Source organism: Pongo abelii, chromosome 4 (assembly GCF_028885655.2).
Source record: "Pongo abelii isolate AG06213 chromosome 4, NHGRI_mPonAbe1-v2.0_pri, whole genome shotgun sequence".
NCBI lineage: Eukaryota > Metazoa > Chordata > Mammalia > Primates > Hominidae > Pongo > Pongo abelii.
In genome coordinates, this window is record NC_071989.2 from 12711933 (window position 1) to 12784021 (window position 72089).

The window sequence follows — 72089 nt, forward strand, 5'->3', positions numbered from 1 at the left end:
AGAGCCTATTATGAACACCCGTATGTGCACAAACTAGAAATCTTAGAAGAAATGGATAAATTTCTTGAAACATAAAATATTCCACGATTGAACTGGGAAGAAATTGAATCCCTGAGCTGACCAATAATGAATTCTTAAATTGAATTAGTAATAAGAAATCTACTAACCAGAAAAAAGGTCTGTATCAGACAGATTCACAGCCAAATTCTACCAGACATAGAAAGAAGATCTGGTACCAATCCTAGTGAAACTATTCCAAAATTTGAGAAGAGACTCTTCCTAAACTTCCTCTACAAGGCCAGCATTATTCTGATACCAAAACTTGGCAGAGGCATAATGAAAAAAAGAAAATTTCAGGCCAGTACCCTAGATGAACATAGACACAAAAATTACCTACAGAATACTAGCAAATCAAATCCAGCAGAATATAAAAAACTAATCCATCACAGTCAAATAGGCATTGTTCTTGGTATGCAAGTTTGGGTCAACCTACACACATCAATAAATGGGATTCATTACACAAACAGAACTTAAAACTAAAGCCACATGGTCATTTCAATGGTCATAGAAAAGGCATCTATCTCTTCATGTTTAAAACCTTCAATAAACTAGGTATTAAAGGAACATGTCTCAAAATTATAAGAGCTATCCATGATAAACCCACAGCAAACATCATACTGAACGGGAAAAAGCTGGAAGCCTTCCCATTGGTAACTGGAACAAGACAAGTGTATGCACTCTCACTACTTCTGTTCAACAGAGTACTGGAAGTTCTAGCTGTCAATCAGGTAAGAGAAAGAAATAAAATACATACAAGTAGAAAGACAGCAATCAAATTATCTCTCTTTGCAGATGATATGATTCTATACTTAGAAAATCCCATAGTCTCTGCACAAAGGCCCCTAGAACTGATAAACAACCTCAGTAGTTTTATGATAGAAAATCAATGTTCAAAAATCAGTAGCATTTTTATATACCAGGAACATCCAAGCTGAGAGCCAAATGAAGAATTCAATCTTATTTACAATAGCCACAAAAAGAACAAAATATCTAGAAATGCAAATAACCAGGATGGTCAAAGATGTTTAGAATGAGAATTATAAAACATGGCTGAAAGAAATTAGAAATGACACAAATAAATGGAAAAACCTTCCATGCTCATGGATAGGAAGAGTCAATATTGTTAAATGGACATCTGCCCACAGCAATATACAGATTTGATGCAATTCCTATCAAATTATCAACATTATTTTTCACATCATTAGAAAAAGCAATTCTAAAATTTATATATGACCCCGAAAAGAGTCCAAATATCCAAAGCAATCCTAAGCAAAAAGAAAAAGCCAGAGGCATCACCTTATCTGATTTCAGATTTTAATTATAAGTCTATAGTAACCCAAACAGCATGGTACTGGTACAAAAATGGGCACATAGATCAATGGAACAGAATAGAGAATCCAGAAATAATAAAGAAACGTACCTATAACCTACTGATCTTCAACAAAGTTGACAAAAACATACAATGGTAAAGAAGACCCTATTCAATAAATAGTGCTGGGAAAATTGAATTGCTATATGCAGAATAATGAAACTGGAACCCTATCACTCATTAAATACAAAAATTAACTCAATCTGCATTAAAGACTTAAATGTAAGACCTGAAACTGTCTTAATTATCAAAGAAAACCTATGAAAATCTCATTTAGGCATTGGACTAGGAAATGAATTTATGACTAAGACCTCAAAAGTAAATGCAACAAAAATAAAGCTAAACAAAAAAATGAGAACATACTTAAATTAAAAAATCTTTTGTACAGTAAAAGAAATAATCAACAGAGTAAATATATAACCTCCAGAATGAGGGAGAATATTTTCAAACTATGCTTCCAATAAAGGACTAATATCCAGTCTATAAGGAACTAAAACAACTTAGCAACAACAACAAAAACAATAACATCATTAAAAAGTGGGCAAAGGACATGAACAGACATTCCTGAAAAGAAGACATAGAAGCAGCCAGAAAACATATGAAAAAATGTTGAATATTATTAATCATCAGAGAAATGCAAATTAAAGCCACAAAGAGATACCATCTCAAAGCAGTCAGAATGGTTATTAAAAAAGTCAAAAAACAACAGATGTTGGCAAGAACGCAGAGAAAAGGGAATGCTTTATACACAGTTGATGAGAATGTAAATTAGTACAACTTCCATGAAAAATAGTATGGAGATTTCTCACACAATTAAACATAGAATCACCATTTGATCTGGCAATCTCATAACTAGATGTTTACCCTTCACAAAATAAATTGTGATATCAAAAAGACACCTGTACTCCTATGTTTTCTGCAGCACTATTCACAACAGCTAAGTCATGGAATTAACCTGAGTTTTGATCAACAAATTGTTGGCTAAAGAAAATGTGGCATATATACACCATGGAATAGTACTCCGAGATAATAAAAAATAAAACCATGTCTTTGCAGCAACATGCATGTTGCTTGAGGCCATTATACTAAGTGTTTTTTCACTCAGAAATAGAAAAGCAAATACCATATGTTCTCATTTACAAGTGGGTGCTAAACAATAGATACCTATGGCCATATAGAGGAGAATGATAGCAACTGGGGACTCCAAAAGCGGGGAGGGTGTTTGTGGGTGAGTTTTGAATAATTATCTATTTTGCACAATACTATTTGACTGTCCAGGTGATGGATACACTAGAAACCCAGACTTTGCCACTATGCAATATATCCCTATCACGAAACTGTACATGTACCCTCCGAATCTATAAAAATTAAAAAAATACATTTTAACATAATAAAATATTGATAGAATTGTAAATTTAAATTAAATAAGTTTTATTCAAAACCTACTTCTTAGAGACTGCCAATAGACTCTATATACTTGGCAAAGATTCTTGAAATACAGAAAATAGGCAAAAGACAGACCCAGGCACGTAATGCAGTTGTACAAATTAGAAATAAAAGGACAAGCAATGAGTAGGAAAAAAAGGCAAATGATATAAAAGACATGTCATGAAATAGGAAATACATGTCACAGGAACATTATTAAAGATGCTGAGAAATCACTTAACAGGTACAACATACAGTGTTTGGGTGATGGTTACACTAAAAGCTCAGACTTCACCACTATGCAATATATCCATGTAACAGAATTGCACGTGAACCTCTTAAATTTTGTTTAAAATATACTCAAAATTATTTATAGGTAAATTCCAATGAAGTCCACACTCATTCAGTTGGTAAACATTAAGAATGTTGCAATATCATATTCTGTAGAGCACCTGTATCAGTCAGATGACTTGTATATTATGCTCCTGAGTTTAACATATTGCAATCCATTTTGTTAAATGGCTTGGCATTATATTGTGAAGACCAGTTTCCATATACAATGAGTCAATAACATACTTGTCTACACTCATGAGAATTTTTAGTCCTTGTATCCCAGGAGAGAGTTACAACAATACTTAAAATGGCACTGCACCAGATGTTAAAAGACAAAAGGAAGAAGACGAAACATAATCTGCCTTGATAGAGAAAATGAATAAATTGTAACACATTGCCAAAAGTAATCCACACATTACAGAAATAAATAAATGATAGCTACACTTGGCAATATGAATGTCCTGTCCTAATCTCTAATCTCTAGTGAAGAAAACGACAGTTAAAGAAAAATATATACTCTCTAATATTATTTTTGTGGAATTCAGCAACAATTGTGTGTGTGTTTTTGTATATGTATGTATAAGCACATTTATATGAAGCACTCACATAAATATTTTAATAAGTGATAAAATCATATTTAAAATTTTATAAAAGGGACAACAAAAAAATGCTTTAAGAGAGGGCGTAAGTAGATGAACATGACTGTTAAAGTTCTAGAGCACCGAGCAATGGCTGTTCGTTGTATTATGAGAAACCCATATGGATAAGCATATGTAAATCTCTTACTGCACCAATAAAATCTAAATTGTTTCTCTTCTCATATCAATTAATAAAATAATGTGAATATTACTAGCTGTCGTCTCTTTTTATATCTCTTTTTCTTCTATTTTATTTCTTGCAACACCTAGAATCTGATTTTTCTAAATTTCAAAGTGAAGCTGAAATAAACTTAGTTCCTCATATGGTAAGATAGAGCCCTTTAGGGAACAAGGAAATGGATTTCTTTGGCTATCACAGCAAAAAGGAAATAAATATTTTACCACATCTTGTTTTACAGGGCTAACCTTGTCCTGAGCCAAACTCTCCTCAGGGAATCCAGTGCTATGTTGAGGAAATCCAGTTTCCCTCTCAGATTCTTTTTGAGTTCTTTTTTACTAAGTGAATAAATTATGCTGTTTTCTGGAAGAAAAATGAAGTCCTAACGAACTAATCCTCAGAAAAATCCTACTTGAAATGTATATGTTACATATGTTATACATATTACAAATGTATATCAATGAATTTCTAATAGGTAAATATAAATAAGAAAAATTACAATATCTACAAATGTCTTCTAAATGACTTTAGACTTGACAAATCAGTGTCAATTGAGATTCTTTTTCTGTTGCTTGAGGGACACTTTAGCAAAATAGATAAACAATCAGACCCTGGATTTAGCACTGAAGTCTCATTTGAGATCTAAAGCTGTCATGTATAAGACTTGTAACACAAATCAAGTTATATGTTCACTTGTGCCTCAGCATCCTCAACTATAAAACAGTAGTTCTTCCCTCACTGTATTATTGTAAGGATTAATTAAATTAATAAATAAGGGACATTTTAAAAAATCCTGTCAAAATAATACTATACATTGATTTGCTATTTTTTCCATAGCAAATCTTTTTTCACCCATCAAAAATTTGCATGCATTGTAATATATGCCAGACATATTAACGACTATGCCAGACATATTCATTTCTTCCTGGATGGCTGTTATAATCTAGCAAGGATGACACTGTGAACAGTAAACATAAAAAGGCATTTATTTCTCATGAAGGAAGATGGTATGGGTGAATAACTACATTTGGGAATTGAGGTGGAGCTTTCTTGAGGAAACAATATTTTAGATTGTACCTAAAGAATAAAATGGACACTTTGGGAGGCCGAGGTGGGCAGATCATGAGGTCAGGAGGTTGAGACCATCCTGGCCAATACGGGGAAACCCCATCTCTACTAAAAATACAAAAATTAGCCAGCATGCGCGCTTGTAATCCCAGCTACTCGGGAGGCTGAGGCAGGAGAATCGCTTGAACCAGGGAGTCGGAGGTTACAGTGAGCCAAGATATTGCCATCGCACTCCAGCCTGGTGATAGAAGGGAGACTCCATCTCAAAAAATAAAAATAAAATAAAATAAAATGGAGTAAGTAAGAGGGGCAAGATAATTCCAATGAGAATTAACCAAATGGGCCAAGATCTGAGGCAGGAAAGGGAAGAGTGGGGAAGATTAAGTTAAGAGAAGAGCAAGGATTAGCATAAAAATGAAAGAAGTTACATGAAATATTAGCGATTTTAGAGGGAATAAAATAGGAAGCCATGAATTAGTTTCTGGAAAATAAAAAGAAAATGATCTGATTTACATTTTTTAAAAAAATCTGTTAACATTTGGAGAAAGGGTTTGGAGAAGAAATAGCAAGAGCAGAAGCAAGGAGATTAGTTCACATGCCTTTGCATGTTATTGTGTTGGGCTGAGCTACAGTGGTGGAGGTAGGAAAAAGAATTTAAATGACTGCAGAAACCAGTTAGGTGCAGAATCTGTAAAACATTGCATGAGCATAGACAGGAGGAAAAGGAAGGTGTTAAGAATACATTGAGAAAAAAGATGGATTATTATCCCTTTTTAAATATGGAGAACCCTTTGGATTTAGGAAAAAATATAGATATCGGGTATGAGTTGTTGAGTTTCTGAATAAAATGAGACAATAAAGTAAACATGTCAGCCTGGGATTCAAAACTGTTTGTAAGTGTACGTATGTTTGCACGTTCTATGTTTGTAGATACATATATATTTACATATATAAGGCAGATGCAAAATATGACATTTCAAAGCATGAGAATGAGTAAAGTTGCCCAGAGATAAAACTGAGAGAGATAATGTGTCCAAGATTTGATTTATATAAAATTGGGGAAATTAAAATAGAAATTAGGGCCATGTGTTAATATTAAATAAAAAAGCCAATGTTTCTACGAGAAATGAAGAATCAACTATACTGAACGTATCTGCAGTTCCAGGAAAGATGTGGACTCAAAAGTTCCAACTGCCTTGGAAATGGGTAATAAGTTTAACATTAGCAATAGCCAATTTCCTGGATATTAAAAACTGCAAGACTAAAAAGACTTGGTTGTAGAGTGTGGGGAAAATGTGAGTGGGGACAGGTATCATGAGAACATGAACGTTTTGAACCATGTGAAAGAGACATGAGTACAGTCATTGAGTGGATACAGTGTAGGGTAGATTGGGGCACTGTAGTACATTTTCACGTAGAGGTGCATGATCTAGGAGAGGGATGTGAGGAAGGTTCAGGAAAATAATAAGATAAAGAAAGTTGCTGAGAAAATGAACAGGGATGGTATATTAGTCTGTTCTCACACTGCTAATAAAGACATAGCAGACACTGGGTAATTTATAAAGGGAAGAGGTTTAATTGACTCATAGTTCCATATGGCTGGAGGGGGCTCACAATCATGGTGGAAGGTTAATGGGGAGCAAAGTCATATCTTTCAAGGTGGTAGGCAAGAGAGCGTGTGAAGGGGAACTCTCCTTTATAAAGCCATCAGATCTTGTGAGACGTATTCACTACCAGGAGAACAACATGGGAAAGACCCGCCCCCATGATTCAATTAACTCTTACTGGGTCCCTCCCATGACATGTGGGAATTATGGGAGATACAATTCAAGATGAGATTTGGGTGGGGACACAACGAAACCATATCACTTGGGTTCCAAAACTCATACGGAGAAATGGCCTTAAGTAAGCGAAGAGCAGATACCTTAGGAAGGAAAAATTCTACTCTTTGCTTTTTAATTTATTGCTTATTCTGGAAATATCTCATATCATACTATAGTTTTTTTCTAATAATGTCTGTGTTATTACATGAAGCTTTTCCCAAGCATGCTTGCATAAATGTAGCCTATTGTGTTATTTTTTATAATGTAGTCTGAATATTGGTAGAAAAGTTGACAGAAAAGTTTTGTTTCCTTCATTCAACAATGTATACTTTCAACATAATGACTATATTTTAGGAAAGAAAATATATTAATGTATTGTCACATGACATATCAATTAGAAATGACTATTAACATTCAACATTTTTAAGTTAGTTTTTTAACATTATTGCATTGTGAAACTCCTGAATTATCTTGAGGGAGAAAGACTCTATATACAAGTTGACCCTAAACTACATTATCATTATCATTATTTTTTGAGATGGAGTCTCACACTGTCATAGGGGCTTGTGTGCAGTGGCACAATCTCGGCTCACTGCAAGCTCCGCCTCCCGGGTTCAAGCAATTCTCCTGCCTCAGCCTCCTGAGTAGCTAGGATTACAGGTGCCCGCCACCCTGCCTGGCTAACTTTTTGTATTTTTAGTAGAGACGGGATTTCATTCTGATGGCCAGGCTGGTCTTGAATTCCTGACCTCATGATCAGCCCGCCTCGGCCTCCCAAAGTGCTGGGATTTCAGCCACCACACCCAGCCTATTATTTTTGGTTTTTGTTTTTAAATGATTATTTATTATTACATGTGCTGGGATTACAGGCATGAGCTACCGCGCCCAGCCTATTATTTTTATTTTTAAATAATTATTATTACATATATATAATGTTTTATGAGTCTCACATCTTTAAAGGATTATAGTTGACCAAATACACCCTTAAAAAGTTCTGTAATTCCCAGACAATATTATGCAAGTTAATAAAAATTTGTTGTGATTAGGCTACACAGATTTGTTGAAGATGGACATGATTTCTTCCTTCATATTATGCAATTAAGAATTTCAATTTGTAACATACATTCAGAGCTAATTATAAGATACTAAGCATTTCGAACAAAATCGGAGATCTATATTTGCAGATATCTGTGACTTTTATTCATTTCCAAGAGGGTACACTGTGTTTCTGGACATGAGTGAAAGTTACAGGTGCATGGGTGTTTCACTGAACAGCAGAAGGAGGATGAAAAGTACTGTTGAACTGTACGGAAGCTAAAGAAATATTCTTATTGGAGACCAGTCTCATAAAACATTACTGCATTCCCTCACTTCTTAATTCATTCATTTATTCTACAATTCTTTTGAGATTTTAATACATTCCAAGAATTATGTTAGCTGTTATGAGTTGCATAAGCATTCTCATCCTGATCCTTCAAGTACAAATTGAAGTATGAGAAAGACATACGATAATAAAACCCCCCAAACAATAGCATTGGCTCATGGAACATCAAGGACAGTGTCCTGGGAGAAGAATTGTGTGGAAAACATTTTGCCTGCCCCCTGCCCTTGTAGGGGGATATTTTCTTCAAAATCCTGGGAGATTTGGGAGAAATCTCATAGATCCACATAGATCCCAAATCCTGGGATTCTATGTGGATAAAATTAATGTAAATATAGACCTCTCTCTCTGTTCTTTAGTTTCATCCATCCTACTTTAATTATTTATCTGATTGGAAAACTAAAATGAGAGAAATTGAGAAAACAGAGAGTTAGTGAAACTAGGTAAGCTTGGCTCAGTTTTGCATTTCCTCCTTTCAGGAGAATACTGCACACTTGGGTTGGCAAGCTGCTCTGCTGTACTGTCAATGGGCATCCTCCTGAGGACAAGAAGTCTGGCATTTCTACGACTGTGTCTAGGAAAAGGTAATAACTTGCCCTTCATCTTCTATTCTCTGCATCATTTTAAAACTTGTTTAGAACCTGGGAAGGCAAGAGGACCATTAGTTTTTTGATTCCCCTCAGAGTATCCCCAAGCAACTTCAGCATCCTTCTGGTTGGTTATTACCAGTAAACTGAAATCTGAACCTAAAATATGTATCTTCAGAGAATTTTCAGAATTTAGCCAAGAGTGTTTTAGTAGTGATTTGAGGAAAGAAGAAAGAGGAAAAGCTAGGTTGAATTAGCTGACTCAGCTGACTCAGATACACACACACACACACACACACACACATATATATATACACATATAATATGCATATATATGATCTATATATATCTGAGAATATATATTATATGTAACATAATCTTATATTTATGTGAACAATGGAGAAATTTTTACTTATGAAAAAGTTACTAACAAGATATTTTGAAAAATTACTCTAGGAAACAGGATATTTTTATGGTACAAAATTTTGAGGAATTAAAAGTTTAAAACAAAACATGAACAACCTGAGATAAAATCAAATTTAGAATAAGTTAAAGACATACTTGGTAGAATTTAAAAAAGGAATCAAAAAAGGAAAATACCATTGAGTGATTTATTACTATTTACAGGGAAAAATAAAACCCTACAAAATAAATTATTTAGATAAAAAAACAACAGCAGCAATAATGGGGACATATTGGAGAATATCACAGAGTAGTCACTGAAGTCAAATAGATAAAAATGAGGTCCAAGAATATTATTCCTCTGGGCACAGACACTATGATATAAAATGCCCATAATTGATGTATTTGAAAGTAGACGAGGAAAAATGAAACAAAATATTCAGAATAAATATAGGAACATTTTCTGTAATAAAAGAAACCTGAATAGGTAGATTCAAAACACTCAATTTATTTCAGTGACTCAAAAAGCATTAATAATGATCAAAAAGACTGAGACAGATTCTGGTAAACTTACTGATCTTCAGGTTTAAAGAAGGAAACCTGCAAGCATCCAGGGAAAAAGACAGGACGTCATTTAAAAAGGGAAATACAGATATGATTTTATATTTCTCAGTAACTTTAGGTGACAGATGACAACAGAGAAACCTCTACAACGCATGAAAAAGAAATGAATAGACCCAGCAATCTTATGACCAGCTGGCATGTTATCCATTGTATAGCACAAAATGAAGATGAGTTTGACAAATCCAAGATTCAGGAAATAAAGCATTCACTAACTCACTGTTAAAGAATATGCTGGTGAATGTGTCCACTCATCAGAACTATAGCTAAATAACCATAAAAAGTACAAATAGAAAATGGAATGTAAAAGCTACACGTAAAAAAAAAAGATGCTTAACATGAAAAATAATATATTTCTTATACATTGATTGAGAATGTATCCAGATATTTTCCCCAGTCTCTTTTGAGAAAAAAATGACTAATTATGAAAGTATATTCATTTATTTATGCCTGAATAAAACAAATTATTTATTGAACGCAAACAATGTGTCAGCCACCTCTCTGCATGCTAAGGATACTACAAAGAAAAACAAAAATTCCTTCCTAACAGAGTATATGTTCTAGAGCAGGGGTTCCCAACCCCTGGGCCATCCAGTAGTGGTCTGTGGCCTGTCAGGAACGAGGCCACTCAGCAGGGGGTGAGTGGTGGCAAGTGAGCATTACCACCTGAGCTCCACCTCCTGTCAGATCAGCAGCAGCATTAGATTCTCATAGGAGCACAAACCCTACTGTAAACTGTGCATGCGAGGCCTCTGGGTTGCATGCTCCTTATGCGAATCTAACGCTTGATGATCTGAGGTGGAGCAGTTTTATCCCAAAACCATCTCCCCCCAATTGTCTGTGAAAAAATTGTCTTCCACAAAACCGGTTCCTGATGCCAAAAAGGTTGGGTACCACTGCTCTACAGAGATAGACATAAATTAAAAAGGTAAATATATAATATGTTAGATAATCAGTGTTATATAGAACAAAAGCAAAGAAGGAGCACAGGGAATGACTTATTAATCACCTTCCTTATTTAGTTGAGTTTGCAATTTTAAACTGGATGGTAAGTGAAGACAAATAAGAAAGAAGGTTTTATTTAAGCCTTCCAAAAGAAGATGTGTATGGCCTTCAGACACCCTTGGGCAGAGGTCACCTAGATCCCACATGTAATCATTATTCTCCTTAAAATAGCTGAGATGGAGGTGGAGAGGAAGGGTGAGATCAGGGAGCTTGGCGGGAGAGAGCAAGTCCGTGTCAGGAAGCAAGGATTTACTTTTTTTTTTCCAGTTTTGAATGACGGCCCCCTGAGGCAACATTTTGTTGATTCTGGACAAATTCAAGCATCGTAATGCAAAAGTATGTCACCTCATCCTCCTGCCTTACACCCTTTAACTTCTGCACTAGATCTCTGCTGCTGACCCTGAGGCTGGAGAAGCCACTGGACTATGTACAACAAGCTTGTCCAAACCCCAAGGCCCATTGAGCTGCATGGGCCACAAACAGCCCAGGATGGCTTTGAATGCCACCTAATACAGATTTGTAAGCTTTCTTAAAACATTATGAGATATTTTGTGATTTTTTTTTTGTTTTTGGCTATCGTTAGTGTTAGTGTATTTTATGTGTAACCCAAGATAATTCTTCTTCAAATGTGGCCCAGGGAAGCAAAAAGATTTGACGCTGCTGCTGATGAATTCTGACTAAATGTCCTATAAGGCAAAACACTGACAAATAACAGAAAAGCAATGGTGAATACAATTTTCTTTCTTCCACTTTCCAACAGGCTTGTCTTAGTTCATTTGTGCTGTAATAACAAAACATACAGACTGAGTAATTTATAAAAAAAATAAGAAATTCATTTTTTACAATTCTGCAGGCTGGAAGTCCAAGATCCAGGCACAGGTAAGGTTGGTGTCCAGTGAGGGCTACTCTCTGCTTTGAAGATGGTGCCTTGTGGCTACATCCTCTCATGGTAGAAAGTGAAAGGGCAAAGTGGGAGAACCCTGTGTGAAGCCTCTTTTATAAGAGCCTTAATTCATGCATGGGGGTGGAGTCCTCATGACTAAATTATTTCCCAAAAGGCCTCACCTCTTAATATAACTGCATTAGAAATTAAGTTAAAACGTGGATTTTGGAGGGGACACAAACATTCAAACCCTAGCAAGGCTATATTGACAAATTATCATTTGCGTGGCTTTTTAGAAGAGGGTCCTGCAAAATGGAACAATGAGTAGTGCTTGATATCTCGTTCCCCTTTCCCTGCCCTTTTGTCCTGGGGTTGCACTCTCAAAAATATAACAGAATGTAAACATATGCTACAGGATCTGCTTCTGGAGAAGCTCAGGGTAAAACAATATTTATAACTTTACAAATTACAACATCTATAAATTCTAGAATCACTAACTGTTTCACTTTGGTCTCAGATGGTTTATTGGACATGGCTTTCATTAACGGCATCCTAATTGTCAAAGGGGTCAAAACTGCCCCAACTTCTCTCAGGGAATAAGCCTATACAGATATTTTGGAAAATGAATTGCCCCAAAAAGATATGTCCTGGAAATAAGGGTGTCAGTGTCTTGGCAGACCTTCTGAGACAGTAACCAGCATCTCACAAAACCAGATGCTCCACGAATGACAGGCAGTCTCTGAAGAAACTGGTGGTCTTATCCATTATACAGCAGTAGAGGGAGTTAAAATGTCTCCATTTGCTTCATTTTGGTTCATGTGACCCTATTTTCTCTGGAGAAAACAACAACAGCAGCAACAAAACCAACAATAAGAACACCCAATTTGCCATGAAGTATTTCTTCCAATATTTATGTATTTATTATTGTGTATATCTTTGTTTTTGTTTTTACAAATAGAATCTCACGCTGTTGCCCATGCTGGAGTATGGGGTGTTCCATAACTCACTGTAACCTTGAACTTCTAGGCTCTAGTGATTCTCCCACCTTGGCCTCCCAAAACACTTGGATTACAGGTGCAAGCCACCATGCCCGACCTTATGCTAGTATTTATTTTGTATCCACAGACTTTCTTTGCTAGATTGAGTAAATCTTCTATATTTGATAGAAGGGAAAAGAGAAAGTCATAAGGGAATGTAGAGTTAAGAAAGTTTGATGAGCTTTGGTGTATAAAAAAGGGTAATACGTGCATTAAATATGTAATTATTTAAGTATATAAATATGTTACAAATGAGTGTATAATAATATTATTGTTATTTGGTAGGGAAGTGGTGACACAGAGGACATTAATACTTTCTGCCTCATCTTCTTAGAACACCTCTGATTTCCATGCACAATTCTGTGCAACATCAGCCTCTGCCCATGAATCCCTTCTTAGGCCTGGACTGAGAGTCTTACCATTTCCTATCCAGTGCCATTTCTAGGTCTTTTCCAAGACATGTAAGAGTTACCCATAATGTAGAAGGGTTAAGGTATCCAGGGTCATCCTTAACCATATGAATTAATAAAAGCTTTCTTGTGTTTCAGGAGGAAAATTCAGACAGGCATTTCATACATTGGTTGGGAAGTATCAGCAGAATTAATTCTGGTAGCCACAACCGTGATCTTGACAAAACACTCTCCATATTGGCTTTTCCAACTTCTTTCCCTTCATGTCATCCTCCCAAACTGCCCGTCTCTGCCATCATCTCCCCAGTAAAATATGTCCACCTATTCTATTGACCTCAAGCTCTGCCTTGGGGAGGGAGTTATTAACCATATGAGAGTTTTTATTTCATAGGGAGAACACTATGTTTGCCAGTTGCTACATTTATATGCAGAAAAAGGGAAAGTCCAGTGGGCAGTAAGAAGCAACTGAAAGAGAATGAAATGTTTTGCAAGGGAAGGGGATACAAGTTAAACTATTAAAGAGAAGACTGAGTTTTACATAGTTTTATATAAGGATGACTCTACTTATAATCAAGGAATCTCATAGATATTCCAATTTTTTTCTAAGTAAACATTCGTTTTCATGACAGATGATTTAAAATATCTTTCCTTATGCTAAACAAAAGTCACTCTTTGGGGACAAATTTATAAATAGATTTATAGGGAATATGATTTGGAGAATGTAATAATTAGGGACCTCAAGATATTACACATAATCTGGAGGTAAAGAAAATAAAAGTTTAATAAAAAGTGCCTCAGGATATTGGAAATCAGAAGCAACACTTTTTTTTTTTTTGAACAGTTATTTTAAGACGTAATGACACCCAAAGGAACATGATATTAACACAGCCAGATTGAAGGAACTGCACATAAAGTAATTCATTGACGTTTACTCAGGAAAGAAACATAGAAAGAATCCTGGAATCAAATCCCAGGAGTAATAAACCCAAGTCCCAATTATAATTTTAATCACATTGTGTGAATGGACACATTAGGTCATTTCTAATCTTTTTAATTTTGACTTTATGCTCAAAACAGCTATAGCTTTGGGAATGGAGAAAAGAACCAATTTTCTCCAAGAATTAGCAGAAAAGAACTATTTTCTTACTAAATTAAAAGATGATGGAAATTTTAAACATTCATAAAAGCAATGATACAAATTTGTCACACACAGGCAATCGCTTCATATACTTAGAAGCAACTTTCAAGTTTTTATCCATTAGATATCAACGTGAGATAGTTAATATCAAAGAGCAGCAACTATTGCTTAAAAAGAATTGCTTGAGTTTAAATGAATTATAGTTTATCAAGACTATAGATTTAAGAAACTTATTTTTCTTTATCTTTTAATTTCAAGTTAAAAAAGTAAGTTTTATGTAAAATAAAATCAATCCATTTGTAAGCGTGATTAATGTTTGCATGTATATGTTTCTTATAAATAAATTAGTTCCATTTTTAGACTCATTTCATGATTTTCCTTTAAATGTTTCAAACTGTATTTATTAATTTTCTAGGTTTGATTTTATTTTAAGCAGTCAATTGCTTCCTGATTGAACAAGTTTATGAGCTTACCAAGAAAATATTCCTAAGTACTTAAACGACATATGCAAATCCAGTAAATTAAAGCTGTAAATATAGTAAAAATAGTTTGCTAAAATATTCAAACATTCTTTATGTATTTACTAAAATATATATCTTTTAAATTAAAATAATAAATTTGAAATCAATTTTATATTGTTAGATTGAGATTTTTAGGGCTGATCTGTCAGGTTCTCTAATGAACCAAAGTTTTTCAAACATAACAACACTTCAAACGTTATTCAGATATTTCCTAATAAAAAATTGCTCTTGTGATATATCTGATCTACTGTTGTAAATCACCTCTATATATTTATCTTTTTTTTAACTCAAACTTGTAAAATCACTTATCTCTTGATAAAGCAGATTTTATGTTTCAAAGAGTTGTGGTCTGCAGATCAATTATGTAGGACCAGGTAATGGTGAAGATGTCAGGTAGATTGAGGTCACAATGAAGTCTTGGAGGCTGCATTTCATTTAACTGAATTATTTCCTCCTGTACATAAGCATACTGAGGACTTTTCTCATTTTGATGACATGAGGAATCTTCACTAAGAAGGCTTCTACAACTACATTAAGATTGATTTCAGGGCTGGAGTGGCGGCTCACATCTGTAATCCTAGCACTTTGGGAGGTTGAGGGAGGAGGATCTCTTGAGCCCAAAATTCGAGATCAGGCTGGGCAACATGGCGAAACTCTGTCTCTACAAAAAATACAAAAATTAGCTAGGCATGGTGTTGCATGCCTGTAGTCCCATTACTCAGGAGGCTGAGGTGGGAGGATGGCTTGAGCCTGGGAAGTGGAGGTTGCAGCGAGTTAACATCAAGCCACTGAACTCCAGCTTGGATGACAGGGTGAGACTTTGTCTCAAAAAAAAATTTAAAAATAGACTTCAAAACATTAATTTTTTACCTCAAATACTTCACATGTACCGCATTCATCTAATTAGAATAGATATATATTTGCACACACTCTTATAGATAACTAATTTTACAACTTATTTTTACTCTGCATTACAATAAAACAATATGTTTTCCAATATTTTAAAATATATTGTAATTCTTAATTCTCACACATAACTTTATCTGACTGGTAACAATTTGAATGTTACTCGGCATTACAATAAAATAATATGTTTTCCAATATTTTAAAACATATTGTAATTCTTAATTCTCATACATAACTTTATCTGACTGGTAACAATTTGAATGTCAGGAAAATGAAAAGCCAGAGATAGAAATAGAATTAGAAAATCAAATTCTCTTCCTGAATTAAGTGAAGCCATCTCTCAATCACTGTAGATATGCTGTATCTACGTTCCCTAAGAAAAAATAACAGCCGGGCGCGGTGGCTCACGCTTGTAATCCCAGCACTTTGGGAGGCCGAGGCGGGCTGATCACGAGGTCAGGAGATTGAGACCACGGTGAAACCCCGTCTCTACTAAAAACACAAAAAATTAGCCGGGCGCCTGTAGTCCCAGCTACTCGGAGAGGCAGAGGCAGGAGAATGGCATGAACCCGGGAGGCGGAGCTTGCAGTGAGCCGAGATTGCGCCACAGCACTCCAGCCTGGGCGACAGAGCGAGACTCCGTCTGAAAAAAAAAAAAAAAAAAAGAAAAAAAAATAACAATAATCAATATTCTCATGTCTTTCATGCCTTCAGAAGGAAAAAAATAGAGGTCTACTAGTTGTCAAAAGAAAATGTAAACAGCCATTCCACTTTCTATACCTTAAACTATTCGGTCTTGTGCAGAATCTCTGAAGATTAATTATGCAATTACAAGTGTAGAACAGAAAGGTAATTCCTAAAGTGATGTGGAGATAGGTGGAACGTCCTGGGAGAAGGGAGATTCCTTAGGAGGCTCCTTCAGAGGAGCAGGCATCACATCAAGCTGTGAACTGGATTTGGAAGAAGGAGACCGTCTTGGCAGATGTTGAGAAAATCCAGTTGTTAGAAAATGTGTGTGAAAAATAGTTGGTTGTCTAGTACAGCTGTGAGATTTTTGGCTTGAGCTGATGGAGATAGTGTCAAAGAATGCCATCTGAATTTTGTGTTTCTCCTGACGTTTGGTGAAAGGAATTGGGAGGAAGAAAGGAGGGAAGGAAAGCAGGAAGGCAGGCAGGCCAGGCTCTAGGGAGGCTGAATGGAACATTCTGTAACCATAGCCACGCAGGAAAAGATACTGAAGCTGTTAACTCTGTGATTTTGGAGCTCAGAAATAAGTCATCGACTAAGGAAAATGATTAAGGAATCACCAGCCCTGTGTTTCCATGCAATTTCTGAACAAATCTCCTATATTTTCATGGGCATACAGATAAGTGGAAACATTATTTAAGATAAAAACGTGAATCTGTTTAAATAAACTGACATAAGAGACTATACATAGGAGAAGAAAGTTCCAGAAATGAGCGATTTTATAGAAACCAAGAGGGAATCACTTGCTATTGCCACTAAATCTGTCACTATTGGGCTTTCTCATTTCACAGGAAAACTAGTGAATGACTTTGAAAATGCCCATTCTGTGTTCATCCACATTACACATTAACTATGCTCCTGCATCGTTTTTCACAAAGAAAATAAAGGCAACGTATATTCATTCCACTCATTCACAAACCTACACATCACTCTGTATTTGCTGCGTTTTCCTCTTTCTTGCCTTCTGTGTAATGAAGGAATCAATACTCCTATTTTATCTTCTACTTTTATCAACCCCTTATTGTCTGGGAGTTTGATCTCTTGCAACTCTATCTGTCATGGATCATGATTCTCTCCCTTTCTGGGTTGGATATATTAAATATATTATAGTAGAATTTCCTTTAGTTGCCCCTTCAAAAAAATCTAGACTTAAAATGGTTTTAAAAATTGCATAGTGTTTTTCTATCACATCAGGAAGTCTGGAGATGAACTGTGACTGCCACTGTTTCATGGTTACACAAGTTCAGGACCATTAGCTCTGCAATTCTTTTGTACATTAATTAATCCTTGTACTCCTGTGATCACGAGATACATCACGCAGCCCCAGAAATCATTTTTAGGTACAAGACATGAAGAAGGGTAATTGTTTGATATAGAAAAGTAACCTGTCAGATGAAGTTGTTAGGAGGATTTGATGTGTAAAATTTGTAAAACACTTGCAACAGTGCTTGGTATAGAGTAACCACCATAGATCATAGTTAAACAAATGAAAAACAACAAACAAATAAACATAGAAGCGGCAATCTCTATTCCATTTATCTTTCAAAATGATTTCTGACTCCATTCCTCTGCTCTTTTTCACAGAGTGACTTCAAAAGTAATTGCATAATTATCTTCTCTCAATTGCATCACCTCCCTTTCCTTCGTTCAATTATTTTTAATCTACCTCATGTTATAACCACTCAATCAAAACTGATTTATCAAGGTTTCTGATGGACGTGGTTCCCTTCTCATTTTGCTCAACTCCTCATTAGTAGACCATGTGTGCTTTCCTCTGAAACACCTATGTCTTGGATTCCTTGAGACTGCAGTTTTCTGCCTCACAAGGCACTCCTTTGCAATCTCCTGTGAGTGTATATTTGTCCTCTAATTGTAGACAATTTTCAGACTTTTTGGTTCTATACTCATTCAGTTCTCTCACTGCAAGGTCATATACAACCTCCAATATAAACTTGAGATCTGTGTAATTTTCTATATCTCCACTCAGTTATGAACACTAACATGATGATCAGAACTTGCGCTTGCCCTTCTTTAACCACCTACATCATGCTAAACATACACACAATCAATGGCTTCCTTTATATTCTCTGAACATGGTTAAGTCCTTGTAATTCAGGGCCTTTTTTTTTGCATTGCAGCTTTTCAAAACACATTCAGCCTTAGCTCAAATGTGCTTTACACCCTGTTTTGTTCATTTTGAGGTTGGCATCCTGTTTGTTTCTTTCCTTCACGGTATGTGTCATAATTCTATTTGTGTATTTCCTTTTCCTAGCCCCTCTAGACTTTATGCTCCATGAGCTTAACATAGCCTAAATTCTAATTTGGCTTTAGACAATAAATTCAGATGTGATTTTCCTAGAATCACAATGCTAGTTAGTGGCAGAGTAGGGCTAAGTGAAAGGTTTCTATTGCTGCTGGCCACTCACCTTATTCTTCTCTACCCACAGGTACTGAGTATTTAGGGGAGTGGGCACTGCAAGACATCAATAGATTATTCTTACTGTTCTAAATTTAACATCAGAACATTTAGATTTCCACAGGTGGACCTATTTGTAATTTCAACGTATTAAGGAGGGGAGGCAATAATGTATTTGAGAAACATATGAAAGCTCCTCACATTTATCCAGCATTTTTAGCCCAGGCTGTATTGCATTTCTCATTTGATTTTATTGATATGTAACCTCTCAGAACAACCCCATTCTTAACTCACAATCCGGGTCATATTTTAAATTTGATTTATTCTTTGATAACAGCTTCTGAAATCTCAAGTCCCTACAGAGAGGAGCATTAATAAACAAGTGGTTATGGGAAAGCAAAACTTTACAGTTTATGTTCATAGCTATTATTTATGTTCTACAACTTTATCTATTTTATGTAAGAAAAAGAAAAACTATTGTAAATGTTAAAGAATAACAAGAAATTTTTTAAGTCACTATCTTATATTAGTCTATTTACTTGTGTTATTTTACATGTTGATTCAGAAAAATAAAAGAGAAGATTTTCATTTAAAAATGTGTGTATAAATTAAATCATATGGTGGCCACGGAGGAAGTTATCTCGTAAGTTATTTATGCATCTGTTTTTTCAATAAAATATATTTTATTTTACTGCTTGACTGTTTTGGTTATATATTTCATTATGTGGATGTGAGGATTATAATGTTAGGTTTTATGAATTCCATTGAGACTGACATTTGAATTTCAAGATTATTTAATAGAAATTTATGTTTATATATTAAATACTTTGTAAGATTAAAACATCTGACAAAGGGAAATGATGGTATGTAAACCTATTTTTTAAAGAGAAATTTAATCTGAATTAACAATAGTGCTTTTGTGTAATTAAAACTCGTTATATTGCTATGCAGCTTTGTTGACATGGAACACTACTGTCAATTCCAGGCCTTAAGGGCCTCTGATAAAATGCAACACTGAAATTTGCCAGAAAAGGCACTTAATTGTTATGGATTTTATGTCTTGGATATAAAGAAAAATTGTAATAATAGTATCATCATCATCATCATCCTTGTCATCATCATTTGAGCCTCACACCTGGCCATTACCAAGGATATTTTATATATGCCATTTCCTTTGTTTCTTATTTAACTTAATTTGGGTTGGGTATCTGTAGCATGTAAGCAAAAATACCACATCGAAACTCATCTAAGACATGCATATTTTACTTCACAGAAGCCATTTTTGGAGTTGTATAAATGGGAAGATCAGTGTATGTCTGGCAGCTAACATACCAAAAAACAACCATGGAGAAAGATTCCCAAAGGTGTTCCACTATCTCAGTAGAGCACTTAAGTTCCTTTGAATGTCTTTTCAAAGTTTCTTAAGTAAAACTTCTCTCATTCTATAAAATAATCTATTATTCTTTGTGGAAATTTTCCTTTTCCTGTGTTAGGTAATGCTAAGTTTATGTTCTTGACAACCAAAAGACCCCTGACGAATTCAAAAAGGTTGTTAAATATTTTGTCAAGATAATTGTATGAGTCTATGTGAATGAATTGGATATAATGAGTGCCTTTATAAATAAACAGACAAAAACAGGAATTAGGAAAGTTGTGACTGTAAAGTAACATAATAGAACAGGATGTGTAAAATACATTTAAAAATAACAATTTTTAAATGTTAAATTTCAAAGTAGAAAAACATAGTAAAATATCTTTAAGGACACTTATGATGAATTAATGAAAATTGGTGTTAATTCAAGTTGAAACACAAAACAAGGAGAAAATATCAAGTTTTTCAGACCCTAGAAGGTAAAAATATGGGATTGTATTCTTAGAAAACAAGATAAAATTATGGAATAATAGTATTTTAGGGTTATATAAGCTAATACAACCTCACCTGCTTACATTACAAATAAGGATATTAAAATTCTGTAATGTAACATGACTATTACTATTATTATTTTAGACACATGCAGATTTAGCACCAAATATTTAATAATATAAATCATTTGAGAAAAACCAAATTAGTTCTTTTTCTGATGTAGTGATCACCAAACCACACTCTGATGACAAATTCAGTATGTAGAGTTAACATGCATATGATAAGGGAATGTCTAAGATGCTTCTATATGTGTTAAATTATTTAATAACTGAGGGTCATGTAAACCTTCAGTCTTTGACAAGTCATTCCAGTTACAAGTATTAATTAAAAAGTTATTGAGTAAGTAGTTGATGTGCAATAGCATCTTTCTAAAAAATCTACACTGTCACTTATTAGAATGGAAATGAAAAATACACATAGATATAAATTTCAAATTTTATTGACTTTGTTTTATTGTAATCTAGAAGAAAGACTTTTTAAAATTTAATGAAGTTTCTCCTCAAACCTATTTTGACATGATCTTTGAGAGACCATAATTCCATAATATTCTTTTAAACAGTAGATAATGTATCAATTATTCATATAACTATTATATTGCAGATAAATGTAAAGGGCACAATAACACTCTTAATAATGCCAGCTAGAAATACATTTCTTATAATTGAAGATTTATATAAAAATATTTAAAAAGTAGCTGATACTTTGCCTAGGATACATAAGTACATAATTTTTATTTAGACTTAGGCTAATTTGAATGACTATATTTGACTATATTTGAATGACTGTTTAATTTGAATGACTGTTTAATTATTAATTACAATAGATTGTCAAAATGTATGTAAAAATTCACACAAAAACTAGTGTCTTAGTTAATATGTAAAACAAAACTTCAATATGAAAGTTTTCTCTCAAATTAATATTTATTATTATGATACTGTTTGCGTATCTCAAAGACAATGGTGTGTTGAATAACACAATAGAAAATTATCTCAATAAAGAATACTACTTCTGGGCCGGGCGCAGTGGCTCACACCTGTAATCCTAGCACTTTGGGAGGCCGAGGCAGGTGGATCACGAGGTCAGGAGTTCAAGACCAGCCTGTCCAAGATGGTGAACTCCCATCTCTACTAAAAATAAAAAATTAGCTGGGCATGGTGGTGGGCGCCTGTAATCCCAGCTACTCGGGAGGCTGAGGCAGAGAATTGCTTGAACCTGGGAGGTAGAGGTTGTAGTGAGCAGAGACTGCACCACTGCACTCCAGCCTGGGTGACAGACAGAGACTCCGTGCCAAAACAAAACAAAACAAAACAAAACAAAAAAACTACTACTTCTGAATACTGCTAAAATTTTCAAAATAATTCTAGCTATTGAGGTGTATTTTGATCTTTTAAGAAAGATACAGGAAGCAGTTATGTCTTCCCTGATTTAAAGAGTCTTCTAATGTAAAGATTAAGTAGGCTATGCATGTTTTCATGTAATAATTATCATTAAATTTGCTGTCACAAACACAAAAGGCATTGGTGACAATATACATTCTTATTTTTTATTTTCCATGTTAATTAATTTTCAGTTATGTGTGTATGTGTGTGTGACAAATAAGAATTTTAAAAATTTTAATGTTCTTTTCTTTCCAAATATTAGACACCTTCTTTCATGAAAAATACTTTACATAGCTTTAAGTGTTCTCAAATGTTGCATATTGACTTACAACATCTAAATTACACAGACACTTTTCCTGCACATTTACTTTAAGCTGTCTAATGTTGTTATTATGCTTTTTTTTTTTCTTGAGACGAAGCATCTCTCTGCTGCCCAAGCTGGAGTGCAGTGGCGTGATCTTGGCTCCCCGCAACCTCTGCCTCCCAGGTTCAAGCAATTCTCCTGCCTCAGCCTCCCAAGTACCTGGGATTACAGGAACGTGCCACGGCACCTGGCTAATTTTTTGTATTTTTAGTAGAGACTGGGTTTCACCATGTTGGTCAGGCTGGGCTTGAACTCCTGACCTCAGGTAATCTGCCCACCTTGATCTCCCAAAGTCTTATGATTACAGATGTGAACCACAGTTCCCAGCCATGTTACTTTTTACATAACATAAATAGTTGTGCTAATAGTCTTCTGAGAAGGAAGGTAGGAAACTACAAATCTTAAAGGAAGTAAACCAAAAGTCAAATGCCACCTTATATGGATATTGAGTAATTAATTTTGTGATTTAGTATTTTGTTTAGTTTATCATTCAAAGGCATACATTAATTGTTACTCAATTTCATTTTTGGTACATTAGGAAACTGAAAAACCTGACGTGCATGTGTTAATTTGTGTTTATAAGCCATGGAATTTGTGTGTGATCATTATATTAGCTGGTCTAATGAAAATTGTTACACTTTCAATGCTCTTCCAACCTGCAGTTTCTAATCTGTCACAAATCATTGTGGGTACCCCTACTGTAGCTCGATCACCTCGTCAGTGTTAAGACAATTGCAAGGCACAGCCAGTATCTGGAATTTTGTTTTCACCTTCTGCCCATAAACATTATTTTCATATTATCTACTCTCTTCACAGTCAGAGCCAAAACTTTGTCTTAATTCTAAAGTACTACATTACAAAAATTTTAAATATATTAATTTCTGACTATATTGACAAATATATCCAGCCTGCTTACTCACCTTGTTTGTTCAGTTGATCTCTCTATTTGTCCTGTCCTAGTTCTACTTATATTTCTATCCAACTTAGATTAGATCTCTTGGGCCATTATTTCAATATTTTTATTGCCATTTCCAGAAGGAATTTTGTTGACTTTCTTCTAACAAAACTATAATTCTGGAAGAGGGCACGTCACCCAATATCAACAAAATGCTTATAATTGCACATGATTTATATCAAGCTTTTCTAACCAATATTTTTGGAAGGGAGGCCTGGCTACGTAATTTGCTAGAACTAGTGCAAAATAAAAATGCAGGTCAAAAGCTTTATTTTTGTACAAACAGCTGTACTTAAAGGCATTAAAATATGCAGCTTTCCGCATTAAAAATATTTTATAACTTATAAAATGTAATAATGATACATGAAAACAACATAAAATTCCAAAATTGTAAAAAAAAACCAATATTATAAAATACAATAGATAATAGCACCTTATGAATGTAAAATCTTGATTGATAAAATATTGTCCTGAATATTTATTTATTAGGACATTAAAAGTTATATATTTATCTTTATTTTCAATTGGTACAAATAAAAAAGTGATGTTATTCACTCTAAAAATGCATGGTTGTGAATAATTTTTGATACTTTTTGATTCTGAGAAGGATCTTCCTGTTGATGCAATTGCTATAGAAGCTGTTAGAGTATTTTGTAGACTGTTAATATATTTAGATGAATTCTTTTGAAGTATAAATTTTAGTACTTCTAGGGCTAATAATTTTCGTGGAATGAAATATTTTTCTCAAAAGATTCAACTGTATACAAATCTGTTTGATATAAGTATGAATTTAATTTTAAATATAAATGTATTCAATAACATTTTAACATTCTCTCTGACATTTGCTGTGTGGTGGTGACAAAGAAACCAAAGTCACTTCATGAGTTGTATCTAACTTAAAATTGTTACCTAACCACCAGAGGTTTGGTCTAGGTCCTGGTGCTCACTGCACTGAAAGATGATGACTGAGACAACAGGTATTACCAAGGAAGAAGGCTTTAAATCAGGCGCTACAGCCAAGGAGACGGGAGCTCAGTCTCAAATCCACCTCTGAGGAGCCAACACTAGGAGTTTATATAGCAGGGAAGAAATGTAACAATGTGTAAGAAAACAGGAACTAGGGAGGGGCAAGGAAGCAATCATGATAAATGAGGGATCTGTTATTTCATTGTCTGAATGTGGTGATCTGGTGAGTTTCAGTTCTTTGATAAGTTTTTTTGGGGACCAGAATATCATTTTCTGAGGAAGCAACTCAGATAAAACAAATGTAAATTTTAAGTTTTAAGGCCAGAAGGGTCCACTTCAGTTTATGAAAAACAACAACAACAACAGCAAACAACAACAGCAAACAACAACAACAAACCTATCTATGGGACTGTGGGGTCACTTTCAAAATGGCTGTTTGTTTCTTTATGCTATATTTTCAAATTAGGTAAAAAATAACTTTAAAAATATATTCCTCATTAATAATTTTTACGCCATTTAAAACTGCAAATTTAAGGAAAATTTTGTCAAGAACGTCAACACGGTGACCACAGAGTGAGCAAGCTGTGTCTCACGCCCTAAGGCCAACCGTGTTAGAAGACATGGATGCAGCAACAGTATTTTTTAATCTAAATATTTTATTTGCTGTCCAAAAGCATAAATCCACAATAGAACATAAATAAATAAATATATCCATCACATTACATACTTTTTTTTTTTTTTTTTTTGAGACAAGTCTCTCTCTTTCTCCCAGCCTGGAGTCCAGTGGCAGGATCATATCCCCTCGCAGCCTCAAACTTCTGGGCTCAAGCAATCCTCTTACATCAGCCTACCAAGTAGCTGAGACTACTGGTATGTTCCACCATTCCTGACTAATTTCTTTTAAATTTTATTTGGAATAGATGGGGTGTTCCTTTGTTGCCCAGGCTGGTCTTGGAAGCCTGGGCTCAAACAATCCTTCTCCCTCAACCTCTTAAAGGGATGGGATTATAGGCATAGACCAGTGCACCTGGCCTACATACATTTTTTATTTATTAGTAGGAATGCCTGAGAGTTCCAGGCCAGAAAATCAGAGACATGTAAATTCCGGAATGCCTCTTTTACTGACAGTAAGAATAATGGTGCTATTTATAAGTTTGAGAAGGCATAATGATTTTATGCTTTGTCATACTCAAGGAAGATTAGTTTTTTTCTCTTTTTCCTAAAGATTTTTTAAGGACCAAAAAGTCTATATTGCAACTCAATATAAAAATTTGCAAAAAGTTAATTCTAAAATAAACTGAATCACTTTGGAGAACTAACAGTGTATTATGAGCATGAAGATATGATGATGACATTAGAAGGAATGTTGGTCTAAAAGGGATGCCTTGGTCCTGCCTAAAATTAAGGCTCATTGGTTCCCTAACCTCCAAACCTTTCCAAATCACAGAGTAAAAGAGAGTGACATCAGTACCTTGATCTAATAGATAAACTACTAATTCTACACTGATTTTGTCTTTAAAGTAATTTTTTCTCTATTTTTTTTAAAGGTACTAAGCCTCATATAGCTTTGGTGTGTTTAGCAGAATGACACAGATGAAATGTGGATAAATAGTAGTATGATGTATTCTTCCTTCTTTCACCCCAGGATGCATGCCCTAGTATTCAAATTTCAAAGTTGACTCAGATAGATATTGATATAGAGAATGCTTTTGTGGATTATTACTTGTTTGCTCAGTGAATTCCATAACCTACTTTTCTGTATCTTGCTCAGATTCATTCCCTGGAAAGCTGACTTCCATAAACTATATCATCTAGGCCACTTTTCTCTTTGGGTTGAATCTGGATTTGAAAAATGGCAGGAGTTACTCAGAGATAGAGAAATTATTTGTAAAATTTAAGCCACCCTAATTTCCTGGTAAGCTGTTTTCATGGTTACCCTGATTATCCTAAAGTGTACAGATTCCTGACAGATTGCAGTTTTCCTTATATGTTTAGATACATGTTCCTTATCAGATATATGATTGCAAATATTTTATTTCATTGGTGGTTTGTCTTTTCTTTTTTTCTCTTGACTTTTATTTTAGGTCCAGGAATACATGTGCAGGTTTGTTAGATGAGTAAATTGCATGTCTCTGAGGTTTGGTGCATGAACGACCCCATCACCCAAGTAGTGAGCGTACTACCCAATAGGTAGTTTTTCAACTCACTTCCCTTCCATTCTCCCCAATAGTCCCAAGTGTTTATTGTTTCCATGTTTGTGTCCATGTGTACTCAGGGTTTAGCTCCTGATTGTAAGTGAGAACAGGCGGTATTTGGTTTTCTGTGCTTGCGTTAGTTCTCTTAGGACAATGACCTCAAGCTCCATTCATGTGTATTTTGAAACATAGACGCATTGAACTGTGATGAAGACCATGTTATCTTTTTTGTGTTTCTTTTGCTTCTTGTCATTCTAAGAAACCATTCTAAGAAGTCATTATCAAATTAGAGGGTATTCAGATTTGCCCATAAGAGTTTTCTAGTTTAAATTTCTACATTTAGGTCTTTCACCCATTCAGTTATTTAATATTGTGAGAGGTAAGAATCTCTACATATGCTATCCAGATGTTTCAACAACATTTGTTGGAAAGACTTTTTGTTCATTAAATAATCATGGCACTGTCATAAAAATAAATTTACCATAGACACATTACTTATTTCTGAATGTTCGATTTGATTCCATTGTTATACCTGTATATAAATACTGGTACCTCACTATCTTGATTACTGCTGCTTTTTAGTAAGCTTTAACATTGAAAAGTGTGAGTCCTCCACGTTTTTCTTCTTTATCAAAATTATTTTGTCTATTCTAGATCCCGAGCAATTCCATATAAATTTTAGGATTAGCTTGTCAATTTACAAAATTGAGACTCTGTAAAGATTGTGGTGAATCTATACATCAATTGAGTGAGTTTTGCTATCTTAACAATATTAAGTCTTTCGATCTTTGAACACAGAATTTCTTTCCACGTATTTAGATTTTTCTTTAATATTTTTCAAGTTTTGTAATCTTCAGAGAGTAAGTTTTGCATTATTTTTGTTAAATATTTTCCTAAGTATTTTATTCTTTCTAATGCTCTTAAACATAAAATTGTAACTTCACTTTTGAATTGTTCATCTAAAGTGTCTAAAACTAAAATTGATTTCTGTATATTAATCTTGAATCCTATAATCTTGCTGTACTTATTAGTATTAATTTTCTTCTAATGGTTTCTATAAAAATTTACATATACACACATATATAATATATAATTATGTGATCTTGTGTATATACGTATGTATGTATATATGATCTTGTGTGTGTATACAAGATCCTATAACACATATATATTAATATATGTTATATATGTGTGTATGTATATATAAAATTGTGTGTGTGTGTGTGTGTGTGTGAATGGAGATAGTTTTCCTGCTTCCTTTCCAATCTGTATGTCTTCCACTTCATTTTCTTGCCTAATTGCTCTAGCTAGAACTTCTAGTATAATGTTGAATAGAATTGAAAAGGGTGAGTATCATTACCTTGTTCCTGATCTCAGGGGGGAAAACTTCAGGCTTTCACCACTAACTATGATGTTAGCTGTGAGTTTTCCATAGATGCTTTTTTTCTCTTTTTTTCTTTTAAGTGGGAATAATTTTGTTTTCTAACTTTCATCTTGGATTTAGGAAGTACATATGCAGGTTTGTTACCTGAGTATATTGCATGCTCCTAAGGTTTGGGGTATGAATAATCCTATCACCCAGGCACTGAACACAATGGTATAATTTGAATTGCAAATAATTTTGCCACACAATAAAATAAATTATGTATCAAGTAGAAAAAAGATTTCAATTTTAATAATAGGCAATTTTCATTGTTTTCAAAATTGTATGAGGGTTTTACCATTTATGAAAACGTTTTGCTTCTGTGGTTACATCAAAAAGAATTTTGTGATCACTTTTTCTTTTCAAAAAATGACACACCTGTGAAAGATCAAATACATCAGACATATTCAATTATACTATTGATAAGAAATATTTTTTATTCTGTCACTTTCTACAAGGTCAAAAAGAATCATAAACTTAAGAGGAGGTGAAAGTCCTCTTAGAAATGTTACCTCAAATAAATTGAAAGAAGACATGACATCTGAACAAATATTTTATGGTATTTCTCATTATGGCACACTTGTATATATTGGATTATTATAATTAGGTTTTTGTTTTCATTTAGGTAGACACAATGCTGTTATCATTAATGTTCATATTCTCCAGGGACAGAAGAAGAATAACATACAATGATTTTTTTATTGTCAGGTGAAATATTGCAATGTAGCAACCAGATTACTTGGGTGAAAGTGACATATCCTTAGGAGAAAAAATATATTCCTCACAGCAAAAAACTCTTCTTTTTCTTTCTTTTATACCCATTGTGTTATTTCCTGCACAAATGCAATTTTAATGTTATATTTTTAAACTGGTAAAAAAAATTTCAAAAGACATTCTTATGTCTACCCATTATATGCTTAGGAAATAACATAATTCATTTTCTATTATTCATACCTCCAACAACAATGAAGAATAATTTTGAGCATTAAAATATAATTTTTTTCATTCATTTGTCTTTTATTTAAGTTCAATTGTTACAGTTGAGTTGTTACAATTGAGTTGCTGCATCACCAGGCTTAACCAACTGGTCTTCACCATGTTACTTAGAGACTATATACACACCATCATCCTAAGATTTATTAAATTATCAGTCTTATTCACTAACATTAAAACTGGAAGGTAATATGAGATTGATTATTCTTATTAAGTGCACTGTTTTGAAATAAGACTGGCATTCATAAAACTTCATTGAATGGTACTATACCAAAAGCTTATTTCATATTTTCTCATTAATCTTATTATTTTCCCAAATGGACATTTGACATAGTAAAAGGAATAAAATATTCACGTACATATATGATATATATGATACATATATAAATGATAAATATATGACACACATATGATGTATATATATGCATCACATATATGTACCATATATGTGCATATGCATTATATATATGCATCATAGATGCGTTATTATATATATATGTGTGTGTGTATATATATGTGTGTGTGTGTGTGTTTGTTTTTATATAATTTTATCTACCTTCCCCAGTTTCTCCAAAAGTCAAACTGATGATATAAACTGGGCATGGGTTTCTAAGAGTCTGTGTGCATTGCAGGCCCTTTATAAGACAAGTGTCTGGGAAGCAACTCAAAATAGTTTCAGCCAAAGAAGAAACATAATGGGTCACAAAACTGAGGACATGGGTGGTTTTGTTTTAATAAGATGGATTACGAGACTGTATGGAATATTGCAGACACTCTTACTATCTTTAATCTGTGCTATTCCTCTATTCTCATTGCCACATTTAAGAGACCAATAAGAGGGTGGAGCTTGGATGAGGGTAAACTGCAGGCCTCTCCAGACATTTTTTTAAAGGGAGATGTGGCTACCACATGCCCTGCTTTCCTTACTGTGTGGCATCGTAGACATGTTATGGTTGTTTTTAAATTTTATATGAATGGAATCATAGACAGTATTTTGTCTTTTTCCTAAGTAATATGTTTGTTAAATGGACCTATCCCTATGCTCTTGTATAGAGTATAGGTGAATTTTTACTCCTATAGGCTTGTATTAGTCTGTTCTCATGCTGCTGATAAAAACATACCCGAGACTGGCCAATTTACAAAAGAAAGACACTTAATGAACTTGTTCCACATGGCTCTGGAGGCCTCACAAGTATGGCAGAAGGCAAAGAGGAGAAAATCACGTCTTACATGGATGGCAGAGAGAGAGCTTGTGCAGGAAAACTCCCCCTTATGGAACCATCAAATCTTGTGAGACTTATTCACTATCATGAGAACAGCACAGAAAAGATCTGACCCCATAATTCAATTACCTCCCACCAGGTCCCTCCCACAATAGTGGGAACTCAAGATGAGATCTGGGTGGGTACACAAGACAAACCATATCATTCCACCCCACCCCCTCCCAAATCTCATGCCATCATATTTCAAAACGAATTATGCCTTCCCAATAGTGCCCCAAAGACCTATCTCATTTCAGCATTAACTCAAAAGTCCATAGTCCAACGTCTCATCTGAGACAAGGCAAGTCCCTTCAGCCTATGAGCCTGTAAAATCGAAAGCAAGTTAGTTACTGCCTAGATACAATGGGGTTACAGGCATTGTGTAAGTACATCCATTTCAAATGGGAGACATTGGCCAAAAAAGTAGGGCTACAGGCCCCATGCGAGTTTGAAATCCAGCAGGGCAGTCAAATATTAAAGCTCTAAAATGGTCTCCTTTGAATCCATGTCTCACATCCAGGTCATGTTGATGGAAGAGATGAGTTCCCATGGGCAGCTCCACCCCTGTAGCCTTGTAAGGTATGGTCTCCTTCTCGGCTGCTTTCATGGGCTGGTGTTGAGTGTTGGTGCTTTTCCAGGCACATGGTGCAAGCTCTCAGTGGATCTACTATTCTGGGGTCTGGAGGATGGTGGCCCTCTTCTCACAGCTCCACTAGGCAATGCCCCAGTAGAGATTCTGTGTGAAGGGCTCCAACCCCATATTTCCCTTCCATACTGTCTTAGCAGGGGTTCTCCATTAGGGCCACACCCCTGCAGCAAAATTTCTGTCAGGGCATCCAGGCATTTCCACACATCTTCTGAAATCTAGGTGGAGGTTCCCAAACCCCAATTCTTGACTTCTGTGCACTCGCGGGCTCAACACCATGTGGAAGCTGCCAAGGCTTGGGGCTTGCACTCTCTGAAGCCATGGCCCATCCTCTATATTGGCCTCTTTCAGCCATGGCTGCAGCAGCTGGGATGCAGGGCACCAGGTCCCTAGGCTGCACACAGCATACAGACCCTGGGCCTGGCCAAGAAACCATTTTTTCCTCCTAGGCCTTTGAGTCTGTGATGGGAGAGGCTGCCATGAAGACCTCTGGCATGCCCTTGAAACATTTTCCCCATTGTCTTGGGGATTAACATTTGGCTCCTTGTTACTTATGCAAATTTTTGCAGGCAGCTTGAAATTTCTCCTCAGAAAATGGGATTTTCTCTTCTAGCACATCTTCAGGCTGCAGATTTTCCAAAATTTTATGCTCTGCCTCCCTTGTAAAACTCAATGCCTTTAACAGCACCCAAGTTACCTCTTGAATGTTTTGCTGCATAGAAATTTCTTCTGGAAGATACCCTAAATCATCTCTCTCAAGTTTAAAGTTTCAGAAATAACTAGTGTAGGGGCAAAATGCCACCAGTCTCGTTGCTATAACATAACAAGAGTCACCTTTGCTCCAGTTCCCAACAAGTTCGTCATCTCCATCTGAGATAATCTCAGCCTAGATTTCATTGTCAATATCATTATCGACATTTTGGTGAAAGCCATTTCACAAGTCTCTACAGAGCTCCACAGTTTCTCACATTTTCCTGTCTTCTTCTGAGCCCTCCAAACTGTTCCAATCTCAGCCTGTTATGCAGTTCCGAAGTCCCTTCCAAATTTTTGGGTATCTTTTCAGCAGCGCCCCACTCTATTGGTACCAATTTACTGTATTAGTCTGTTTTCACACTGCTGATAAAGACATATCCAAGACTGGGCAATTTACTAAAGAAAGAGGTTTAATAGACTTACAGTTTCACATGGATTGGGAGGCCTCACAATTATGGTGGAAGGCAAGGAGGAGCTGATAAAGACATACCCAAGACTGGGCAATTTACTAAAGAAAGAGGTTTAATAGACTTACAGTTCCACATGGATTGGGAGGCCTCACAATTATGGCGGAAGGCAAGGAGGAGCAAGTCTCATTCTACATGGATAGCAGCAGGTAAAGAGAAAGCTTGTTCAGGGAAACTCCCTCTTATATAACCATTAGATGTTGTGAGACTTATTCATTATCACGAGAACAGCATGGGAAAGACCTGCCTTCATGATTCAATTACCTCCTACAAGTTCCGTCCCACAAATGCAGGCATTCAAGATGAGATTTGGGTGGGGACACAGCCAAACCGTATCAAATATCAATGCTATAACATTATATCAATATTCTGCGTTATATTTATGCATTTCAATTTGATACATTAGGTAGTTCCCAGATTTAGGATATTATGAAAAATGTTACTAATATAGCATTACTTTTTTTGGTGGTGTGTGGTAGACATGAAGACATCCCATCTAGGTCACTCTTCAAGGAAGACATCTATGTAGAGCTTCAGAGAATGCAGTCACTGAACAGACTCCAGGTGTCAATTCCTTCAGGACCAGCCTCGTATGCAGAAAGTCACCTTGCCCAAAGCTCTAAAAGTTTGAAAATTTGGTTTGATGTGGTACAAAGATGATGAGCAATTTCATTGCAGAGATCCCCTCTGGGTGACAGAGGCTTTTCTTGGTCCTGCAGTTTGTCTAATCTAGCTTGCTTTGTTCCCTTTTCCCTTACTGACGTTGATTCTTAAAAAGTATCTTGTACTCCAAGCTCTGACTCACTTCCTGGAGTGGTCCCAGGAAGGAAGGAATAAGACAGGGTTTGGGAATTGCATCACTCACTGCCCAGGTTGCAATGAAGAACCCATCACTGCTTATAGAGCACACTGCGCCTGGCACAAAGTGCCAAGGGAGCTTTTAAACCTTTCAGCAGTGGTGAACTGGGAGGGTTTCCCAGTGGGGAAGAACGCAATAGCTAATGTGATATTTGAAGCACTTGAAGCATGTAAAAGCAAAATATCTATAAGAATAACAGGATTGATGACTCTTGCTAAATCTCATTAATGCTAACAATAGCTGAGGTCAACATCCCCCCAAAAACTCAAACTTTATTTTTCTAGTTCCTCAAAATGAACCAGGCTTTAGAAATTGATCTCATAACTAAAAATTACTGAATCCCAGCAGAAGGATTCCAAAATATTATGGCAAATATGTGATATACTGATTCAGTGCTTCTCCAAAGGGACATATGGCCATTTACTTAGCTAGCTATAATTAGAATCCATTGTTCTTTTCCCATATGGCTGCTTGGATAAAGTTAATAGACCCTGCTAAAGGCATGAAGAAACTCCATCTGAGAAGCAATACTCTTAAAATTTGGTGTGCCATACTCCAGGGTGAACTGGATCAAAAGAAACAAATCAAGGGATGGAAGTGAGAGTTTGTTGAATCATGTAACTTTTTATAAGGCTATATAATCAATAAAAAGAATACCTGGTCAGAAAACCAAGAGATGAAAGCAGAAGGAGTCCCGCTAAGCACCACTCTCAATGACCTGTTGGGGAATTTATGCTTCCCATCCCTGCAGCCCTGGGATATGCAGCGTTAGAGTTTCTTATCCTCAAATGTGGCACACTTCTACTGGGGACATAAGAAAGTCAATTGAACTATAAATTATAGTTGTTCCCTAGGCATTTTGAGATCTTTTGTTTTGTTTTATCAACAATCAGAAAACAGAAAATTGAGTGGTAATTTTCAGTGGACTTTGGTTACACCAAAGGGCAAGGAGAAATCCACATGTAACCCACATGACCCATTTGAGCCCACTGCTATTTCTTTGTCCGCCCATGGTTTAAACAAACAGACACAGAGACTTTGGTCTAAAAAGGGCATGGAGATCAGGAACTCAAACCCCTCAAGGATGCAGGTCTCACCTCCAGGTAAGCTACTGAGGTCAAGCAGAGCTATTTGCTGATTGAGAGAGATATAGAATGGTTAACGGAAGGAGGAGAAAATAGGTGTCAATTGTGGCCCTGACAATAACTGCTTCAGTTAGTTTCTTTTCTCTCAGTTTTCCCTCAGAAGAAAAAGAAATGCAAGTAGGAGTCCTGGAAAAGCTTTTTCTTGAAAATGTATATGAGAATGTATTTGAGTGCTGCAAAAGATCAACTGCTGTACACAAGAAAACATGCCACACAGCAATCCTTTCAGAGACATTCTTGCTGCGTTCTGGAATCTCTTTCCTTTCATACCTTTATCTGTTTATCTATTCTCACATTGATTACACAGTATGGTATTTGTGTATTAAAATAAGATGTGATTTTTAGTAATGGAAGTTCTCCAGATTTGTTATATCTCTTTAAGATTTTCTGGGCTATTTTGAGCCCTTTATATTTCCATACAAATTTTAGAGAAAGTTTATCAACATATGCACATTAAAACAAACTCTGAGGAAATATTTTGTGAGGTGGTTGTGGGATTGCATGAATTTATAAGCATATTTTGGAAGAAATATTGTCTTCAAATCTATATTTATGTACAGGCCTCACAGACCTATTTATGTATTAATATCTTTCAGGAGTATGTTGTGATTTTCATCATAGAAATTGTTCCTATCTTTTGTTAGATATATTCATAGGTAATTAATTTTTTTCAAATGATTGTAAATGGTATAATTTATAATTTTATTTTCTATAACTTTCTGAGTGTTACAAATGCAATTCATTTATTTTGTATTGCTCTTAACTTTTCCAAAATTATATTAATTGATTAATTCTAATATTTGTTTAGTGTACTAGTCCATTCTCTTGCTGCTATAAAGAAATACCTGAGACTGGGTAATTTATAAAGAAAAGAGTTTTAACTGACTCGCCGTTCCACATGGCTAGGGAGGCCTCAGGAAACTTACAATCATGACAGAGAGCACCTCTTCACAGGGCAGTAGGCAAGAGAATGAGTGCAAAAAGGAGAATTGCCAGACACTTATAAAACCATCAGATCTCATGAAACTCACTCATTATCACAAGAACAGCATAGGGGAACCTGACCTCTTGATTCAGTTACCTCACCTGGTCCTGCCTTTGACATGTGGGGATTACAATTCAAGGTGAGATTTGGGTGGAAACACAGAGCTGAACCATATCATAGAGAATCTTTTGGATTATTTTTGTTCATATTATTTTGAATGAGGAAACACCTTCACAATGTTTCTGAATATATTATACATTGAATTTTTTGGGTTTTTTTGTGTTATGCTATCTTAGATCACTGGCACAAAATTGAACAGAAGTAGTGAATGTGGGTACCAATGTATTTGTAATGATAATTCATGATAGTTTTCTGTATGGATGCATTAAAAAGGACATTTTATTCTTTTAAAATTTGCTTTGCTTTTAAAAGTTAATATTTGTTAAATTTCGTTAAATATTTTAATACATCTATAAAGACAGTCATACATATTTAATTTCTTATGTGATCATGCAGTAAGATTAACATTAATTCTACATTGTCTTTGTATTCGTGATTTATAAAACAGACATCTGTAATTTAATACTAATCTTATTTGTTTCTGGATTTTTATTTACAAATGTTTCATGTAATTTGTTTTTATGTGTATACATATACTCTATGTTCTTGTCAGATTTTGTTATCATGGTTCTGCTGGCTTCACAAAAATACTTTTTAAATATTTTCCCTGTTTCTTCACTTTAGAAGAATATGTGTAAAGTTGCTGTTATTTTGGCAATAGCTATTAGGAAAAAATCACTGATAAGGTAATCTGTTTGTGGGATTCTTTTGGGGAAAGATATTAATAATAGGTTCAATTTCTTTAACTGGCATAATATAAGGTACAAGTGATTTTAAGTTGCCACACAATAAAAAGAACACAGAACATACACAAGATGCAGCCTGTGACAGCATCATTGGATCAGCCTCCTAAACTCTGGCTTCACTGAGCATGTCATTCCTCTAGACTCAGTGGCTCATGCCTGTAATCCCAGCATTTTGGGAAGCTTAGGCAGGCAGACTGCTTGAGCCCAGCAGTTTGAGATGAGCCTGGGCAACATGGTTAAATCTTGTTTCTACTAGAATAAAAGAATAAATAAATAAATACAGAAAAATTAGCCAGGCATGCTGGCATGCACATGTAGTCTCAGCTACTCGGGAGGCTGAGGATTGCTTGAGTTCAGGAGGTGGAAGTTGTAGTGAGCCAATATTGCACCACTTCACTCCACTCTTGACGAAAGACATAGACCTTGTCTCAAAAAAAAAAAAAAAGAAAAATCTAATTTTTCAGTTCTCTTGCTTATCAGATACCAGGAGTTAGAATTGAGAATATTTATAGGATTTTAAAACGAAAATGTGATATAGTTAGTGAGCTGAATGATATCTTCTCAATATATATGTTCACCTGAAACCTTTTATTTAGAATAAGAGTGTTTGCAGATGAAATGAAGGATTTGAAGAAGAGTTCATCCAAGATTTAGCCAGACCCTATATCTAATGATGAGTTTCCTCATTAGGACAGAAAAGAAGACACAAAGATACACAGAGAACAAGTGAATGTGAAGATGGAGGCAGAAATTGTAGCAACGTGTCTCAGCCAGGGAATGCTACAGATTCCAGGAAACTACCAGAAACTAGGAGAGAGGCATGCACAGACTCTCCCTCAAAGCCACCAGGACAAAGTCATTCTTATTTCAGGAGGCATCTCACCTCCTGAACTGGGAGATAATGAATTTCTATTGTCTTAAACCACAAAGCTTTTGGTAATTTGTTATAGTGGCCCTAGGAAACTAAAACATGTCCCTTCAAGTATAGATGATAAAAGACAAAGTAACTTTAAGGTTCTACTATATTGAAAAATGTGATTAGTTTTTTTCCACCCAGTAGTCTCTTGACAAATCCCTGAAGGCATTATATCTGTTCTTTCCTTACACAGAGAAACTATTTGCTTTGGAGGAGAGTTTGTTTTCTCAAAAAGGAAAATAATCCATTGAACATGTAAGCCTCTGATCCTTTTTTTTAATCCACAGGAGAATCAGAAGATGATTTTGCCATGACTAACACCCTGCCAATAAAAGAAACAAATACCTCTTAAATTCTTATATTCTGTCTTTAAACAATTGAAATGCCTTTGACAATTGACCTATACTGCAAAGTATGTTTTCCACTCTTGATTGTATTGATCAGTAAATAAAGCCAGAGCCAAACTCTTTGCCTTTTTCTTGCTTAGAAAACCTCAATATAATCCTTGACCATTTGGAAAATAAAATAATGGTGAGGATTGAAATGATTTTTAATAGGTAATTCACCAGTTTTAAAATTTTCATTTTACAGCATAGTCTTGGCTTCAGGCACACAGATAACTTGTTTGATTATTCAAGTTACATATTGTAATTAGTTATTTTTGTTTAAATGAACCTGGTAAATTCTGTTTAATTAATTTTTTAAAAGATGGCCTAGAATTAAATCTTCTCTGTTTCAGAATACCTTCTCTTTATTATCTCAGAGTAGCATTAGAGCGTTTGATCATTGTGACTGTTTGTAATGCATAAATGATGAGTCCAGTGACGGCTTGTACACTTTTATTAACTGAAATTACATGGACCCCATAGAAAAACCAATACTTGAACCTAATGAAGTCTCTGATGTTTTGAATATTTTTTGTACAATCAAATGCATGTGTATATGTTCATTTTGCTAGTCCAAGGGGTATCTGAACCTCAAAAGGCAAAGAATCCCATTAATACTAGATGCAATTTGAGAACAGAAGCATAATCTTTGTTACTGAGATTTCAGGTGGAGCATCCTATAGCATCCGACTTTGTTAAGATCAAATAGGAGACAATATTCCAAGACAATTGAGAGCATATATCCTAGAGGCAGAAAATTGTTACCCTATATAGATACACCCTATCACCATCTCTACCACTACTATGATAGTAATAGTCTGAATTCTGGAATTATGTTGATGGGAAGTACTTAAATCATAAGTTTACCTGGTGTATCATGGTACATGCACTTTGCATCAATCTTTAAATCTTCTACTTTTCAAATGGTCGTAGTTCTGAATGGGAATCCTGTAACCTGTTAGGTAAATGTGATAGTTACTAACTTGAACAACTAGTAAATGTAGACAGCGCAAATATCAAAATAAAAATTGGTAACACAAATTCTATAACGTCAAAGAGAATTAGAGAAGAAACAGGACACAAATATTTCTTATGTCCTTGAGAGCAAAATGCTCCCATTCATCACAAATATTTGAAGTATGCTATTCACCACTAATATTGAAGTACCAATGTGAGGTAAAATTTGTGGTTTGAGAAAAAGCAAACAACAAAAACAAATGAAACAGTCTTTTGATGTATATGCACGTGTCTTGGTCTGTTTCATGCTATCATAATCGAACACTGAAGACTGAGTAATTTAGAATAAACAGACATTTATTGGTTTACAGTTCTAGAGGCTGGAGTCTATTATCCTGGTGCTGGCACCTGTGAGGGCCTTTTTGCTGCATCATCAAATGGCAGAAGGCGAGAAGCCTAGAAGCGCAAGAGGGGTACGAATTTCCCCATTTATAATGGCACAAATCCACCCATGACAGTAGAGCCTTCATGGCCTGTCACCTTTTAAAGGTCTCACCTCTTAATACTGTTAAATGGCGATTAAATTTCAAAATGAATTTTCAAGGAGACAAACTTTCAAACCATAGCAGCGTGCCCTTACAAACAATAATTGCATGTGTTTTCATTTAGTATTCATAAGGCCCTCACTCTATATCCTACAGCTGCCTTTTCTATACATGGCAATGTGAAGGTAGGGGTGTGGAAGGAAACAATTTGTTGTCTATGAAGCTTGAAAGGTTTAGAAAAATACTTATCAAGCCAAGAAATAATACAGTGGCATACAAAATAATAATTAAAAATTCAAAGATTACACAAGGACAACCACCACCACAAACATGTAATACCTGTAGGCTATGCCTTTTTTTTTTACTTTGCTAATTGGAAATTAGATATACTTTATGCAACAAACCAAGTATTCTAAAACAATATGAGAGAAAATCTAAAATGTTCTTAATTGTTGAAGTTGTCCATATTTTACAAATTCAACATAGTTATAATTTCTGAAAAGTACCTAGGGCTCTAAGTAATAAGTATCGCCTAGTATTCAGAGTACTATACATGTGCTAGACTCAAGAGTCTAGCATAGCTCCTGTAAATAGCATTTCTTCCCTTCAAAGAAAGAGTTACCGTGCTGTATGAAAATCATGTGATCCTTTAACTTCTCTCTGCATTTAGGTAATTAAGATCGATTTGAGAGTGAGCATGGTGACATGCTGCACTTGCACGGTTATTCATTGGATATTGCTAGAGCAAAGCCTGTAAGGCATCTTTTAAGGACAAGGAGCTCCACATAGGCAAACGACCTATTTTTATAGGACATTCTTTTACTTTCTAAAGTCAAGAGAAATATTTTAAGAAATTGACATTTTGTTTCTCTTTTGAGCACTTATGTTCAATGAAACAAACTACTGTTTGTTTCTATTGCTTACCATCTTCCTATGCGTTCTTGGGTGAAAAACAGCTGATATTTGCCTAGTTTGAAATTTTAATCGTGAATATAATTGTTTTCCTACTCTGCTAATTCTAACTAAATTGTGATGAGTCAAAATCATTTTAAAGAGAGAATATGGAGGTTGCATTATTTTTCGTAGAAAATAAATCCACAGAGGACATGTAAATCCCATGAATTCCAGCTTGTTATGAATTGCTTACAAAGTGGAAAGACTGTAGAGTAAGTAATAGTTAGCAATGATTACAAATTTCAGATGGTTTATGCTAATTTCCATCATTTGTATAAATATCTCTATCTGGGCACATGCACAATTGCAATCCTTGTTAGCCATAATTATTTGCTGCAATTCATAGGTGAGTGTTCACATCAAGCGTTTTTTTCCTGCTTCAGTGAACTTCCTCACAACTTATTTATGTGATTAAAAATAATCTGGTTCTGAGTTCTCTTGAAATGGTTTATTGTTTTTCTCTCCAATGTAAGTGCAATGTACAACCATCAGCCATCCCTAAGAAACTAAAATTGTTTGATTTTTTTATGTGCTAAGAGAGGACAAAGGCAGCACAGGCCATGTTTGTCTTCAATTGGATGTACATTTGGTACGGTAGCAATGTGTCTGGAATTGGTGGGTTCTTGGTCTCACTGACTTCAAGAATGAAGCCAGAGACCCTCGCAGTGAGTGTTACAGATCTTAAAGACGGCATGTCCGGAGTTTGTTCCTTCTGTTGCTTGGATGTGTTCAGAGTTTCTTCCTTCTGGTGGGTTCGTGGTCTCACTGGCTCAGGAGTGAAGCTGCAGACCTCTGCAGTGAGTGTCACAGCTCATAAAGGCAGTGTGGACCCAAACAGTGAGCAGCAGCAAGATTTACTGCAAAAAGTGAAAGAACAAAGCTTCCACAGTGTGGAAGGAGACCCGAGCAGGTTGCCACTGCTAGCCCAGGCAGCCTGCTTTTATTCTCTTATCTGGCCCCACCCACATCCTGCTGATTGGTCCATTATACAGAGAGCTGATTTGTCCATTTTGACAGGGTGCTGATTGGTGCGTTTACAATCCCTGAGCTAGACAGAAAAGTTCTCCACCTCCCCACTAGATTAGCTAGATACAGAGTGTCCACACAAAGGTTCTCCAAGTCCCCACCAGAGTAGCTAGATACAGAGTGTCGATTGGTGCCTTCACAAACCCTGAGCTAGACACAGGGTGCTGACTGGTGTGTTTACAAACCTTGAGCTAGATATGGAGTGCTGATTGGTGTATTTACAATCCCTTAGCTAGACATAAAGGTTCTCCAAGTCCCCACCAAACTGAGGAGCCAAGCTGGCTTCACCCAGTGGATCCCGCACCCGGGCCGCAGGTGGAGCTGCCTGCCAGTCCCGCACCGTTGTGTCCGGAATTGGTGGGTTCTTGGTGTCACTGACTTCCAGAATGAAGCCACGGACCCTCACCGTGAGTGTTACAGCTCTTAAGGTGGCGTGTCTGGAGTTTGTTCCTTCTGATGTTCGGATGTGTTCGGAGTTTCCTCCTTCTGGTGGGTTCGTGGTCTCGCTGGCTCAGGAGTGAAGCTGCAGACCTTCGCGGTGAGTGTTACAGCTCTTAAGGCAGCAAGTCTGGAGTTGTTTGTTCCTCCCTGTAGGCTCGTGGTCTCACTGGCTTCAGCAGTGAAGCTGCAGACCTTCACAGTGAGTGTTACAGCTCATAAAAGCAGCGTGGACCCAAAGAGTGAGCAGTAGCAAGATTTATTGCAGAGTGAAAGAACAAACCTTCCACAGTGTGGAAGGGGACCCCAGCGGGTTGCCACTGCTGGCTGAGGCAGCCTGCTTTTATTCTCTTATCTGGCCCCACCCACGTCCTGCTAATTGGTAGAGCCGAGTGGTCTGTTTTGACAGGGTGCTGATTGGTGCGTTTACAATCCCTGAGCTAGACACAAAGGTTCTCCCCGTCTTCATCAGATTAGTTAGATTAGTTAGATAGAGTATCAACACAAAGGTTCTCCAAGGCCCCACCAGAGTAGCTAGATACAGAGTGTCAATTGGTGCATTCACAAACCCTGAGCTAGACACAGGGTGCTGATTGGCGTGTTGACAAACCTTGAGCTAGATACGCAGGGCCGATTGGTGTATTTACAATCCCTGAGCTAGACATAAAGGTTCTCCAAGTCCCCACCAGACTCAGGAGCCCAGCTGGCTTCACCCAGTGAATCCCGCACAGGGGCTGCAGGTGGAGCTGCCTGCCAGTCCCCCGCTGTGAGCTGGCACTCCTCAGCCCTTGGGTGGTCGATGGGACTGGGCACCGTGCAGCAGGGGGTGGCGCTCGCCTGGGAGGCTGGAGCCGCACAAGAGCCCATGGAGGGGGTGGGAGGCTCAGGCATGGCGGGCTGCAGGTCCCCAGCCCCGCCCTGCAGGAAGGCAGCTAAGGCCGGGTGAGAAATCCAGCTCAGCGCCGGTGGGCTGGCACTGCTGGGGGACCCAGTACACCCTCCGCAGCCACTAGCCTGGTGCTAAGCCCCTCATTGCCCGGGGCCGGCAGGGCCGGCTGGCTGCTCCGAGTGCGGGGCCGCCAAGCCCACGCCCACCGGGAACTCCAGCTGGCCCGCAAGCGCGGCGCGCAGCCCCGGTTCCCGCTCGCGCCTCTCCCTCCACACCTACCTGCAAGCTGAGGGAGGCGGCTCCGGCCTTGGCCAGCCCAGAAAGGGGCTCCCATAGTGCAGCGGTGGGCTGAAGGGCTCCTCAAATGCCACCAAAGTGGGGGTCCAGGCAGAGGAGGCGCCCAGAGCGAGTGAGGGCTGTGAGGACTGCCAGCACGCTGTCACCTCTCACCGTGAGCCCGCACTCCTCAGCCCTTGGGTGGTCGATGCGACTGGGCGCCGTGGAGCAGGGGGCGGCGCTCGTGGGGGAGGCTCGGGCGCACAGGATCCGACGGCGGGGGCGGGGCGAGGCTCAGGCATGGCGGGCTGCATGCAGGTCCCAAGCCCTGCCCCGCGGGGAGGCAGCTAAAGCCCGACGAGAAGTCCAGCACAGCAGCTGCTGGACCAGGTGCTAAGCCCCTCACTGCCCAGCGCAGGTGGGGCCTGCTGGCCGCTCTGAGTGCGGGGCTCCCCGAGCCCACGCCTACCCGGAACTCAGGCTGACCCGCAAGCGCGGCGCGCAGCCCTGGTTCCCGCCCGCGCCTCTCCCTCCACACCTCCCTGCAAGCTGAGGGAGCCGGCTCCGGCCTCGGCCAGCCCAGGAAGGGGCTCCCACAGTGCAGCGGCGGGCTGAAGGGCTCCTGAAGTGCCACCAAAGTGGGAGCCCAGGCAGAGGAGGCGCCGAGAGCCAGCGAGGGCTGCCTGCTAGCACGCTGTCACCTCTCAGCAATAGACTGCTCTTCAGGTAAGCAGTAAGAATAAGAAATGAAATCAAGTCATTTTGCTTAGTGTACTACAACAATGGAGAATATTTTCTTTTTAATACAAAGGTTATTTAATTTTCCAGAGTAACTCTATTGCATCCAGTGGTGTAATTCTCAATTCACAAGGATGAAGAGAAGTTACCTGTGACCTATTACATAATTTATAAACCTCTTCTTACAGAGAATGATGTGCCTTAGAGGAATAAAAGTGAGGCATTTTATTTTCTTCAAAATTAAATATTAACAACTGTTTTATACTGATCATGGGAAAAGTAATCTGCTACCACCAATTCCAATCTATATGAGGTACTTTTGTTTAAGAATTATAACTAATGATTCAAGAACTAACTTAAGTCCTATTTTATTTACAATGATTCCTGAATGTAAGAACACCTACTGCATTTGCTCTATATCCATGTAGGACCTAATTAGAAAGCTGGGCTCCATATAGAAAAACCAATGAATATTTTTTGATTGGTAATTAGCCAGAATGACAGAGTTTTCCATCTGTAACCATACAAACATGCATTTTATTTTGAACTTTCATTTTGTTATAATTCTTTATGATTTTATCGGCAAAACCAACAAAATAATACAATTGTTCTTAAAGGAACGCATGCTAAAACAGAGGTACATTATACATGTTTACCTAAAGTACTTTAGGGTTGTTTTTACATTGAAAAACGCATTTGTCTGTATCCTTTGGAAAATCAAACTGATCTAATTTCATTAAGTCTTTAAACAAAAAATACTTTAGAAATGTATGCAACTAACAAAGGGAAGAACAGTCCATGCTCATGGATAGGAAGAATCAATATCATGAAAATGGCCATATTGCCCAAGGTAATTTATAGATTCAATGCCATCCCCATCAAGCTACTAATGACTTTCTTCACAGAATGGGAAAAAACTACTTTAAAGTTCAAAAAAGAGCCCACATTGCCAAGACAATCCTAAGCCAAAAAAACAAAGCTGGAGGCATCACACTACCTGACTTCAAACTATACTGCAAGGCTACAGTAAGCAAAACACAGATATAGACCAATGGAACAGAACAGAGCCCTCAGAAATAATACCACACATCTACAACCATCTGATCTTTGACAAACCTGACAAAAACAAGAAATGGGGAAACGATTCCCTATTTAATAAATGGTGCTGGAAAAACTGGCTAGCCATATGTAGAAAGCTGAAACTGGATCCCTTCCTTACACCTTATACAAAAATTAATTCAAAATGGATTAAAGACTTAAATGTTAGACCTAAAACCATAAAAACCCTAGAAGAAAACCTAGGCAATACCATTCAGGACATAGGCATGGGCAAGGACTTCATAACTGAAACACCAAAAGCAATGACAACAAAAGCCAAAATTGACAAATGGGATGTAATTAAACTAAAGAGCTTCTGTATAGCAAAAGAAACTACCGTCAGAATGAACAGGCAATCTATAGAATGGGAGAAAATTTTTGCAATCTATCCATCTGACAAAAGGCTAATATCCAGAATCTACAAAGAACTTAAACAGATTTACAAGAAAAAGTCAAACAACCCCATCAAAAAGTGGGCAAAGTATTTGAACAGACACTTCTCAAAAGAAGACATTTATGCAGTCAACAGACACGTGAAAAAATGCTCATCATCACTGGCCATCAGAGAAATGCAAATCAAAACCACAATGAGATACCATCTCACACCAGTTAGAATGGCGATCATTAAAAAGTCAGGAAACAACAGGTGCTGGAGAGGATGTGGAGAAATAGGAACACTTTTACACTGTTGGTGGGACTGTAAACTAGTTCAACCATTGTGGAAGACAGTGTGGCAATTCCTCAGGGATCTAGAACTAGAAATACCATTTGATCCAGCCGTCCCATTACTGGGTATATACCCAAAGGATTATAAATCATGCTGCTATAAAGACACATGCACAGGTATGTTTATAGCAGCACTATTCACAATAGCAAAGACTTGGAACCAATCCAAATGTCCAACAACGATAGACTGGATTAAGAAAATGTGGCACATATACACCATGGAATACTATACAGCCATAAAAAAGGATGAGTTCATGTCCTTTGTAGGGACATGGATGAAGCTGGGAACCATCATTCTGAGCAAACTATCACAAGGACAGAAAACCAAACACCACATGTTCTTACTCATAGGTGGGAATTGAACAATGAGAACACTTGGACACGGAGTGGGGAACATCACACATTGGGGCCTGTTGTGGGGTGGGAGGAGGGGGGAGGGATAGCATTAGGAGAAATACCTAATGTAAATGACAAGTTGATGGGTGTAGCACACCAACATGGCACATGTATACATATGTAACAAACCTGCACATTGTGCATATGTACCCTAGAACTTTAAGTATAATTTTTTAAAAAAAGAAATGTATGCAACTTCGAATAAAACAAGAACATTTAATTCTGAGTTAATTTAACGACGTTAATGCTCAATGTTTTTACATTTTAGTGAATAAAACTTTTCCTTCAAAACTGTAAAACAATTTAAATTTACATACACCTCTAACATTTGTGAGGCTCAGGGAATGAGTATAAGTGAAGACATCTACACTATATACCAAAAATTTAAGGTTATAAATCAAGCTAAGAAACAATTAAATAAAATATGCTTGTCTTCCTACCTTAACAAATGAGACTTCAGTGTTGAAACTGAAAAATGTATGTAAAGTTATCTGTGTATATTACTGCTAGACAACTATCAAAAATAATTGAATGTAAATATTAATGCCCATGGTTCTACTGATAGCCAACAATGTGGTGGAGGATGTAATTTATAAATCATTTTATATTTATAGTAAGCATAATTTTTCTTTGCCTTCCTTTCCACATAAGCAATAATTAGGTTATTAAATCTAGGCTGTTTTCACATGTTTTCTTCTATCTATAGCACATATATAAGTGCTTAGATTACAATTGTATTAGAGGTGTACAATATTTTCCCAAAAATATAAATGGAATTAAATATTTTTAAAAATATGAGAAACAATGTACATTATTATAAAAGTCAATATTCTTATAAAATACCTAAATTAATATTAAAATGTAAAAAATAAAACTAATTTTAACCATATATCATTGAATACTTTTGTAAAATAAAACTACAGTTTCACCCCCAAATGTCTCTCTAATTTTCAACATAAGTTATTAGCATCAAGCTTTATGCATTTTACGTATAAAATTATATATAGATTTCAGAGTAATAAATTGTTGAAAATTATGTATGTTCCTTGCTCTCCAATTCTTAAACATGATGCATTAATTTTTGAATAACGCTACAACTAAAATTACAGCAATAAAGAGATTCAAGGTACCCATGTTAGCATTTTTAGATGATACTACTTAAGGAAATATATATTTCATTGGTGTGATTTCAGTGGAAGGAAATGACAATTATTATTATTTTTTTCTTCCTTCCTAATTGCTTCTGCCACTAATAGCCTCCTCACACTTTGAATCAATATCCATCTCTAAAGTCTGTTGGGGCACAAACCACAGAAATTCACAGAATCTAGATCATCATTTTTTTTTTTTTTTGAAGACACAGGACTTCAAGGACATATAGGAGGAGGAAAAAAAATGCTGTGGGGCTGGGACAGTGTGAAACATGGCTGTTTTTTTTCTTTTTTCTTTGTTTTTTTTTTTCTTTGAGACAGTGTCTTGCTCTGTTGCCCAGGCTGGAGTGCAGTGGTGTGATCTCGGCTCACTGCAACCTCCGCCTCTCGGGTTCAAGTGATACTCCTGCCTCAGCCTCCCACGTAGCTGGGACTACAGGTGCGTGCCACCACACCCAGCTAATTTTTTGTTTTTTATATTTTTAGTAGAGACGGGGGTTTCACCATGTTAGCCAGCATGATCTTGATCTCCTGACCTCCTGATACGCCCACCTCAGCCTCCCATAGTGCTGGGATTACAGGCGTGAGCCACCGCACCCGGCCATGACATATGTTTTTAGGGCTAAAGTCACTCTGCATCAGTGTTGTATGTTAGACACCTAGTGAGAGACTGTGCTTGATAAATGCATTTTTTTGAGTTTGTGATATATAGAACCTTTGAAATCATGAAACCCAAGGCAGAGCTACCTCTTGCAGAGGTTTAAGTATTAATTACATATATGTTATTGAGCAAACATTGAACAGAGGGATGCTGGATTTTTACTCAGGTTTCTATAGGTGATTAAGATTCACTAACAAGGTAAACAAAGTATAAAGATATATTAGAAATTTTCTTAGTGTCTTCAAAACTAGCTTTAATGGGATAAGAATTCACTCCAGAAAACATACCATTGGCAAGTCAATTTTCAAAAATATGACACCAAAAACATTCAAGCTGAGAGCCAAATAAGAAATGCAATCTCATTTACAATAACCACAAATAGAATAAAATACCTAATAACACAACTAACCAACGGGGTGAAATGTCTCTATGAGGAGAATTACACAGCACAACTGAAGGAAATAACAGATGACACAAATAAATTGAAAAACATACCATGCATATGGATTGGAAGAATCAACATCATTAAAATGGCCATATTTCCCAAAGCATTTTAAAGATTCAGTGCTATTCCTATGAAACTACCAATGCCATTTTTTACAGAATTAGGAAAAAAATTCTAAAATTCACAAAGAATTGAATACCAAAAATGCAAACATGAGCACAAGGACATTTTCTGTGTGGAACAGTGGCATCACCAGCAGTAGGAATTTGAGACCCATCTCAATCTTGGTCATGAAATCAACCAGAACATGCCAATATCAAGGGAAATGTTCTATCTTAGAAATGTTTCCACTGACCTGTTTGCAAAATCTTCTCTTTTTTTGCACAAATATGTTTATTGCAGCATTATATATATATATATAATAGTATAAAAATGAAAAAGTATAACTATCTATCCTATATGGGTGACATAATATTTTCATCTACAGATTTCCATAAAGAGGTTGCAAACCAAAAAATGTAACTTGTATAATAAAATTTTTAATCTTTGGAAGTACCTAGAAGTTCCCTTGGAAGATTCCATGCCCATCTGACAAATAATTAAAGTTTAATTTTTATCGATTGTTTAAATTTTTTATTTATACTTGCACTACTATTTAAGGATGGTGGTAATAGCAGTAGAAGTAACAACTTTGCTTTCAAATCTAAGTGGCTTTATTCTACATTGTTTTGTAAAACATTCTTCCTTTTGCCTACTACATCATGAACATATTCTCATGTAAACAGACACATACAAACACTGTTTCCTCATACATATTAATACCCCTTTTCACTCTCTATTCTATTATGTATTTGTGTGTGTGTATGTCTGTGTGTGTAGGTATCGGTGTAATTCTCAGTATCCAAATATTTTACATATGTATACCTTCGGATGTGTGCTTTTGGTGGATTGAGGGTGTTTAGTTGTGTTTTTATTCTCTTTTTGGAGTCTTTCTGTTTTTAGAAGTGCCAGCTTTTAACTCCATATTCTTTTATTTGTTTTATTAGTAAATTAGTACATTTGTGCTGGTACCCAGTGAGAAGAATCTCTTGAATGCATTTAGTTTAATTTTATCTTTGGAATAACATGGATTTCTCTTTTGAAGCTTAATAAATAACCTGAATTATGAATAATGTTCCTTTACACATACTAGATGCAACTACTGCTCCATGAGTGGTTTTACGGAAGCATTTCATTATGTCTGCAAACATCTTTACAATTATTGACACACCATCTCCCAAAAAGGGCTCTTCTGCCTTTGAGTGTAAGAAGATTGGTAGTTTTGAACACTTTGCACCATATTTTTTATGCATGTGCCTTTTGTTTGGGGGGGATGATACCATTTTTATATGACTTAATTAGATACATTTTACGTAGAAAATTGTGTGTATATTGCTGGCCACTTTGTGTTTCTGACAAACCAAAGTAACTTGGAATTGAATCATGGAAGTTTTCAGAAGTCTCTAAGTTTTCAACCTGACAAATCTATATGTAATTCTCTCAACTATAAGCTTCCAAAAAAATTTAGGTTGTGTTATCTTCTAAATTTATGGAAGCTTGTTCTTCAGTAACATTTTTTTCTATGTTATTATCCATTACTCTTTATTTTTCTTGTTTTAGTTTGTGAGTAGAACAGCCGTGACATTTATTTTCAATCCTAGTGTGAAATTCCTCGGGCCTCTCAATTAGAACTAACTAAAAATGTGTTTTACTTATCCTCTCAAAAGTTACAGTAATGGCTAAGAAGCTAAACCAACCCATATTCTCCTTGGAGTCTGATACTAAACCAGCAAAGCTGATATTTTCTTGAACCCCCCTTTTTTAGACACTATTGACTATTCAAGAGCATTCCAGTGACCAAGACTTCTTGTTTGTTTTTAGATCACATTTTTTATAGGTATGTTTAAAATGAGGATGTAAAATGTCTAGATGGGAGATTCTCTCTTCCTCTCGTTGATTAGCCTTCACTTTCTTGTAAATATTCTTTTCCTCAAAAGCCTGTGGGAAATCACAGGAGATATTTTTTATTGGACATGTCACATGTGCATGGTTTAACTCACAAATATCTAAGGCATATTATGACAGCAAAGTTATATGGCAGAGGGCAAGCAAATTATACAAAGATTGAGAAAGTAAAGATTTTTAACATGCCACATTGTGAAAATTTACGTATAGGAGGCTAGTGATGACCAGTGATACACTCCAATAGGTACTTTCAAATTTATGACACTATTTTAAACACATTGCTCTAAGGTTGTTCATAAGTACTGCACACTTTTTCTTCTGGAAAGTAAATCTTTTGTTATTTAATTCATGGATTAGAAAAATTGTTTGAAAATTCTATTATTTTTAAAATTTAAAAATCAATTATAATTTTATATTCCAATCCTATATGAAATTGAGTTAGATTATTTCTGTACTGGTCGCTTTTTATGCATCTATTTTTTAAAGTATTTTGGAGGCAATGACTTTAACAACAGATTCTAGATTGTTTTGCCATTGTTTTCCAGTTCTCAAATCCTCATCAGTCAATTGAGAGCAGGGGTCATACTTCATCTGCATTTGTAACTTGAATATATAACAAAATGGCCTATAAATATAGAATAGGTAAAAAGCAAGTAAATAAGACAAGCAATACTTTTGCTTAATTAGAGATGTTTTTAAAAAATTTTAAGATATCATGGAGTGGTTCAAATACTGATTCATTAATATATTAAAATCTGGAAAGATAAAAAGATAAAACTGCTAGTGTGTTTATTCTGTTTCAGTTACTAAGACATATGGTAAAGAAATTAGTTTTAGTAAATTATCTTTTACAGGGGATATTAAGATTGTGTGATTATAGAGTGTTTTTTTTAAGAAGTACCAAATATAACTGAACTTTAAATATTTAATCATATTTTGTTCAATATCAATGTAAAATTTAATTAAATCTTATATTAAAAGCCATATTAAATAAAATATTGTTTATGAAAAACAATTATAACAATATACTATGAAACATTTGCTTTTAATTCAGCTATACTAATTATTTTTTCCATTTTAAAATAAATATAAATCATTGTCATCATAAAATACTTTTCAGCCAGGTGTGGTGGCTCACACCTGTTATCCCAGCACTTTGGGAGGCAGAGGTGAACAGATGACTTGAGACCAGAAGTTGGAGATCAGTTTGGTTAACATGATGAAACCCCATCTCTACTAGCAATACAAATATTAGCCAGGTGCAGTAGCACACCTCTGCAGTCCCAGTTACTCGGGAGGCTGGGGTGGGAGGATCACTTGGGCCTGGGAGGCAGAGGTTTCAGTGAGCTAAGATTGCACCACTATACTCCAGCCTGGGTGACATAGGAGACATTGTCTAAAAAAAAATAATAATATTTTTCTCTTAAAAGTTTTATATTATATATAATTAACATAACTATTTTTTATATTTATGGGATGCAGTGTGATGTTTCTCTTTTCTTTTTTTTCATTTTTACTTTTTGTGGGGACATATATATGTGATGTATATATGTATGGGGCACATGAGATGTTTTTATACAGGCATGCAATGCACAATAATCACATTATGGAAAATGAGGTAACCATCCCATCAAGTATTTATCTTTTGTCTTACAAGTAACCCAATTATACTCCTCCAGTTATTTTTTTAATGTACAATTAAATCATTGTTGACTATAGTCACCCTGTTGTGCTATTAAATACTAGGTTTTATACATTCTTTCTAACAATATTTTTTTGTAGCCATTAACCATCATCACCTTCCCACCAACCCACACACTACCTTTCCCAGACTCTGGTAACCAGCGTTCTACTCTCTATATCCATGAGTTCAATTCTTTGAAATTTTAAATTTCACAAATAAGTGAGAACGTACTATTTTTGTCCTTCTGTGCCTGGCTTATTTTACTTAACATAATGACTTTTTTGTTCTATCCACACTGTTGCAGATGACAGGATCTCATTCATTTTATGGCTGAATAGTACTCCACAGTGTATGTAAGTACCACATTTTCTTTATCCATTCATCTGCTGATGGACACTCAAGTTGCTTCCAAATCTTAGCTATTGTAAACAATGCTGCAACAAATATAGGAGTGAAGATATCCCTTCAACATATGGAGCAGTCGGATTGCTGGATCATATGCTAGCCCTCTTTTTATTGTTTTGAAGAACCTCCAGGCTATTCTCCATAGTGATTATACTAATTTACATTCCCACCAACAGTGTACAAGGGTTCCTTTTCTCCACATCCTCACCAGCATTTGTGTTATTACCTGTCTTTTGGATGTAAGCCATTTTAACTAGGGTGAGATAATATCTTATTGTAGTTTTGATTTGCATTTCTCTGATGATCTGTGATGTTGATCACCTTTTCATATGCCTGTTTGCCATTTGTATGTCTTCTTTTAATAAATGTCTATTCAAATATTTTGCTTATTTTTAGGTCAGATTCTTGGATTTTTTTTTTCTATTGAGTTGTTTGAGCTCCTTATATGTTCTAATTATGAATCCTTTGTCAGATAAGTAGGTTGCAAATATTTTATCCCATTCTGTGAGTTGTCTCTTCACTTTGTTAACTGCTTTGTTTGCTATGCAGAAGCTTTTGTACTTGATGTAATCTCACTTGTCCATTTTTTCTTTGGTTCCTGTACTTGTGGGGTATTACTCAGGACATTTTTGTCCAGATTAATGTCCTAGAGATTTTCCCCAATGTTTTCTTATTGCAGTTGTATAGTTTGAGGTCTTAGATTCATTTTGATTTGAGGGTTTCTTACATTGCAAAAGATTCTGTAGGTATGCTGCATTATGGTTTATGCTTTTTTCTTTCGTCTACTCTGTGTATTTTCGAAAATAGCCTGTCTTCAATCTCACTAATTATTTCTTCTGCTTGGTCAGTTCTGTTATTAAAAGACTCTAATTCATTCTTTAGTATGTCTGTTGTACTTTTTAGCTTGAGAATTTCTGCTTAATTCTTTTTAATTATTTCAATCTCTTTGTTAAATTTATCTAATAGAATTCTGAATTTTTTCTCTGCTTTACTTTGAAGTCCTGTGAGTTTCCTCAAAACAGCTATTTTGAATTCTCTGCCTGAAAGGTCACATATCTCTGTCTCCAGGATTGGTCCCCAGTGCCTTTTTTAGTTCATTTGGTGATATTGTGTTTTCCTGGATTGTCTTGAGACTTGTAGATGTTCCTATGTGTCTGGACATTGAAGAGTTAGGTATTTATTGTAGACTTCGCAGTCTGGTTTTTTACCTGTCCTTCTTGGGAAGAATTTCCAGATATTCTTAGGAACTTGAGTGTTGTGGTGTAAGCTGTATCTTTTTTTATGGGGACCCCAAGTCCAGTAATACTGTGGTTCTTGCAGACTCCTAGAGTCTACCATTGTGATAGTCTTTGATAAGATCTAGAAGAATTCTCTGTATTACCAGGCGAGACTCTTGCTCTCTTCCCTTCCTTTCTCCCAAACAAACGCAGTACCACTCTCTGTTCTGAGCTACTTGAAGCTAAGGGTCGAGTGACACAAGCGCCCCTGTGGCCACCACTATTAGGGTTGTGCTGGGTCAGACTCGATGCCAACACAGCACTGGGTGTCACTGAAGGCCTGCTGTAACCACTCCTTGGCTACCACCTATACTCACTCAAGGCCCTGAGCTTCTACAATCAGCAGGTGGCAAAGACAGCTGGGCCTGTGTCCTTGCATTCAGGGTGGTGAGTTTCCCAGAATCTGGGTAGGTCCAGAGGTGCTTTGTGGGAGCCAGGAGTTAGACTCAAAACCATAAAAGTCTGCTTGTTCAAAGGTACATGGTTGAGCTGGCACTCAAACTACAAGATGCAATCCTTCATACTCTTTCTTCCCCTTTCCAAAGGCAGAGGAGCCTCACCTCATGGCCACTGCCACTACAGACCCACAGGGAGTACTGCCAGACTACTGGCAATGTTACTGTAAGGCCCACGGGCTCTTCAGTCATCCTGTGGTGAATGCTGCCTGTGTGGTCTAGGACTGACTTTTTAGGGAAGTGGTCTCCTCTGTGGCCCAGGGCTGGATCAGAAATGCTGTCAAAGAGTGAAATCCTAGAATTCAGGACCCAATGAGCTTGCTTGGTGTTCTATACCTCTGTGGCTGAGCTGGCACCTAAGGTGCAAATCAAAGTCCCCTTTACTTTTCCTCCACTTTTCTCAAGCGGAAAGAGTCTCGCCCCATAGTCACTACAGCTAGAAATGCGCAGAGTCTCACCTGAAGTCAGCAAGTCTGAGTCTCACTCAAGGCCCTCAACATAGTATCTGGTTATCACCATTCTTCACACAATTGAACCTATTTAAAAGTTCATATGGAACCAAAAAAGGGCCCAAATAGCCCGGGCAGTCTTAAGCAAAAAGAACAAACCTGAGGGCATTATGCTACCAAAGTTCAAACTATACTACAGGGCTACAGTAACCAAAACAGAATGGCAATGGTATGAAAACATGCACATAGACTAATGAAATGGAATACAGAACCCAGAAATAAGACCACCCACCTACATCTGAACTTCAACAAATCTGAAAAAAACAAGCAATGGGGAAAGAATTCCCTATTCAATAAATGGTGCTGTGATAACTGGCTAGCCACATGCAGAATATTAATACTGAACCCAGTATCTTCTTATACTGTGCCAATAAATTGCATGAATTAATTTTTAAAAATCTCTAGTCAAAGTCATCATTTTTCATAAACGTTATTCAGTAAGATTATTTTCCCCTGTTGGAGGAATGTGATAGCATTAATATAATTCAATTGTTTGTGATGGATATCTTCATTTTTATCTTAATGGCATACCTTGTCATAATTTTAATGACATACCTTGTTTTTTAAATTTAATTTTTGTCAATTTTTCATCATTACTCATTATGAATGTACTTATGTTTTTAATCTCTTTTTTCCTCAACTTAATTTCTAAACAAAGTCAATTTAGTAAACATAAAACAAATTTATAAAACATTTGAATATAAGCAAAAATGAAAATAACATATCACAATTGCTCATTGAAAAGGATTTGTTTAATCTAGAAATAAATAAAAATGATGTGCTAACATTTTTTGGAATATCTATGACATTATTATCAATGTCTGTATCTTATAGCATTTTGTTTGTACATCTATGTATTAAATAGCCCAATAATGCCTATATATGTATTAAGTAATCATATTTACAAATTATATGTTTTATGCAAACACACACAAACATATACACACTCAAATAAAATACAACATAAACCACCCTTCAAAATGACAACAACTTGGTTTTCAGTTTGTTTTCAATAATCTTTGAAGAGAAAATATATTGCAATGTATCCATGCTTAGTAACTTTTATTTTGAAACCTTTTATTGATAGATTTTTAGGACATTTTAGAGAACCTGGGGAAGATTTCAGTACTTTGGAATCACTCAATAAAAATTAATCAACTGTGATGAACTTAATGATAATGCCATTCTAGGAGACATCCTGCTTAGTGATTGCAAAATAGATGTGTAATTAATGAGGACAAACTTTTTTTATTTTAATTTTATTATTATTATACTTTAAGTTTTAGGGTACATGTGCACAACGTGCAGGTTTGTTACATATGTATACATGTGCCATGCTGGTGTGCTGTACCCATTAACTCGTCATTTAGCATTAGGTATATTTCCTGATGCTATCCCTCCCCCTCCCCCCACCCCACAACAGTCCCTGGTGTGTGATGTTCCCCTTCCTGTGTCCATGTATTCTCATTGTTCAGTTCCCACCTATGAGTGAGAACATGCGGTGTTTGGTTTTTTGTCCTTGCCATAGTTTGCTGAGAATGATGGTTTCCAGTTTCATCCATGTCCCTACAAAGGACATGAACTCATCATTTTTTATGGCTGCATAGTATTCCATGGTGTATATGTGCCACATTTTCTTAATCCAGTCTATCGTTGTTGGACATTTAGGTTGGTTCCAAGTCTTTGCTATTGTGAATAGTGCTGCTATAAACATACCTGTGCATGTGTCTTTATAGCAGCATGATTTACAATCCTTTGGGTATATACCCAGTAATGGGATTGCTGGGTCAAATGGTATTTCTAGTTCTAGATCCCTGAGGAATCGCCACACTGTCTTCCACAATGGTTGAACTAGTTTACAGTCCCACCAACAGTGTAAAAGTGTTCCTATTTCTCCACATCCTTTCCAGCACCTGTTGTTTCCTGACTTTTTAATGATCACCATTCTAACTGGTGTGAGATGGTATCTCATTGTGGTTTTGATTTGCATTTCTCTGATGGCCAGTGATGATGAGCACTTTTTCATGTGTTTTTTGGCTGCATAATGAGGACAAACTTTTTAATAGACATCACAAAGATAAGCAGCTATAGATAAAGTCTAGACATCAGGATATTTTAGATTTCCCTCTACCCCCAGTCCTGACACTCAACTTTTTATCCCAATTTCTCTACTCTCCCCTTATTTTTTACTCTCTTCTTCCCTTCCCTGATAATTTTTTGTCAATCTCATCCAGCTCAACACCCTTGCTAAGTTTTTGAAAAGTCTATTTCAGCTCTTTATTGCCTACATCCCCAACCTAGGATTTCTTCTAATCATGATTTAGATCCCTATTAATCCCCATTTATCTTTATTTCCAATGGGTAGAGAATTTTACCTTTAAATTACTGAGTATAAATAAATAAGTTATATTACTGAGAGATGTTTGGTTGGAGACATATCTGGAATTATTTTTTTCTGAATGTAAAAAAGAAGAATAATTTAGATTTATAAACAGAGGTAAGAGTAATTTATTCAATTGAAACACAATACTGATACATCAACTTTTATTTACTCTCTGCTGTTATGTTTCCAGCTATACATGTTACAAATATAACATACAATCCCTCCCCAGAGTGCTAATAGGGAAATAATATATACATATAAAGGCAGCTAATAATATTATTGGATTATCCAAATATGTATCAAATTAACTTGTGACTTTAAATGCTATAAAAATTTAGAATAGGGTAAGAGACTATAATACATTTTTTTCCTTTCCAATCACAGTTAATTTGGAACATATTTTAGATTATCATAATACCACCTAGAGAGGCATAATAAAAAATTATTTCAAGCTCTCAGGTTTGATAAATAATTTGTATTTAATCTTCTACAGTTTCTCAGAAACTCTGTCAAATAGTGTTTGAAAATCTTGAAATGTTCTATAATCCTAGTACTTTGGGAGGCCAAGGCAGGAGGATCGCTGGGCTCAGGAGTTCAAGACTAGCCTGAGCAACATAGCAAGATCCTGCGTCTACTAAAAATGAAAAAATTTAGTCAGGCATGATGGTGCATACCTGTTGCCTCACTTACTTGAGAGGCTGAAGTTGGAAGATCGCTTGAGCCCATGAGGTCAAGGCTGCAGTGAGTTCATGTTGTTGAGCTAATTCTTAGCCTGCATATACACTACCATGGTAGCATTTTTCATGAAATTCTTGTGCAAGCTCCATGGTAGCTCAAAACAGAGTGGTTCACTATCTTTGGTATAGGTCATCCTGTCCACTGTGAGTCAATGCTTCTCCTGCAGTAGATGCTCTTTGGTGAAAATTAACATGTGATATAAAGATCCTTATACATTGTGCCAACTGTCATGTGCCCATTCATTCACCATAGCCAAAATTTCCTTTAGATTAAGATCCCTTGGCATTTTTTTCTGGCCTCTCTTCCCATTGTTCCATATCCTGGGATTAAGTTACTCCATTTACCAGCTGCTATTCTGGATTTCTATGATCTCCATTGTCACTAGGATCTATAGTAACATCCCCTACATGAGCTGCACATAGCTGTCACCTGAAGAGGATAGTTAGGCACTAGTGAGCATGTCTATGCTACAATTGCCTTTTTGGTAACATATTTCTTACTATATTAATTCTATGAATGTCTTCTGGATCCTTTCAAGAAACAGAAGCATCTGTTGCCTTCCCCATTATTGTACACTTAATTTGTTTGAGCATGCTGAATTTTCTGTTCTTTCTTCAGAATCCTGCAAAGACATTTTTGGTATTTCCAACTTGTTTAATACAGGACATAATTTTTCCCAAGGTTCCAACAGCCAGCCCAGTGGCATGTTAGTATTGGTCCCACTGGTGGCACATTTTATCATGGCTAAAGGAAATTTCCCAACATCAAAGAGCTCTCCATTACTTAATGTTAAATTTTACCTCCTGGTCTATTGCCCTCAAGGTCTCCTCTCAGGTATGCTCTCTCAGTTCCCGTAGGTATGTTTCTATGAGGTCCTGAAGCTCCCTTGGAGAATAATTCCCTGCTTAATGTGGTCAGAACATTCCTGATTACTACTTGTTCTAATTAACTAGCCCTAGATATTGGTATTAGCCGAGAGCTAAGGTAGGGAAAGTCTTGAGGAGGGCAAATACGGTCTTGTAAGTCATCTGCCCCTATTGATGCCTCTAAGAAAAGCTTCTTGGTAGTCCAGCTATAATTCTCTAACAAAGGAAGGAGTTCACTCCTGTTTGCCCAAATTTTTCAGGAAAATGCGACGTGTTCATTGCTGTAGATTTGACAAAATACAGAGATCCACATCCCAACTTCAGTGTCATACTCTTGTTAAGAAGACTGGCTAAAGATAAAAGTCCACATTTACCTGAAGCTCTTCTACTCATAGAATTAGTTATGATAGGTATGAGGTCTGGTTTTCAACATGATTGCAAACCTGGCTAGTGGAGATGATTGTCTCTTTAAATGTTAATGTGGAAGCCTACTGACTTTTCCAACATGCCTTATAATGGATTATGCTGGCAATATCTTTTTTATGTTTTAATGGAGCTCAGTAACTATTAGCCCATTTCATAGACCTTATAGTGACAATTTGCCTGTTTTCTCCAGGCCATATCCATTGTAGAAGCCGGTGCATCTCCTTCCCCTCTACTGCACCCTGATTCCCTCAGGCAATCTGCTGATAATCAGTATGCTACAGTATGCCAGGGGCTTCCAACTGTCTATTTATCAACAGCCCCCGTTTATTTGTTGCCATGTTACTGGCAAGCAATATACCTCAGAATCTCGTCTTTTTTTTTTGAGACGGAGTTTCACTCTTGTTGCCCAAGCTGGAGTGCAATGGCGTGATCTTGGCTCACCACAACCTCCGCCCCCTGGGTTCGAGCAATTCTCCTGCCTCAGCCTCCCAAGTAGCTGGGATTACAGTCATGCACCACCACGCCCGGCTCATTTTGTATTTTTTTAATAGAGTCGTGGTTTCTCCATGTCGGTCAGGCTAGTCCCCAACTCCCGACCTCAGGTGATCCGCCCACCTTGGCCTCTCAAAGTGCTGGGATTACAGGCGTGAGCCACCGCGCCCGGCAGAATCTCAATCTTAATTCTTACAAGATATGAGTTGTCTAATGTGACACCTGCAAAAAAGTTATAAATTAAACATTCATGTTCAGGAGATTAATTAACTGCTCCCAGGAGATACTGGTAAAGTCCTGAGGAAGGCAGGCCGGGGGAGGAGTGGAAGCCGAGCAAGGATGAAAGTTCAGGCAAACACCCACAGAAGCTTCAGCTCGACTACATGAAGGAAGTCTGGCATCAAAATTACATTCAGAATTATAATGACACAAGGCATTCAATAATGTGCAATGTTCATAAAATTATATGCCTCCTTAATTTATTTTATATTACATGCAATTTGATATTTTATTTTAAATTGCATGACAATATGAGTCTTTTCATAAATGACACAATCTAATAGTATTCAATAATTATATTTTAAAATATATTAAGCATTTTTCACATTGTGCCTATTTTTTCTTTTAAAATAAAACAAAATCATTTTTTACAATACATCTTTGCTTTGAGGATTTCTTTATTGTTCTTCTTAAGGTGCAACAATTTATTATTAGAAGAGTGATACATTTATAGAACAAAAAAAGAAATGGGTCTATTTAATCCAAGGATCACTAGTTCCCCTTTAAATATCACGTTATATGCACATGGACAGAGCTAAAGAAAGATGGAATAAACAGAATGTTATAGTTAACTTGTAGTTACATTTCATTCAGAATGCATTATTTCTGAATGTATGGATTTCCCTTCTTTTCATTTCTCTAACATTTCCTTACTTTTATAAGATGTTTTCAAAACAGCCTCAGAAAAATAAGAGACAGTTGTGCAAAGATTTTTTTTTTAAAAAACCCTCAATTTATGCTATTGTGCATTGAGACTAAATGAAGTGATATTTCAAGGACCAATTACTCGCCTTAATAACAACCAAGTTTTATTTACTATTAAAGCAAAACAAAACGCAAAAACACTTAGCTCATATACTCCATGGCTACTATGATAAAACACAATAAGGCATATGGTTCCATCTAAATCTAGAAGTTGTATACTTTCCATAGAAACTTATATAAAATAATGCAATAAATTAATAAGGAAAGTAACCTATTAGTAATTTGGAAAATAAGTAAAATTTGGGATTTATTATTATTATTGTTATTATTTTGAGATGGAGTCTTGCTCAGTTGCCCAGACTGGAATGCAGTGGCACAATCTCAGTTCATTGCAACCTTAACCTCCCAGTTTCAAGTGATTCGCCTGCCTCAGCCTCCTGAGTAGCTGGGATTACAGGTGCCCACCACCACACCTGTCTCATTTTTGTATTTTTAGTAGAGACAGGGTTTCAGTATATTGGCCAGGCTGGTCTCTAACTCCTGACCTCGTGATCCGCCCTCCTCAGCCACCCCTCAAAATTTGGGAATTTGTCTGAGCAAGTCGTACTCTAGAATTGTTTTTTTCTCATCTAATGGGTTCCTAGTTTATGAAATTCAATTCAACCTTAAATGTCAAATATTTAAATTCTTACTTGTTATATACATAATGTATGCATCTTGATATTGTTTGTACACTAGAGACTATGCAGGCAAACTTCATTAATTTGTAGATGAGGAAATTAAAGCACAAATAATTTAAGTGACAATCATTTGTGGTAATTATAAACAATGCCTAAGACAAAAGCCAATTGAATGTTAGCCCCGTGATATCTTCTTGCTGTTTCACAGTCACACTAGAGCAGCAGGAAGCTCTGTAGCTTGTACCTCTGATTTGTTAAAGTTATAAAATGTTAGAAAATGTGTTGTTGCACAATAAGTAAGACAGATCTCTTAAGAAAATTTACCCTGGCTACTAAAATATGAACTATGATCTTGCTTCACGAGAATGCTTCTGACAGAATTCTTGAAAGTATTGCTCTTCCTGAAGACAAGTGCTTTAGAAACACATAATTGTGCCCTTCATGAAAGTCAAAACCTTCCCTTCTATGAACCAACGTACTTCTCCCTCTCTCTGTCTATCTCTTTTTCAAGAGAGTGAGTCACTATGAAAACTTAATCTATACAAGATTCTTACGAACTGGAGTATTTTTAACCTAACTAAAATTCAGTTTTACTTTCATGGTCAGCCTTTCCAGAGAGCAACATGTATATAAAAACTGAACTCACAATTAGAATGGGCAACTATTATATGGTTAATAGTCTAAAAAGGAAAAGTATTAGAAAAGTTTTTTTTTCTTTTTGTTATTTAGAGGAGACAGCAAAATATTTCTTACATAATCCTTCAGAGGCAATGAAAAGTAAACCAAGAACTCTTAAATACTAAAGAGATACAAAAAAAATTAATTCCTCTGGGCAATTTATCACATGTAGTAGGTTATAACACAAAAATCAATGACACATAAATGAATGTAAATTCCCCATGAGATTTAGAATATTACGTCAAAATGCAGGTATAGATCATCATCCACATGTTAAAGAAGCCCCAGCACCCTAATTTGTCTTTCAAAATATCATAACAAAATTATGAGTCAACATGTACTACATTTTAGATGCTCAAATATTTCAGGACACAATTAACATTTAATACATGTAACAAATGTTGGCAATTTTAAACCAGGTAGACAATGATAAGGTCATATATCAAATTTAATGTAATGGAAAGTCCGTTTTATAAAGAATGAAATTTGCAAGTGTACAGAAAAATTATTCTCTTTTTGACAATTTTAGTTGATAAAAAGGCACTAGAATATAATTTTCTAGGAATAAAGTAGAAAGTAAGATGAGGTTTCATTATCTATAAAACCATAGAGGCTATGACAAGCAGTTTAACAAAATCAATAATTGAGATTTGTGTTGAAATACATTAGAGACTTAGAAAAAGGAAAAAGGTAAGATATATATGTATAATCATAATGTATTCACTTTCTTCACTTAGAAATTCAATACTTTGCAAAGAATAATATATGCTCTCAACTTCAATTATATTTATTTTGTAATGTCTCAGTACAATATTATATATCTTAAATATACTATGGCTTTCAAAATATAGCAAAAGGGATATAAGTTTAATGAGTTAGGAAAATGAGCTATAAAAAAGTGATGATTAAATAGAAGAATTTACAAGGATTGTAACTATGAGTGAGAAGGCTTACACAATAAGATCCATCAATTACTTCTTCCAGGAAAACCAAGCTTTAATTATGGAATGGCAGAATACATCTTCGTTTAAACTTATTTCTCACATCAGTGTTTGGTTGGGAGAATGTTTCTGCATGGATTTTTGTGGCTTCTTTATTCCTAAACTAGAAACTAGTGTAAGCGCGTGTGTTTGTGTGTGTGTGTGTGTGTTTTAATCAAGATTATTTGAAGAAAAGAATAGTATTACATCTAAGGAGAAAACTATGTCAAGGAGAGGAAAATTATTAACAAAAACATTGGACACAGAAGAAAAAACAAAAGAGGAAAGCCGTATGTCAAAATTTCACAAGAGCCTATTACAAAATTTAAAGAGACTCAGAGTTTCAAGATTATATGATAATTTTCAAGACTCCATTGAAGACATAGGAACATCTGTTTTCTACAGATGGCGTCAACTTACTCTTTAAATGAAGTAAACATGGAATAGCAATTTCTGAAGGCAGGTCATAGCAACTTGAGAATGAAATTATGTGACCTATTACAAATAATTACTTACATTTTGTTTCTTTTTGTTAAATTGTATGAGATTTACAGGTTATATGAAACACAACTAGCTCTATCAAATTGATGTAAACAAAGTTATTCATGTAAAAACACTTCAATGATTTTAGCTTTTGATGTTTAATAATTTTTAACTTTGTAAAGGAAACATTTGCATTAGAATTTTAAATAGGATTCCAATTATATGACCACTAGTAATTGCTTTATTTCTCAGATGATCTAAAATTAATTGAGGGGGGGTAAGCCCATAAAATGTATATGGATATGAGGTAAAACATTTTGTATTAGTTACCAATCTTAGAAACATTGCCAAATGCTAACAAACTTTTGCAGTTTAGAATCCACAAATATAAAATCTGAATAATAATTCTAAATACTTGGGTAACATTGAGAACTCCTCTTTATTATTCAAATAAAAGAAAATAAAAACTCTGTAGAGAGAATATTGAATGAGTTCATTTTTGTAAAATTGGAGTATTCCCAATGTATTAGTTTTCACACTGCTATAAAGAACTACCTGAGACTGGGTAATTTATGAAGAAAAGAAAAGAGGTTTAATTGACTCACAGTTCTACAGAATTAGCAGGAAGCATGACTGGAAGACTTCAGGAAACTGACAATTAAGGCAGAAGGTGAAGGGGAAGCAAGGCCCCTTCTTCACATGGTGGCAGGAGAGAGACAGAGAGCGAGTGGGGAAGTGCCACAAACTTTTAAACCATCAGATCTCCTGAGAACTCTATCACAATAACAGCAAGGGGGAAGTTTGCCCTCATGATTCAATCACCTCCCATCGGACCCTCCTCCAATTTTACATGAGATTTGGGTGGGGACTGAAATCTAAACCATATCACCCAACATGCAGTAAGTGTTTCGATAATTCTTTTGCTACTGTTATAATACTGGGATATGAGAAAAGACATATACATCATGAATTCCTTGACTTGTCTACAGTGTCCCTAGTTTAATAATCCTGGGAACTGGTAAGTAAAGCAAATTCAACTGGTCTCTTTGCTCAAGCTTCCTTCAGATATCCATATTTAATTGTTAATATCCACTGTAAATCTTTGAATGGTATATGTTATACATGTGCAATGCTTATTTCAATCTAGCTATACTTTCTTTAAACATCCGAAAGCCTTTCGATATATGCACAACTTACCTTCCACATTGCACACAGAGTAAATTCTTAACTATCCAAATACTGGTTATTAGTCTCAGCAATGGCTTTAAAAGCTTTGAAACAAATGATTAGTTAAGAACTCTATGTTCATTATTTTAGCAAAGGTAAAAATAATCTAAGTCATAGCCCTGATGTAATCTCTGTTATTCTTAACCAGTGTAAAGTAGTAGTTATATATACTTTATTTTAATTTGAAAGGCCATGATTTCTGATAGCCTGTTCAGTTTGTGGGATCTCAGTTTACTTCAAATCTAAACCAAGATTGAACCAAATAGCAAATGGATTTTCATAAATAATGAGAGATTTAAAAGGTGTGATCTAGCTATGGATACAGAAAATAGAGTAATCTAGATGTTGTTCCTGTTCTTTTTTTATTTTTTGTTAAAGACAGGGTCTTGCTCTGTCCCCCAGGCTGGAGTGCAATGTTGTTATCATAGCTCACTGCAACCTGGAACCCCTGGTCTCAAGAGATCCTCCAGCCTCAGCCTCCCTGGTAAGTAGAACTAGAAGCAAGTGCCACCATACCTAGCTAATTTTTCTATTTTTTTGTAAAGATGGAGTCTTGCTATGTTGTCCAGGCTAGCCTGTAAATCCTGGCCTTAAGGGATCCTCCTGCCTAGGCCTCCCAAAGTGCTGAGATTACAGGCATGCTACCATGCCAGGCCTGTTCTTGTCCTTAAGTAGGTCCACTGTAAGTGATTCTGGGCAGACATTTATCTCACTATAGCTGTCAGCTTTAGAAAAAGTCACTTAGGTAACTTTGGGCTGTGAAAAATTGTATAATCAGTTCAGGAACCCCTTTGGTTTTCTATCTTGATTTATTTGTCCATAGCACTTGGATTAGAATTGGGTACTTAAATCAATTCAAGAAAAATATTAAGAAAGCCATTATCTCATTATACAACAAATTAAGCCAGGATTATTGGTATGTGCCTACAGTCCTAGCTACTCAGGATGCTGAAGTAGGAAGACTGTTTGAGCCCAGGAGTTCAAGGCTGTAGTGCTCATGATCATGCCTGTGAATAGTCATTGCACTCTAGCCTGGGTAGCATAGTGAGACTCTGCCTCTAAAAATATAATAATAATAATAACATAAATTACTTCTATAAAAATATATTATATGATAAAATGTGAATATTGAATTATGTTTTATAACAGGGATGTGTAGGGTTCATTTGCTGTATCTTCTTCACTTTCAAAACCAATCTGCTATCTCTATAGTACAATAATATATCTTTATGTTAAATACAATTGGATATTTTTCTAATAAAGGATTAAGCAAATTAACAGTAGGAACTTTAAAAAAAAAGTTAATTCTATGTGTGACTCATTTTCATCAATACCTGTCTGTAATTCAAAATTATTTTAAAAACAACATAATATTTTGTTGATTATATTAATAATTGAGCATTCAATTGAGATGTTCCATATTACTTGTTCCTAAATTGCCAAAATCTAATCAGGAAAATGCAAACGATTTGCTTTGTGTTCTGTTTGTAGATGTTTGTTGTTTACTGGAAATATTTGGAATGTGGGACAATTCTTATTCTACCTTCCTTGATATTTCTTCCCCACTCATTTCTTGTGATTCTATTTTCAATAATAATCTTTCTAACATATATAAGTCTATAACAGTAAGTTTTAGAGAAATGTAATAACGATATTGCATCGTATGAAGAGAGTCTGTATTCTTTTTATTATTTATTTAGAAACCTCTAGCCCAGAGTGTAATCGATATTAAATTTTTTGGTGAGTGTATAAGTGAGAGCATTAATCAATGAAACATATAATTTTTTATCTAATGGAATCACCTAGTGCTTTTTTGTTATTCATTTACATTTCTAGTTAAAGCCAGTTTATGTGTACATCTTTATACTAAATACCATCAATTTTTTTTGTCATTACACGCTCAGCATATAAATTGTATGAGGCTTAAAAGTAAGTATTTGATTGACTAAAAATGCAATCATATTTAATTATGACTTTCTTCAAAAGGAGTATGGGTACCTCACAAAACTATGTATCAACCCATAATATTCTGTTAGTAAAACCACTTATTTTAAAAAAGAAGTGCTTTGTCCTCAAAAACACTGAAGGCTTTCAACGACAATGAAAAAACATAGATTGTTTACACTTTTTGTCTTGAACAAAGCGTGAGAAGCCTTTTACATTTTGTTTCTTTTAATACTTGTTTTGAATGAGCAGATAAGGTAATTATAATTATAGAGCAGCTCTAGGCTGCTATACTGCTAAGCTGCTATGCTAGCTCTACGCTAGCCCCTATTACTTACAAGTAACAGCTAGACAATGTAATAAATTCTTTTGTCTTACTGTCCTTTTATAGACCTGACCTGAGAAAATATCACTCTAGTCTCACACACATGTTTCATCTTTTTCTATGATTGAGAATTGCTCTCACTTTGATAAGATTCATGGCCATGAATTGGGACTACAGTTGGAACCCCCATAGTGTCAAGTGATCCTGTTATTTCTCCCTTGCAAGAGTTCTATACACCCAAAGTTTTCACTTTAAAACTTCACTAACTTTTCTCCAAAGAACAAAATCTCACTTTTCACTTGATATAAATGGCTCTGCCACTCAGATCACGTGTAAAAGGCATAAAAAGTTTTGTGCTATCTGTTTATCTCTATTGTGATATCAGATTGGTTTGCATGGAGGTCATGAAACTCTGTGTGACCAGAAGAATTCTCAGGTTGAGTGTGGAAGTGTGGGCAAAGAGAAGTTTTGCCCTCTGAATCCACAACTTTGGCATCTAGTCCACCTGTGCTCTCCAGGTCAGCTTCACCACTGAGATCTGTACTTTGCAAGGCACAGGACTTCTCTTACTATAACTCAATCCTTGATTCCCGTTACATATGCTGCTTCTGTTATCTGTGGTTGGAACTTTTAGGAAGAGAGAGGTATGATTATTAGACACCCTATCTGTAAGTGACCATGTCCCTTTTATTAAATGCAATAAGCACCCAAAGTTAACATCATCTTGTTAAATTAACGAAAACATTCCAATAAAGAAAGATTGTGAATCCCTTTTATTGGTGTCAAATATATAAATATTTATTACTTTAAATGGAATATAAATGACACTAGACATTGACTATCATTCAGAAGGGTTTCCTTGTGTTTTTGTTTGTTATTTTTACTTTTCCTTTAAGGTTTTCTAGCTCACAGTTGGGAGTGGGAAACATTACTTGTGAGACTGCTTGAGGCACATTAAAGCGTTAAGCAGCCATTGGGCAATCGAGTCTTAGAAAGCTCCCTTGTGAACAAATGTGTATAAAAAGGGGACAAAGAATTCTGAAAGATTTTGTGCTGAAAAACATACAGAGTATAAGAAAATAACTTATAATCTGGGGTTTTCTACTACTTGTGAGTTTTTCTCAGAAAAGAGATAACTCATCTGGAATTATTTCTGATTTAATTACTTGGACAAAAACAAGGTACATTTTATTTCCCATTTTAAGGGTTCATTAGGGTCCTACCTGGCAAACCCCATTGCATGTTAGATCAGACAGACAGCACCCTCTTCTGTCACTTAATTTGAGAGCCAATATACATTTTTCTCTGATACCAATTTAATAGGATTTTGAAAAGTTCTTAGTTATGAGGCATCATGACTAAAAATACTTAACTGACAAAATGGCCCTGAATCAAAACCATGGAGTCCTCAGGAGAGTGGGGCTGTTTGGGGAAGGTGTTTTTATCGTCTTAGAGATTCCGTTTGATGTTCAAAATGGCTTGTAAATACCACCATGGGGTAAGTGATTGTGAGTTTCTGCGTATAAAAAAGCCCATTCATGACAACTACTGCTTCTACATTAAATATATCACTGGCTGTCATATGAACTCTGTCCTCACTGCAGCAAATACAGTAGATTCTGCTAGTGTCGGGAAATTAGCACTGAGCACTGATGGTCATGCATTTTTATCTTGGATCTATCCATAATACAACAGAAACTGATTTTCTCACAACATTGAATCTACTTATGTAGTATCTATCAGTGACTTTTTTTCTCATTTGAGAATTTGCACTTTTGAAATAATATCTGGTTATAAGTACTATGATGTGAATTTATCCAGGGAAATTCTAAAACTAGATTTAAAGTATTTGCACATTGGATCCCCTATTTTTTTCTGATTTAATAAGAATTCTACTTTAGAATACATGAAAACGTGTGTGTATATACGTATATATGTAAATATGTATATAAGTATATCTCTGTGTGTATGTATATGTGTGTGTAAATATGTGTATAAGTATGTACATGTGTATACTTATATTTACACATGCATATATTTACATGTTTGTATATGTGTAAATATGTATATAGGTATACATACATATATATACATACACACGTATACATATTTACATATATGTGTATATTTACCTATGTGTGTATATATGTAAATATGTATATAATTATACATACATATTATATATACATACACATATACACACATTTATATATTTACACACATATATATATACACACACACATTCTCCCAATAAACTACTAAGGATATTTTGTATTTATCTGTGTATTCATTTCTCTGGCATTTCCCTAAAATGGGTTTACTAGATGATAATAAAATAACACAGAATTTCAAGTATACGTTTTAAAATATATGCACTATACAGCATAACAGAGTTAATTCTTCTTGAATTGAAAGTTTCAATGATCACTTCTCAGACTACAAATATTTCTTATATTTCTTACTTTTCATACTTCTGCATTCTCTTGGTTCTCTTCTCATTCATTTACTTTTTTATTTGAATCATTCCTTTTTCTACAATACTCTTTTCCTGACTCAAAATATATTATAGAAAATATGTAGGACTGAACTCAGGTCTACTGTTTGTACCCTGTTATTCAAAAATCTCATTTACTCCCATGGCTTTGTCCTGTCACTTTACGTTTTTCTATCTGCATGTGGCCTTTCTCCTGAGTTCCATTAGTTCAGACTGCTTGTATGTAGGATGTCTTCATGTTGGATACCCTTCAATCAACTTGAATCCATCTTCGTTCCAAAAGCTATGATTTCTCTGGACTTTTCAATTTTAATTTAATATTTAATTTAATTTTATTTTTTTGTGACAGGGTCTCACTCTATCACCCAGGCTGGAGTGCAGTGGCATGATCACAGCTTACCGCAGCCTTGACCTCCCACACTCTAGCGATCCTCCCACCTTAGCCTCCTGAGTAGCTGGGACTACAGGCATGCACCACCACTCAATTTTCATTTTTGAAAGGGTAATTTTCCCATATCCCAAGTTTAAATTTTTATGGCTACCTTTGTCTCCCTCCTAGCTCTCATTTTTCTACCTACTCACATTTCTACTTACTAAGTTCTCTTCATTCCCTCTTAAACTAGTTCAATGCAGGCCCTTAGGACTTGGTACCAGGAATTTCTATTATTCTTCTAAAGCCCTCTCTGCCTCTTTCTTTATTTCTGCAAAGAAATTTCAAAAACACATTACTGAAACTTTACTCTACACGTTTTGTTTCCTAAGTTCTCACTACCAAAGCTTTCAGGAACAACTTCCTTCTTGAAGGTCCCACATCCTGCTGTGCTTAGAACAGATTAGTTCAATACTTATACTGCTATATTTCTGCCAGGCTTCTAAGTCCCTCAGGCACCTGTGTGACTGAATCCCTGGCTCATCTGAAAGTTGATCAGAGTACTTTATAATAGGTTAAATGCCCATGTTAGCATGTTTTTTTCCTCCTCTGTAGTCATGCTTAATTTTGGAAATTTGCTGGTCACTAAAAAAAATAGTAATATTTATTGTATTTTAGTCTATCGTTAAATGTTGTTTCATTGTTTTATTAGGACTTTTCTGACAGCTAACACATATTCCCATAGCACATTTCCTAATACTTCTCATTCTCATTCAGATTATCTGTTTAGCCCAGGTCTGGACTTTCTGTAGAGGTCAGCGGGATCCATGTGATCTTTGCAATATATGTGATTAGGCAATTGATTTTTTTAAAACAAATACTCGTGCTTAGTACAATGCTCTGTATTAGGAATAGAAAAATTCATAAATACAGAATTGGTGCTTTCCCCATATTTTCAAACTCTCTTTTTTGGCATTATATATTTCTTATCCTACCATAAGATATTCTTATTCTGTTCTCTATTTATTTTACAATAAAATTTCTTCTCATTTTATTCTTTCTTTACTGATTTATAAATTAGATTTTCTCTAATTTAATGCATTTGTTTACTTATACATCAGTGACCACTGAGTACAGTATCACAGTATCATATTCTAACATTAAGCTTGATTGATATCACCATCTCAGATTGTTTTTACAAGCATTACTCATTTTACCTTGAATACAATCTTGGAGGTAAATGACATAATACTATTATAACCATTTTACATATGGATGAAATGAGTAGCACAGTTTCAAAGCAAACTGATAATTTGACACACGTGGCTGGTATTCTTATCACTCACATTCTGATTTCTTCTGTGTGTATATGTGTGTAATGACTTGCTCATTGGTATAAAATATTAACTCTTATTATGATGATTTTTCCTGTAGTTTGATCAAACAAGCTCTTTTTATCCCCCAGAGAATAAAAACAAGTCAATAACCACACAAAGATTTTCATTCTTAAGGGCAGCATATTTCATTTGCATGATTCAGAAAATGTTTAATCTTGGCAGGATTTTCTTAACATCTTGAACATGAGATATGTGGATAAAATTTTCTGATATTGTTTTAAAAGTACACATTTTAAAATTGGTGCTGAGTTGAGATGAAAATTGAATGCATTGTGAATTACCCAAAAATAATAATAACTTTGGTTAAAGATATAGTGTCTAACACTTTGCCTAATAGAAATTTAATTCATCTTTAAATCAATCACTAATTAGCCTTTATGTTGCCTAGAAAATAAAAAATGTTTTAAAAAATATTTTCTTCCTGCTAAGGTGTAGTATTTCTTAAAGAATATGTGGTATTTCTCAAAACACTCAACTCACTGAATTTTATTTGTACTCTACATAGAAAAACAAAATTGAACACTAGTCTGTATAGAAAGGTGTTGCAGACACCCATTCCTGATGTGGATATACAACATCAACTGTTTTTCTTCCATTTCTGAGTGACCATTTTATCCAGTTCTAGACAATAAGATAGATGTGGAAATCTGCTGTCTTTTCTCCAGTTTTTCATCTTTTTCTGCCTCGTACATAGACATGTTTAAAGCCATTGGAGCTATGAATTAACAAGCATGTGGGAAAAAACAAATAAATTGCTCTGCATCCATCCTGCTACCACCTCTCACCATATATTTACATAAAATAAGTTCTTATTTAAGTTGCTATTAATTGCTTTTTAAAAAATGTATGCAACAATAAGCATTTATAGCAGATATTGAAGGGTACCACTATATACAGAAAAAATGTTGTACATCAAAAATATGGATTCAACAAGGAATATTATTATAATGAATAATCTAAAAAGAAGATTGATGCCTAATTTTAGATATATACTTACATTTTGTATCAAATGAAATTGCAATGTAAAGTAAGATGTGTTTTCAGTGGCATGAGTTTGAAGTTTTTTTGTTTAACTTTTGAATATTTTTTCTTTTTTTAAATTATACTTCAAGTTTTAGAGTACATGTGCACAACTTGCAGGTTTGTTACATATATATACATGTGCCATGTTGGTGTGCTGCACCCATTAGCTCGTCATTTAACATTAGGTATATCTCCTAATGCTAGGAAAGCTCAGAAAATAACTCAGTATTTCTATAAGTTTTAACTTAAAATATTATAGAAGTGGGACAAAATCCTGGTAAACTATCTCTAGGTAATGTAGTAACATATGGCTAGCTATTTAGTTGGGTCTAAACTTTATATAAAATTACAGTCTTTGCAGAAAGTTTTGGTATAAATTACATAAAGGCATCCCCTCTAAATTACATAACCTCTAAATGCTAAATTACATAAAGGCATCATCCAATTGGTTTTATGTGGTGTCTTGACAGCAAAGAGAAATTATCCATGATAGAAACTGGGAGATACAGCATCTACTTGAAACATTAGAAAGA

At 35.6% G+C, this 72089-nt stretch overlaps 1 long non-coding RNA gene across 1 annotated transcript; it reads right to left on the minus strand.

Moving 5' to 3' along the window:
* Nucleotides 1-14255: 14255 nt before the first annotated feature.
* Nucleotides 14256-42827, minus strand: LOC134761480 (uncharacterized). Its single transcript, XR_010140150.1, has 3 exons — nt 42692-42827; nt 38300-38387; nt 14256-16428 (listed from the first exon to the last, which is right to left on the minus strand). It is a non-coding gene; the product is annotated as an uncharacterized LOC134761480 (long non-coding RNA).
* Between the last annotated feature and the right edge of the window lie 29262 nt (nt 42828-72089).